A 70,739-nucleotide genomic window follows, 5' to 3' on the forward strand; every position below is an offset into this window, starting at 1 on the left:
GTTAAGTTCTTGGTTGCATGGCAAGCAGTGAACATTGCTTTTACTCTCACACTAAATCTCCGGCATTTGTTATAACACTACATAACTGCTGGGGAATGGGACGACGCAGTAACGTTTGTTACCGCGCTGCTGGGCAGCTGTCCGTCGAAACGTCGACAAACAGACTGAAGCTGATATTGAGATTCATCGGCAGATCCGCGTCACCTTCAACCATGGTTTACGTTGCACACTGATTGAGCGTTAGGTGTAGCTCGCATACAGTCGACGACAACAGAGATGCCTTTTTGGTCCGCTTGCTGCCAGTTCTCGACTTGGACGCTCCGATGCAGACCATGACCGTTCGCAACCCGCGCGCTCCCCGCGTGCCCGCAACCACACGGAGCTCATGGTGCACCGCCGCGCCGCCCCGCATGACTGCGGACGGGGCAGGGGACGTGACGTGACTCTGACGTGACGTGACGTGACTCACACAGGTGACGTGACTCTGCTGGACACCGCCAGCTGAGCCGCGCCGTCCGCTGCGCCGCTGGCCACGGCATGTGAGCAGACATGCAGCTGAAAATCGTGGAGAAAGGCCTTACAGCGGTGCGGCGGGGCTGACGGTCAACGGAAGCAAAAAGACGCTATGCGACAGCGTGTCTCTTCAGGTGTCTGGTGGTTGTTTCAGACCTGAATGGTTTCCTTGTGTCTGTACGCAGCGGTTAAAGTTGCCAACAAGGTGCAGCCTCGCGTTGGCTGCCGCCTTCCTCGCCTGTCTCCACGCTCCGAGGGCCTGTCTCCACGCTTTTACTGATCAATCTCATCACTCTGCGACACGTGTTGTTGATGATCATTGACCACGCAGAGACCGACGACGTACGGGGCGAGACTTAATCTTCATATAAACCTTATACAGCCTGTGGCATTACACCCATTTAAAGGACTGTCTCCAGTCTTTTTAAGCGAGTGGGGCGCACATCGTCGCGCACCCCCATGTGGGGCGCCAGTGACTGCCGCGGCACTCGGGGGCCATGGCGCAACCAGCAGTCGAGTTAGGTTCCCCACGTGGAAACCGAAAACGCTGACCACTCGGCCATCACGCCTCCTCAGGGCTCGTGATGGTGTGTTCCTCCTCTTCGTCAATTCCCTTCTCACCTGGGCAGGTTTTTCCGAGCCATGGAAACAGCCTATCATAAACCCCAGTCCCAGTTTCAATCCGCTAATCCACGCTATCTATCCGAACTCGACATAAAACGAACATCACAGTCCTACGCACAATGGTCGGGCGTGTCGTGCAACGAAAGCCTTGCCGCTACTTGTGCAATAACCATCCCCGTTCCCCCCACAGCACGGTTTCCGTTCCCGACACTGGACTGAGGCCGCGCTGGCGAGCAGAGGCGACTACATCCCTACCGCATAGTCCGACCATTGTGGTCCTACTTGTAACCTTAGAATGTCTCAAAATGCGCTGTGCTGTGCTATGATAGATTAACTGTGCCTGTCTCGTCAATACCTCCTTTATGTGGGTGCTGTAGTTTTCCGCAGGTCCTCGGAAGTGACGCCCAGCAGACTCGCCATTTGCTTCAGCCTTGTATCATCTCGGGGGGGGGGGGGGGGGGCAACAGAAGCCTGGTACCGTGTCATGACAAAAACAGCTTCTACTTGGCTTGTTTTTATTATTTTTGCTCCATCCGGATTGTGACTTTGATGCAATCAGAGCTGGTGTCGTGGAGGCTCGAAAAATTATCTTACTTCGGGAGGTTAAGTGGCCGATGTTGCTGATAACCACATAGCTCCTCGGCCAGGGATGTAGTTTACTATTCAGTTATTAGGAGGGGGAGGGGGGGGGCTGAAGCCCCCCTTCCAGCTTGGGCTTCATCTCCCCCAACTTTGGGAAGAGAGTAGACAAAATCCGGGAGGAACCCGTTTGTTGGCATATTTTGGCGGCAGGCTGGGCTATTTTCACTGCTGCCCCCCCCCCCCCCCTCCCCTCAAGTCATTTTGCAGAACTACGCTACTGACAGGAACCACGCGCTTCGTGCTGCGAACGATGGGACGTAATTTAACCCGACGTGAATCCGCTGATGACTCCCAGCACTAATAGCGCCGATTAGTTGACGGGCGAGGTGGTGGAAAGAATGGTCACCGAGTCTGGCACGTGACCCGGACGACCAAATTTGCATCGACCCATGGAAGGAGAGCGCTCATTGCAAGAGTGCACGGCAGTAGGTACTCATTCTGAAGGGCGGAGCCCTCCAAACTTGACACTGAGTAAACTTCAAACCTGCAGCTGACACTCACGCATGCGTTCTCCCAACATGACGCATCATGATATGCAAAATTCTAAGAAACACAGTCGGGGAGGGTGATAAATCAAAGGTCGTTTACGGGGAGAAATCCCGAAACTCGACAGGTACGAATGATGTGCAGAAGCAATTTCCGATTCACTCCCAGCTTATCCCTCATTGTCTTCCAAAAAGGTAAATAGCAGAGCAAAACATGAATTTTCACTCAACCCTCTCGGCCAAGGAAAACCTACTTCTAAGAGTATAGACAATAATGTAAGGAGGCGGGTAGGAGCGCAACATGTGTCAATTGTACACCCGCGCGTCCGTCAACTGAATGCGCTGGAGTGATTATCTGATATTGGCAAGGAACTGCCCTGATGAGATGCAGCGGGCCTAAAAAGCGTGAGCAGAGGTGGCGATGGAGTAAATGAGGCGATGGAGTGCGTGAGGCGACGGAGAGCACTGTGCCTTGCGATGTACCGTGCGCCTACTTCGCGAATTCCGCAAGCATGTGTTGTCTGTGCGTGCTGGAAGGCATAATGCAACTGATCGAGTTTCGAGCCATTCCACTGAGTCATCGCGACAAAGGCCGATGTGGCTCCACGGATGACGACAAGCGGTCGGCTGCCAGCCGATGACGAGCGAGTGGGGGGCACGAACGGGCGCACAAGCTCCAACCAATGCGTGCCTTCCGACGAAGCGAGCGGCGCCTCAGCGATGCTTTTGAGCGGCTATCTTACTGCCAAAAAACGACAGTACAGCGAATGATTTTTGGTAGCTCCCTGTCGCTTAATATCGTTTTACATGTTGTGCCTAATATGTATATATATATATATATATATATATATATATATATATATATATATATATATATATATATATATATAATATTGTGTACACATAATAACTGTCTTTGCCCCATCCTCGTTCTATTTCCGTCCCGAGTGCGCAGCCTGTTCAAAGTGGTAACTTTCAACAGCTGTGACAATCACGAAACACAAAACGTTGTGGTCGGCACATGTCTTCAACAGCCAGAGCTTCACTTAGGCCAGGAAGCCCGACAGCCGAGACAAAATGGTGTAAAAACCCATGCACTTGTTGCTTAGTACCTACAATGTATTGTCATTTCCACCGAGACAACTTGCGGGAGGGAAAATCCTTTTGGAAGGAAATGTCCCAAAGTTTGTTTACAAGAAAACACAACTTTTCGAAAGTGCGACACAGAAATGTTTCACTTCAGTCTATACACCAACATCAGATATAGTAATACACGCGCTAGGTCACGGACAGGGCCGTTCAGTAGCTGGACGACAGCGTGTCACCTACAGGGACAATGCAATTTATTCCAAGTAAACGGTGGGAGGGGGGAGGGGGAATCACACTTGGACATTTTTTCCAAACAACCTCCATGGGGGCGGTATCAAAATCAGGAAGTTGGATGGAGTCAGCCCTCGCCCCCCTCCTAATTCCCACACACTGGTTTCCAATCACGGTAGTTTGGATCATCGGCTGAAAAATGTAACGGCTCGTGCTAGCAGTAATATGCAAGCACCTACACCAGAATGATTTCACAAACACTTGACATGATTTGACAGACAGTTTACAAACGCAAACACCTGACATGACTGGCATTCAATGGACATGATGCAGTTGATGCTGTTTGTATGGATATTCACAAAAAGTGAACATTATTTATAGATGCTAAGTAAAGGGGCTCACACTGAAATCACGGCACAACACCCCAAGGAAAACATCCACTGCGCTCGGGCGCTGGAGCAGCTAATGTTTCCGGGCGGGTACTAAAAATGACCAAGTCGGCACCGACCGCATAATAAAATATCACATGAAATGCCACCATCTTCAAAGGGATAAAAATGTGACTTATCAAACTACCTTGCCTCCTCTTCAGAATCATAGGCGTTTATACTACTTGACGTTCGAATCACGTGGCGGCGCGGGCAGCGACTCACATCCCACCTGGATCCCGAAAGACTGCAGACTACACAATACCCGACCATTCTGACCAAGCCTGGCGCGAGATGGGCTCGGCGCACAACCCATGCCAAGGGCCACGGCACTGGTGGTCACAGGACAAGGTCCTGTCCCTTCGCCGTGAAACGCGCGCCCTGCATTCAATACACATGCCTCTTTCGTCCCCGCACCTCGTGGAAAGTTTCCCAGCGCGAGAATCGAGCCCGCGACCCCGTGATAAGCACGGCGCCTCAGGGTACGGTCCGGTCGTCAGTACGTTTGCAGCAGTGTGAGGCCGGCACGGTCCAGTTGTAAATGTAGGAGCTGCGCGTGCGGTGCTCCCGCTCGCACAGCACGCCGCGGCTCTCGAGCGTCCGCTGCTTCTCGGCCATCTGCGCGGCGCTCTGCTTGTGCGTCACCAGGTAGCGGTTGTCGCAGCCGCGCGACATGTACTCGGTGTCGAAGCGCGGCTCGTGGCGGCGCGTCACGTCCAGCGGCGCCAGCCACGCGCCCATCGACACGTCCTCGCTACCGAAGCGGCGCAGCAGCGGCGCGCTGGCCGCCAGGTGCGCCACCAGGTCGCTGGAGATGACGTAGCCGCCGCCGAGCGCGTACGGCAGGTAGGTGTCGCACAGATCCCAGGCGGGCTCGGCCCACTTGCCGGAGCGCTGCGGCCGCGCCCGGCCGTCGAAGAAGCCCAGGTAGAAGCGGCTGCGCGGCGCCGCCGCCAGCTCGTCCAACAGCGGGCCGAGCCGCGCGAACGTGTCGTCGTCGCACTTGAGCGCGTACCTGTGCCGCGCGTGGCCGGCCAGCCAGGCGAAGGCGGCCAACACCTTGTCAGTCAGCCGGCCGTAGGCGTCGGCCACGTCCGGCAGCAGCAGCAAGTCGCCGTGGCGCGCCTGCTCGGCCGCCAGCTGCACGCGCTGGCCGGGCGGCAGGCTCGCGCCGCCCAACACGAACCAGTGGCGCGCCGGCGGGCTGGCACCGCCGCGCGGCCGCAGCCAGGTGGCGCGCATGGCGGCCCGCCGCTCGGCGTTGTCCGGCGCCGTCAACACCAGCACCGCCAGCTGCCGGCGAAGGGCGCGCCGTTAGGTGAGGCGCGCGCGGGCGGGAGCGTCAGCCCGATCGCCAGGCCGTCAGCACGAGACCCGGCTCTTCCACCAAAAGTAGTGCGGCTTAACGAGCTTGAGTCGAACAGTAAATTAAACAGTTCAACACAGCACCTGCAAGTGAACCCGACATGATCTGTCCCAGTCACAATGACACTTTACTTTTTAGGTGCCTTGGCTGTACCCTGGCTGTACTCTGGCTGTAAGCTTGCACATGGCATAACTGATGAATTGCTACGAAATATAAAACCCTCCATGTGGCCAAGTACGCCGCGCGAACATTTCCATCCTCATGAATCAAATCACCACAGTCATGCATCTGGAAGTGGTTGGAATGCTGCAATGCACCAACTGCACCTGTTTTCACATACCATATACCCTGGTCCATCGGAGACCTGTCGCTGAGCGGCCGACGAGCGCAGCGCCGCTCGGTCCGGCTCGAGGATGACCACGCTGACGCACACGCCCAGGATGAAGCTGACCACCGCCGTCAGGCAGAAGAGCAGCGCCAGCATGGGCCGCCGCAGACAGGGCCGCAGCAGTGCGGGAGCCATCGGCGGCCGGCGCCGGGCCGTGGCCCCTCACGAACCGCGGCTTACCACCACCTGGTCACACAACATGGGGCAGTCGCATGTTTGCATAATGTCGTCACGCAGGTAATGTGAACTTCTACAGCAAACGTAATTTGTTGCAGCCTTCTTCAGCGTAATTTGTTGCAGCCAGGCATCAGCGAAGCGATATGCAAAACGCATCCTTCTATAGCATCGCATCAGAGATGAGAAGTGCGTGCTTCTGCAGGATATTTTCTGCATTTATTCCAATAATGAGCATGGGTGGCTTTCAGTTCAGAGCACCTGCACGGTGCAGCTTATTGTGTGTGCCTGGAATGCACCACCCAAGCAGACCATCCAGTATGATTCATACTTCGCCCCACCCTTTCGCTAAACAGGACTGCAGAGGGTGTCACGCGCCGCACGATACCGTCGCAGGGCAGCCCTGGGACTGCTTCGATCCCCATTGGCTAGTTGCCTGCTAACCTTTCCATCTCCACCAGACCAAGCAATATGTATGCTCTGGGACTCCTACTCAGTGCCACTAGGTTGTGAATCCAGCATGTTTCCCCTGACCATGGAGGTGGCAACACCCAGATGACATCAGTCCTGGGAATACTCTTGGGAATGAGCAATAGCTGGAAATTGGTTGGTGTCACTGTTAGCAGAAGACAATAATAGTGAAGTCATCTAAATTTAGAATTTCAGCTCAGACTAGTACCAGCATTAAGTGCTAAATGGATATACACAACCATGGGCAAATGGGTGCAAGTCTGACTGCACCCTGTGTACAAGTCAGAAAAAAACTTAAGCAACTTTTTTGATGCCTTGCTGTTATCAATCATCACATCACCACTTCTGTAAGTTTAAAAACTGTATTATACTACCATTCAGGTTCTCTTCCTATGTCATCTTTCCGAAGGTTAGAAAATGTGATTGTCTTGAGGTTATTTGAAAGCAACTGACTGTTCTTTAGTCAACTAACACACCACAGAGTCTTAAAAGTTTGGGTTAGAAAAGTATGAGGTGTCCCACAGAACAGACAGCTATTGTCATGTGGCTGTTCAAAAGGACTACCTTCATATTTGTATTTAGGTTTCAGAAGAATAGATTCAATGCTTTTCAGTCATAAGTTGAAATAATGACCAAAATAGCACATCATTAATTATCTGGTGCATCTGGCCAAAGATCAGCTCACTTGCATGAACTGATGTGCTGAGCATGGTATATGCTCTGCAAGGGAAGAGGAAGATCACAAGGTATGAGAGTAGCCCCAGCTACATGGTATCATGCCTTGCACCACCAGGGGCATGGTTCCAGCCAAAATTAAGAAATTTTAGGACAAATCAGAACCTGGAAGATGCAGGCATATTTTTCCATTGAAACTGGAATGAAATGACACACTGCATTGACAACATTGTATGTGTATTTCCTCCTCCAGCCCTCCAGTGGTTACACCAGTGGGCCAAGGGCATCAACAAGCACCTAAAACACTATGCAGAAGATAGTCAGCCATTTCTTCAAAAAATGATTGGCATGAAATTTTGCAGACATAACTTTAATTTACTATCACATTCAAGAGTACCTAATGCTAACCATGTGCAAAAGTACACAACCATATCCAAACTAACAAAAATCTCATAAAGAACATGACAGCTTTTTCTGCAGCAGGTTGCAAACATAGAGAATAATGGTGTAGTGCACAGGGCTTGAACACCTGGATGATGTATCTAGCCATGAGGGACGCACACAGGGCACATCACCAAATGAGTAGTCTGTATAAGCTAAAAGTTCAGACAAGATCTACAGCTATCATGTAACATTGGGAACTTCCAGGAACTGCTCCCAATTTAACTAAGAATATTCAGCATCTTACCCACATGATTTGGCACCAATTCATGTGAATGTCACACATAAACTAGCTCACACAAAATAGCACATAACACCTGCCTAATCAAACCTTCACTTTTGGCAAAACAGACCACTGATACAGGAACTTAAAATCTACTATATCAGGCAAAACTAAATAGCCAGGATGGCATACAATTCAATCAATAACTTGAAACACATATGCTACACCTACTCATTCAACATTCATTCATTTCCCACATTCACATTCAACATTGAGAGCCACACAATATGCCATTGTGGGCCACTTTCTGCTGAAATATAACAATGTTTTGAATCAGTTTTTAGTATACATTACATTCAGACCAGTTTATCAACACCACCAACAAGACATTGCAAATTTACTGATGGCCACACTCTGTTTAACTAGTTCTCCTGGGTAAAAATGGACTCTGCATTTTGCCAGGTTGTATCAACTACCAGCTGCCAGAATTGTAACACCTTACAACAGCAGCACCTTGACAGCTTCCTGCACATGTATGATGATAACTACACATGGCTGAATGAAGTAATATGCTCCTAAGACATTGCAATGCTATGGTACTTAAACATATGACAATGACATACAATGTACAGGAATGTTCACTTGATATGCCTAATTTTATTATTCAGTAGTTCCTTAAACATCAAGAGCCAGCTACATTTAAGGTGTGCAATGTTCACGAACAGCTTGAGTGCAACTGTACATGATATATTATGCAAAATGGGGTTTCCATGCATACAAAATGCAGATATGTATACTTGCTGTAACCAATTTGTGACTACTACACATTGACTGAACACAACAGCCCTCTGCAAGAACAACACTATTTAAGTGCCCGCCTCCTTCAAGAGGAATAAAAATCACCATGATGGGGAGCATTTATGTAAATGGTAACACACGAAATCAGAATGCGACGAACAGGCGGTTTCTGAAAACAATAGCGAAGACAGGAGATCAACATCACAGATGCATTCACGTATCACACGTATTACCTACCGAAACAAATAAACGGAGTTTACCCCATAAGCGAGTTCACTGCACCGAAGGGATGACGCAAGTGACAATACCTACCACAATCTCAGTCCAACAGTTCCCAACAGCTCCAAACCAAGTCCGAAACCAGTCCCAGAGTACTGATGTCATCAAACATATCAGGACGGCTTTACGGCGGAAACGAAACAGCTGCGCCATAATCACTCTATTTCATTTACTCTTTTTGAGCATTTGCAAACGATTTGAAAGAAAAACTGCATTCAACAGCTAACGACAGTTTCAAAGAAATAAAATTATTTCTTAAGGTAGTCAAAAAACTTTTCAAAGTAACAATCGCCCCAAATACTGCTCATATTCCTTTAATGCTAATATCCCAGGCTGAAGCCGCTCTGCATGTGAGCGCTGATAGTGAAAAATTTGATTTTCCATTGGTTGACAAGAGGAGCAGCCTACCCTATTAGCGAATCAGAGATCAGATAAAATAAGCTGGAGTGATGTCGAATACGGAGGAAAATGCCACAGTTTGTAAACAAATCCGCCAGCAGAAAGGGACGAGAAGATAGGCGAGGCCGGGGTTGAGTAGTGTCTTCGCCCTGAAGTTTGGGGGTGCGGTGATCGCTCGCGTGATCTGCCTCGTAACAGCATTGTTTGCTTCGCGGCGAAAATGAGGTTCAAGACTGCAATGTTGGCGGAGCCCAGACATTATGATACCGTCACTGCGGTTGGCTGGTGTACTACTGATGAAGTGTTTTCTGTGGCGTAAGTTACCTTCGTGCCATTCGGTTAGGAGTGTGGTACATGTAAGTCCAAGGTCGTAGTTTCACAAAATGTGTTGGGGCTGGTCGACTAAATAGTGATAAATGGCCTAACCTAACCCCAAAATATACCAAAAATGTTCCTTCCCAGATTTGGCTCACTTCCCAAAGTTGGAGGGGCTGGAGTCCAAGTTGGAAGGGACGGGCTGAAGCCCCTCAGCTGAATAAGAAACCACACCCGTGATACAGTCACATGTGTCTCTGTGGCATTAAAAGAATCTATTAGGGGCTAATTTTTGCTAAGTCAGTTAGAGGGGGGGGGCTTAGCTGAGTGAAAATAATTAACACAACTGCGATTTTCACGTAACTTTCCTTTAGAAGTAGGACGTGGGAAGGCCGACGGCAAAATTTGGGGACTGGAAAACTGAAAACATTGCTTGAGCCACCAATATTTAACGTGACGACTGGGCTCAGTTCCTCAGTTTCCGTCGCGCGGTAGTCCAAATCATCTCACTGTGAATCACATTTTACCATGTCCTTTCTCATTAAAAGCGTTAATTCGGTCTTGCGTTTGGTGCCCGCAGTGACGACCACACAATCCTGCGCTGGAACTTAATGACTCAGGAGCAGGAGAAGGTGGTGGACCTAGGCCCGGACGTGTTCCCGGTCGACCTACACTGGGTGCCGCGCGAGCTGTCCGCCGCGCCCGCCGCCCAGAAGAAGGGTGGTACCATGGGCGGTGAAATCTTCGTCGTGGCGGCCGCCGACGGTGCGTGCTGACGGCCGCACCGGGGGTCTGGGGTTCGAGTCTAGACGTGCGCCCCTGTCAATGGTCTCTCGCTAGCGTGATAAATGGGAGGAGTAACAATTACCATAGCAGCTACACGAGTTGGTAAACTGTCAACGAAATCTGCATACTGCACCACCATATTGAACAACCGTAGCTGTCCCACAGTGTAAGCCTCCGTCGCAAGTCGAGCGTGGGGCCAAATGTCGTGTCGGTATTGAAAGTGACGTATTGGGTGGAGCATAACATAGTGCATTCGAAATATATTGGCTGCGATAGACGATAACAAGGTGCATTCGGATTGGTTTTCTCATAACGGGAACGGAAACAGCTTGTTCGTGCATGTGTAGTGTCGTTTACCGGCATGTAATCCTTTTCGTGTTGCGCCGCACCTTACACTGTATTCTGTTCTTTGCAGGCAAATTTTACATGATGAACAAAGTGGGCCGTGTGGAAAAGACGGTCGAGGCCCACAAAGGGGCGGTGCTCTCTGCCCGCTGGAGCAGCGACGGATCAGCTCTTCTCACATGTGAGAAGCGGTTGTCAGGCCTGCATCTCACCAAGTTCTGGCATTGCCACCTGACTATGGAGACATATATTGTTTCATTTGCGTCATTAGGGATGTGTCGTACATAATGTTTGTCTTGCAGGGCGGTTTTGGTTGTTGTTTAATGCGTGTTAATTCGTCGTGTTATATTTGCCGCTTCCACTTTAAGTTTTTCAGAACGTATCGACCATAAGATACCTTGTGCCTATCTGATTTGATTACATTGCATCTAATAGAACCGAAACGAAACCAAAGTTTTGTAACTCAGAACCATCACCTCCGTGAAATTACCTATTGCAATAAGGCTGACATCATCTGCTCGCGGTCGTGGACACACCTTACTTCAAATGTAGTGGTATAACCCTGGACGATCTTGAGAAGAGTGGAGCCTTGTGGGACCTGTTCCTGTCTGACAGTGGGCCAAGGCGGAGTTTCAAGGGCCGGCCCCACCCGTCGTTCCCCTTCACCCGCCCTGCAGTATGTAGACCGGGGAGCTCAAGACGTGGTCCGGCTAAAACACCTGGGCCGTCTTAATGTCCCCCAGGTCTGTAACTCGTTGCCGGCAATATGTTGCAGGGGATGATAGCTAAATATGTGCTCCCGCTCTGTCCCTTCCTCCGCCGCTCCCCTGCCCGGCAGCTGGTGGCGACCGGGTGCTAGGGAAGTGGTAACGCCTGTCTTGAACTCCCTCCTCCTCTGTCCGGCAGCTAATGAGGACGCAGTGCTGAGGATGTGGTAATATCCTGTCTTGATCTCACTCATCCCCTATCCGGCAGCTGGTGAGGATGGGGCGCTGAAGACGTGGCAACACTCTGTCCTGACCTCCTTCCACCCTGTGCGGCAGCTGGTGAGGACGGGGCGCTGAAGATGTGGCAACACTCTGTCCTGACCTCCTTCCACCCTGTCCGGCAGCTGGTGAGGACGGGGCGCTGAAGACGTGGCAACACTGTCCTGACCTCCTTCCACCCTGTGCGGCAGCTGGTGAGGACGGGGCGCTGAAGACGTGGCAACACTCTGTCCTGACCTCCTGCCACCCTGTCCGGCAGCTGGTGAGGACGGGGCGCTGAAGATGTGGTCCCGCTCCGGTATGCTGCGCTCCACACTGGTGCAGGGAAGCAGCTCCATTTACGCGGCCGACTGGGGACCCACCTCGGCCGAGGTGGTGTACTCGCAGCGCAAGAACATCGTGGTCAAGCCGCTCGCGCCCAACTCCAAACCCAACTCGGTGAGGACTTCACCCTCCAATCCAGCGTCGAGGCTAGCTGGGTGGGACGTGGCCATACGCGGCAGAAGAGCGTGGTGCTGGCCGCTCTGGTGTCCGGGGAAGGCGCGAACTGCGGCTGGCGGCAGCCAGAATACTGATGCTCTGCGTTCGAGTTGCGTTAAATGTTGCTGGTCCTGACTGATCAGTGTCTACGCTTGTGAACGCCTTGGTGAGTGTTCTTTGGCTCACTGGGATGGTGCGTGTTCAAAGCTAATGTTAGCACAAAATTACGGAGATTCGCGGTTAAATTCGATGAAAAGCGTTTAGCCGGTGAGCAACTGGACGCAATTTTGTGATGACAGTGCATTTGTTCGCATGCATGATGCTTCAAGGTAAGCACCAAATGTATCGTACCACATGGTCTTCAACTCACTCGTGGCAGCGCAGCTGTGCGCGGTATCGTCACTAGACGCGACTCACTGTCGGCCTTTTCCAGTGGAAGGGGCATGAGGGGCCCATTCTGACGCTGGCCTGGAACACCAACACCCGATTCATCGCCTCGGGCGCCGAGGATTGCAGGTCAGCGGCGAGCGCCAGTGACGGCGAACGCCACGCCACTGACGGCGAACGCCACTGACGGCGAACGCCACTGACGGCGAGCGCTACAGACAGGCGGCTGTGTGATTTTTTCGCCTTGTGTCCGTGATGCTGGTCGCATATCGGTCGTGGCTGGGTGCGCTTCAATAAGGACGTGTGGTGTACGTGATACGTCCTGCTATGGGGGCAACAGCGGCTCTAAAGGTCAACTAGGTGACTAGGCGGTAATTCACGGCGAGAGCGCCCCCCCCCCCGCCCCCATGATCTGGAATCCACATTGTTAACCACTGGGATATTTTCCCCGCCTGGTAAAACACTGCCATGGACATGCCACGGCTTGTCATTACTGGACGCGTCAGCTTGCGTGTCCGTACCGCAGGTACCGCATCTGGGACAGGTACGGCCGGATGTTGTACAACTCCGCGGCGCATGACTACCCGGTGACGGCCATCTCGTGGAGCCCCAGCGGCGACAACTTTGCCGTCGGCTCGTTCAACACGCTGCGACTGTGCGACAAGAAGGGCTGGTCGCACTCGCTGGAGAAGCCCAACACGGGCAGCATTCTGCGCATCGCCTGGTCCAACGACGGCACCCAGGTGGCCGGCGCCTGCTCCAACGGCCACGTCATCTTCGCGCACGTCATCGAAAAGTGCGTGGGTGGTCAGCGCGCTGGGCGTGGCGCCAGTCTGGACTGGGAACGTTGGTAGCGTTTCTTGTTGAGGGCGCTTCGGACTGGCCGTGGCTGTTGTCGTATCGAGGCAGACGTTTAACCGTAGGATAGAATGCCACGTGTGCCGTGAAGGACGGCACGCGGCCATAGACGAACGTCCTTGAATAAGACTGTCAAATGTTATTTGTTTTCGTGGCTCAGAATAACGAGCGAACTGGAAATTCTGCAGTCATGCGATTCTCATTGCGTTATATTAACTGGATGCCTCCATTCGCCGCCATAAAGATTGCGTACTTAGTTCCGTTCTCATTTGACTGGAGCCGTTTCCACAAAGTTGCCAGGGAAGACCCGTGCTTAAGACTGTACAAGGCAGTATCAAAGCCGCTTACATATGTAGTTCGATCTTAGGCGTGAATACAGCTTTGCGCTCCGGCGGCGGCGGCCCTCTGCAGCCACCTGCGCATGCGTGCCGGCCGCGCTCCACCCGGGGTGAGCCGTGGGACTCGGCCGGCATGGTGCGCGTGACGCGTGCGTGACGGGCCTCCGGGCCGGCCGCAGGCGGATGGAGTGGGACCATTACGAGGCGACGGTGACGGGCCGCAAGACCATCTGCCTGCGTGACGTCATCTCGGACGTCTGGGAGAAGCTGGAGTTCCAGGACCGCATCATCATGACGTCGTTCGCCTACGGGTGAGCGGCAGCCGCGGAGGCGCTGGGCAGGGGTGGAGATCCAGCGGCAGGGGGCGGGTGCTCTAACCACTATACCGCCTGCGAAGATGTGTGGCTGTACGCTGCCAGATGAGGACCCTCATCTCATGCACTCATTTGTATTTGCCTCGCTGGGCTCCCTGCGCCAAAAGCAAAAAGGTGTGGCAGACACATTGTAAGCTATAATGTGTCACCATTCATTGTCCGCTGCTGGTGCAGTGGTTACAATATGAGCGTACAAATTACCGGTTCCAAGCCGGAACATGCGAGAGCCTTCAAGATAGCTCCTTGCATAGGTCCGTGGCGGGCGCCCTGAGGTACTTCGCAGAGCCAAGTACACTTGATACCGGTTGAAACGTGGCGTGCGGTTTGGCGCTATTTAAGTGGACAGTTGTCCAAATTTCATGCGGCCATTAGAAATGGCTTCCGAAGTGCGGCGGCTCTTGCGTGTTATTTTCCACCTCTGACTTTGGCTTTTCGCCCGCGACCTTGTAAAAGTGATGCTTGGGATGGTTTCGCTCATTTTGGGGTTTTGAGCCTCGCATTCTGGCGCAATGTACAGTTGTTTGCCTCATCACCCTTGCGTGTCGCCCTGCTGGACGCTTTATCACAGGCCATGACAGCATTAATTGTGTGGTTGTCGCAGCTCACGTTCGCCTTTTCCCAGGTACCTGCTGGTGGCCACGACCGGCCAGTGCTTCGTCTACTCGTCCCGCAACTGGAACACGCCGCTCATCTTCGAGCTGAAGGAGGGCAACGTCCACCTCATCCTGCAGGCCTCGCAGTAGGTCGCCATGCCGACGCCACGACTGATGATGCTCCTCTCGGGTCACGGCAGGTCACGGCCGGGGACGCTCCTCACGGGTAGTGGCTGAGGAAGCTTCCCAGGTCAAGCTAGGTCACGGCTGGAGACGCTCCTCACAGGTTACGGAAGGTCACGCCTGGAAACGGTCCTCACAGGTCACGGCTGGGGAAGCTCATCACATGTCACGCTAGATTACGGCTGATAATGCTCCTCACAGGTCACGCTAGGTCACGGCTGAGGAAGCTCATCACATGTCACGCTAGATTACGGCTGAGAATGCTCCTCACAGGTCACGCTAGCTCACGGCTGAGGATGCTCCTCACACGTCACGCTAGATTACGGCTGAGAATGCTCCTCACAGGTCACGCTAGGTCACGGCTGAGGATGCTCCTCACAGGTCATGCCCGGTCACGACCGGAGACACCGGACCGGAGGACCGGAGGCATCCACGCTGCTCAGAGCTGCGGTACGCCTTACGGGCATGGTCGTCTGATGCCACAAAACAGCACTCACCGCAGGGTGTTCTCACCAGTGATCGGCATATCGGCGTCCTCTTCAGTAGACGGTATTGGGTGTGCTCCCGGCAGTGCGTGCTCAGCCGGTGGTCTGTGTGCTCTGCTGCAGGGTGTTCGCGCTGGTGGACGGCAACTCTGTGTACGTGTACACGTACGAGGCGCGGCTCCAGTGCACACCCCGCTGGCAAGGCATGCGACTGGACAGCGTGTCCGAACAGACCGCCTCACTCAGCAACGATACGTTCGCCTGCCGGGACAGTGACAGCGAGAAAGGTGAGCCGTCGGCAGCTGGGAGGGTACCGGGGCTGCGCTGCTCCCCCATCCCGCCACGCCCTTCACCTCCGGCCACTGACGTGACCAAGGCTATGAAAACCTGTGTAGGCGAAGAGAAGGGTAGACGTCTAGCTGTGGATGGGCCCAGGACGTCTGCCAGTCGGAATGCATGAATGCACCCGTTTTTGTTTTGTTTTTTGTTGGTCGTCTTTGTTGGGGTCTTTGACCATGGTAACCAGGGAGGCCGGAGTTCATATTTGAAGTTACGAAGTCACAAATGCACTGTCGTACCTGCAATAGGTACACTTTTCGATGGGTAACCTAGTGACATCCGTTTGTGAGCAATTTGTGACTAAACTGATGGGACCACAAGAACCTGTATAGTTGAATAATTACCTACCACTACAAACTGCATTTGTATCCTGTGTTGTGATCATATGAAAAGTATGTTTATTACGCTCGCGCCCGCTGCCCGATAAATGTTGCATGATTAATTTATTTCACGCTTGTCACCCACGCTTTCTTCATGCGTTTGACCTGGCGTATATGGCCAACTTGAAGTGGTGCCCGTGAGGTCCCTCTGGTGACTTGGCTCCGTGTCGCCGGTCAGTGATCCAACTGATGGACGCCATGACCGGCAAGCCAGTGATCGACAAGCCGTTCACTCACAAGTGCGACGTGCTGGAGCTGGCGCTGGACCAGCAGCTGCCGGCCGCCCAGCGCAAGCTCGCCTTCGTCGACGCCAATAAGGATCTCTTCCTGCTCACGACGCGCCGGGTGGGCGGCGCGCGCAAGCTTCTCCGTCTCGGTACGCCGGCGACGCTGGGCTTCGACGGACCGCGCGGCGGCGCACCCGCGAGAGTGGCGTCACTGGCACCGGCGGGGCCCCTGCGCGCGAGGCGGGCGATGAGCCGACGGTGCTGTGAGAGATTGCGATGCGCCGCGCAGTTATTTGAAATAGTCTTCATGGCGGCGCCTGCGCATCGGAAAATGTATTTCGTGGGGGCTACGCGATGTGTCTCTGACATCGAAAGGCATTGAGTCCGTCCAGGCGTCCGGTATGACGGGAGGTGTCGAGGCGCCTGACAAGGGCAGGCGAGGTGACTGCCCCGCGTGCGGTGGTGACGCCGTTCCGCCCCGCCGTCGCAGGTATGATGGTGCACTCGCTTTGCTGGAGTCACCAGGCCAACATGCTGGCTGGTCTGCAGGAGTCGCGCCTCTCCGTCTGGTACTACCCGGCCGTCATCTTCGTCGACAAGGAGCTGCTCAACATGACCATCCTGCAGAAGGAATCGCCGTGAGTGTCGCCGGCGCCGCTCGGCACTCGCGGGTCGCGTGCGCCCGGGCCCGCCGCTGCTCTGTGTCGCTCCCGTCGACCAGGCATGGCTGGACTGGGGTGACAGCACGGGTTGTTCGTTTGGGGACTGGACGTTTGCTTTGAGACTATCACGGCTTCCCTCGCCCGCCCTTCGCACGCAGAGAAAGTACGCAATGAAAGCATAAGACGTGAATTCTGTCTGCCTTCTGATGGAATTGTATTCTGTACTTTGTATGATGCTCCACTATCAAGCTTGAGGCTCATCAAACGCGCGTGCTGCTTAATTCGATGGTTACAGCATAGCTGTACACGTCGAATGTAATTGTCACGCTTAATGAGGCAACGAAACCCTGGTGAGATTTGCACCCCGGGTTTCATATTGGAGGGAATAATCAGGACCGACGTGATCCACTCTAAGCATGATCCGCACGGCACACGCACACATGCCCTCGATTTCTACCATTTTCAAGGCCTGGGTCCGAAACGAGGTTCTATTCAACGCCTCCTACAGCTGCCCAGCTGTCTTCATCCCCATCCTCCAATGACCAGGCGTCATTTGTGCCATGCCCACCGCGCTGCGGTAGCCCGCAGCGTTGCATATGCCGCATGCGTCAACAGCGTCAATGATCACGTCTCCAGACCGGCCTGGTCGGAGGTGGCCGTGAAGCGTCGCGTTCCCAGGAGCGTCGGGCGACTTGCCGCCGTACGACTGGGGAAAACACGCCTTTTATGTAGTCGCTCGGTGACATCTCCGGCTTCTGACCTGTGATTGGCTGCTGCATGAAGGTCATGCAGGCCGTGGCCGTGACTGGGTGCGTAAATGCATCTGTGTCATCCGGTGGCCGAGGCTTCTAGCCTCTGCTTTTAGAAGCAGAAATTAACCAATAGCGTTTCACCCTTATCTGCGGATCCCTTGAAGCATTTGCAGCTGAGCTATCATGCCGAAAGCACCGTTGGTCTCCGTGACGTGAAACTGTGCTGTGTGTGCTGGACCGCGGGCTGGGGGATGAGAGGTGAGTGGAGACGGCGACGCCCTCCGTGATGATGCTGTAGGGCTGTGAGGAACTTGATAAGCACAACAACAGTCCCGCCAAGGTGTGCGTTTTAGGTATTTATACCGATAGCTTGACAGCGAGAAAATGAATTGGTTGTAAGCGAAAATAGCTCGGTAAAACAGTCAGGTGGACAGGGAGTAAAGTGATGAAGGGGTCATCATACCAGGACGTTCTCGTCAAATGGCAGGAATATTTGTAGGCTTTGTTCCCTTGTTCATTTCAGAACAGTACAAAGTCACCAGCAAAGCCAGTCACAATGTTAGTAGTGACAGCATAAGTCCAAGGATTATTTTGTCGTCACGGTGACTTACAAAAGTTCTGAGAGTGCAACGCCCGTGCAGACAGCACGCGCCCAGGCGTCACTGACACCGACAAGCAACCGGAGCGTGCGGACATCACGCGCCCAGGCGTCACTGACACCGACAGACAACCGGAGCGTGCGGACATCACGCGCCCAGGCGTCACTGACACCGACAAACAACCGGAGCGTGCGGACAGCACGCGCCCAGGCGTCACCGACACCGACAAACAATCGGACCGATAACCGGGACTTAGATAAAGGTACGCGTAGTACAAATTTAGCTCAGCATTGTCTTCAGATTGACCTCGGTACCGGACACTCAATTGTGTATGCGTCCCTCAACATGAGGGTGACATTAAGTTGGCAAGAATAACATGCGCAGTGTTTTAACAGACAGGGTCTCCTGCATGAGCAGGGACTGCCTCCGTGATAAAATGTTAACATTTAACTTGAGTAGGGAGTCTAATGGTGGTGACAAAGTTCTTCATCCATACATATGGCGTATGAATAGTTAGTTTGTCTATAAATTACATTACGCATGGAAGGGAGGTTTTTATGTAGCTGAATGGAATCGTAAGAAGGAAGGGGTAGAGGATGTTTTCGAGAGCGTGGCGCTGTGCCCTAATGTGGTTGCAAATCATGCCAAAATGCAAAGCATTTGTGTGTGCGCCCCCCCCCCCCCTCCCCTCCCTCGTCCTCGCCTCAGTGTCTTTTGTCCAACTACTACCATTGGATGCGTTATCAAGATATAGCTGGAATTTGCATTCAGAATCCTGTCTCTGCGACGCTGCTGGAATCACGGCGTGTTTTGCTCGTCTTGCTGGAGTTTGCGCTGCGACTCTGGATTTTGCGCCATCCACTTTCTTTGAGTGGGGAACCACCATTCTGCGTCGCCACACCAAATACGATGATGCTGTGGTTTCTGTTTTTACTGCTTTGTGCTCGTCTACCAAATAATACGAAGGCTGTGATCATTAGGCAGGGGCACGTGTGCGCCGGATATGACACCGGTAGCTCACTGTGTCAGTTGGACGGGCTGCTGTCTGTAGAACACCCTGTCACTCTGACGGAGGCGGGACGTACACTGAGGGCCTCTTGCTACGTTCCGTGGGGTGTACGTGCACATGCCGTCGTCCACAAATGCTGTCCCGGAGACTGCTTTTCGTGTTGGCATTTTAAAGTCAGCTTTATTGTGGGTGTGTCTCTGTCGCCAATGCAAAGTTTAGTCTTGTACATCTTGCATTCAACTTCTTAAAGTTTGGATGGCTACTCAGTGTATGAGTAGGAACTTGCTAAAATGCCTAGCTCCTACTCTTATGTCGAATTCGGTAAAGCCTTCGGCTACAATCTGACGGTGTTCGAAGTTCATAGAATATCGTTAAGTCCGCCGAAAAACCTCGCTAGGAAAAGACGCAATATATTCTTTTAAATATCCTTTACTTCATTCACATATCACGCGACAGCTCGACATTCACACGAATTTACGAATCATTTTATCTACGATTCAATCAATCACACGAAACATTAACACTTATCTATCATCTACGCAGTTCTTGACGCTTGTGATCAATAAAAGTTGGCAACGTAGCAGGTCTGGATTGCAGTATCTATCACGCGTTATATGCGGACGCTCTTTTGCTCGCGCGCTGTCGCCAGACAGGATGGCAGCTGGGTGGAACCGGAGCGGGCTTCCTGTATCAAGGGGTCAGCATACTAGAATACGCCAATGTCATAAATGACACATACACGTTGGGACGCATCGTAACACACCACGTATCACACAAATGCCAACACTGAGATTACATCACCAATTACCGCGGACGGGATGCTGCGAAAACACGCGCTATGCTGTTTCGTACCTGACAGCGCTAGGCGCGGCTTGTTGCAGCGGTGTTTGAGATTGTCTTTGAAAGGATAAGCAGTGTCTTGACGCACATGAATTCTGGAGGAAATTCGCATAAAAGACAGCATATAATTTGGGTCATGGAATTGCTGTCATGTTTTGCTGTGAACGTTGACCTGATCCTTGCGCTGCATGGCTATGCATAACAGATGCATGGGCCCCAAACCAGCCACAAGTCGACACGGCATCACCAGAATAACGTCAGAGCCTCCAGTACATGACTAGAAAGTTAGGTGAGGGTGTGATTGAGCTTGAGTTAAGTGAGGTAAGGTCGAGGGCAGGGGGGTCGAATTCGGCAGAATCAATGACCTCATTGGCTTTTAAATACTTCACACCACGTTACCAGCACAAGTGTGTGATTTCAGAAGGTGCGCAAGGATCATACTCATGCACTACATGAGTCCCCTGTAACTGGGAACGTCGCAAGCTGTGGCGGAAGCCTGCATCGCCCTATTGGTGTTGTGTGCTCAGGATGTGCTCACCAAGCCGCGTACGACATGAACATGGTTGAAATTGCTGGAAAATCCCTGGAATGAGATTTGAGACACACTTTCATCAGCGCACGGTGGGCAGGTGTACCCGGGCGCCGAGTCAGAACTGGGCGCAGGGGTCGAACGTGGGCTGCCTCCGAGAAGTGATTCTGGCATACACCTGTTGATACCTGGGGTAACCCCGACGACGCTGTCGCTGGCGGATTACGCCTATACCTTGGGATTGGGGGTTGGGGACCGGTCCACCACCGACGACAGAGACCGTCGTTATATCGGTGTTGCCAGGGGGAGTTATGACTGGAGAAGTTATACCCCCGGGGCGAGGGCGAATTCCGCTACCCAGAGTGCCTAGTCGGTTGAGAAGGCTATTGAGAGGCGATCCTCCTCTGCGAGAGCCTGGTCCACGTGTCCCCCGCCTTCCTCCCCTGCCTCCCCTGCCCCCTCTCCCTCCTCTCTCCCCTCTCCCTCCGCTCCCCCGACTGGCCTGCCGACGCCTGCGGCCAGAGCGGGCGTACGCTGACAATGACCCCTGCTGCGACCCGGTGCTATACGCACCGAACTGACACTCGGGCGGGATCTGCCTCATCGGCGTACTTGGTCGGCTCTGCTGTACTGGCTGGCGCTGGATCTGGATCTGCTGCACTGCCTGAGTTTGGATGGGCTGGGTCTGTTGCACTGGCTGGTTCTGGATCGGCCTGAACTGCCGCGCCGGCTGGTTCTGGACCGGCCTGGACTGCCGCGTCGGTTGGTTCTGGGCCGGCCTGGACTGCCGCGTCGGTTGGTTCTGGACCGGCCTGAACTGCCGCGTCGGCTGGTTCTGGACCGGCCTGAACTGCTGCGCTGGTTGTCTCTGGGCCGGTCGGATCTGTTGTGATGTCCGTCCGGGCCGCGTGGCGGCGCCACTGACGCGCAGGCAGCATACCTCAGAGGTCGGGCAGCCGGAGGTGGCGCTGCCGCGGGTGAAGCACCGTCCGGCCGGCCGGCAGTCGCCCACGAAGCTGTCACTTGTCACACAGCTCGAACCAAATGACTCTGCCGGCCACAGCGACGTGTTAACACACGCCATCAACACAGCGTCGGACTCGAAGCATGGACGTCTTGTCCGGGTTGAGTTGTCGACCTGCGATTTAGCTGGGCCTGTTTACGTGGCACCGCCCATCCTCTCACAAGCCATCGCTCCATCCTGGGTCCCTGATGTGCTTGGCCCCAGTGGCGTGCGTCAAATTGACCATGCGTGTAATACAAAATGTACGCATTCCTCGAATCAAGTTACGTCCTGCCCTCCCCCCTCCCCCTGGAGCTGCTAGTGACCGCGCTGAAAGTTTTGCATTTTCCAGAGTTTATTTAAAAAAGGCTGGCTGGGAATGTTACCAAATTGTAGGACCATGTCAAAAGATTCAAACACCACAATCGGCAGCCTTAAGGTCTGTTCCAGTGCCCAGTGCACGGGGGCAGGGTCACACTTAAACTCAACAAAGGGTGGGGGAGGGCGGGGCCGGGCGGGCCACCACTTCTATTAAAAGAATAGTAACTCTGATGTTATTCTTATCTGACTGAACCATCATGCAGACACATGTCGCTGTACAAAACAAGCCGAGGCAGCCAAATGGCACGGCAGTGGCCAGTTCTCACCTGTGAAGGTCCCCAAGCTTGCCTGTCCGCACACCAGGGGAAGAGTGGCAGCCAGCACCAGGCAGGGCCAGAGTGGCGTCATGGTGCGGTGGCTGCGGTCTGACGGTGTGGCGTCCTCCAGTGCCGCTGCCTGCCGCGCCGCCGGCCGCCCAACTGATGCCTGGCGCCTGCCGCCCCCATCTTTATGGCCGGCCGCCGGCCGACCGCCCGCACAGCACGAACAGGACACGCGCTCTGCTCAGCGTTCGCTCTCGCTACCTCATGCCTCGATAGGGTCCCGTGGATCCAGCGTGTTACAGCCCTCTGCCCATGCGAGCCATTCGTCCTGGCGTCCGGTCTGCAGCTTGTTCATCAGGGCGGCGGTCACTCACATCCGAGCCATTCGTCCTGGCGTCCGATCTGCAGCTGGTTCGTCAGGGCGGTGGTCACTCGCATCCGAGCCATTCGTCCTGGCGTCCGGTCTGCAGCTTGTTCGTCAGGGCGGCGGTCACTCGCATCCGTGCAATGAAACTCAAGAGCGACACACACCGCTTCATATACTTTGAAACCGGATGCGTTGTAATGAAACGGTGTGCGTAATGATGAAATGCTATGTCGAAATTAATCCTGGTGCTTTATGAACTATTTCTGCAATGCTGGTTTGTGGTTTAAGAACCTTTTATCATACACCCGAAGGCATCTGGAAATCCTTTACCGTGGAAGGTGAGGAGAGGGAGAAGCGAAATCTCTTCTGTCTCAGAAACTATAAAAGCTTCTATCTCAGAAAGTACAAAAGCCAGAAATACCCGATTATCGGAGTGGTTGGAATCTACAACCGCTTTTGTGTGCAAATGCGCTGACCGTGGCAGAGGGTTGGTTAAGAACCTGGTAAAGACGCATTTTTTATTGTTTGTGTACCCTGTTCAAGAAATACCTTGTTTTTGTCAATGTAGTCCATTACAAGTACAAATGCCGCTAGTAAAATATGCAATAAATCCAACCGCATAGGTATCCATGCACACCGAGATACGTCTGCTACCTCAGGTTACTAAGCATTACCAATTCATCGTTCCAGTCATCGATTTCCATCCACGTTTTTTGCCTCAACTTCCAATGTTTAGACAGACAATGAGTGGCGTAATGCAGAAGGAAGGGCACCTGGTCATGCTTCCTCCCGTGATCAAATTGTGTCGTGTATTGCATGTGTATAGATACCGACATGAACAAATCGAGCCGAACATGTGAAATTAGGTGGAATGATAATATGTTTTGCTGCTACATGTCATGGAAGGGTTTTGCTCCTCTCAGTACGTAGTTATGTATACTCTCTTCAAATTGACCGTCATATTTTTAACTAGTGTTATATAACTTTTCATGCGTAGCCAAGTTGTTATTGGAAAAAAACAGTACAAAATGAACAAAATGCTAGTTTTTTCCGTTGTGGAGACTTGCCAAAAACCGATAGAGGGGCGGATTTCATCTCCCTTTTTCAGGACGAGAGTTGGAATGTGGATGGATACCTTAATGGAGATAAGGTAGAACTGCGTTTCACGGTAGCTATTTTCACGCTAGCGTCATAAGGGGGGGGGGATCTGATTTGTAGGGACATGATTACGAAGAAAAAACGCCTTCGGGTTAATGTCCATCGGTGATTATGACGGGTTTGGTGACAAATACTGAGCTTCGCCGTGTTTTCCGTATTTTCCATGCACTTTGTTTTGGGGCCAAGTTAGGCCCTTTTCTGGCAGCGCGTCAAAGAGTTAAGCTTAGTATGTTTTAAATTAAATCACGCACGACATAAAATTGTTTTTGTGATGTTTTGGAAGACTCATTAGCTTTTGTGGAGCTCTCTGGTCGCACCATAATGTTATGGTTTTAGACTCCGTGCCAATACGTGCTGGACATGTTGGCTTTCCCATCCGAACGTCCTGCTTTGTAACTTGCCGAAGCCTATAAAAATAGCTTTGAAGACCTTCAGAAAGCCGGCACTCTTTACAAGTGCTCGCATTACACCACGACTTGATCTCTACCGACCGCATGACCAGCACCGGCCCGACTTCCGTGCCGTGAGCTGAGCCCCCGCGACTCGTGGGGCACCGTCAGTTGCCAGCCGGCGTCCTCACCGCTATCATCTCCGAATAATAAGAGGCCTGGTGGCTGGCCGATCGCAGAGTCCCGCTCACGCCACGGGCGACGAACCTCATCATTATGGTAATCGGCGGCGGGGATTCCCCGGCGTGTTCAGCTGGCGTCTGATCCGTCTCTCGGCGACCGCTGGGAGGCGGCGGGACTAGACTGCGCTGTACCGGGCGGGCCGGCGTGCTCGTCCGTGCCCCAGGCGCCCGGGCTCAGACAGGCGGGTGCTTCCCCTGAGCGGATCGCTGGGTGCGGCGCGGGTCAGGCGCAGTGCTGGACTGTAAACGGAAATCGACCGGCTGAGCCAGTTGGTGCTTGAAGGGTTTATCAATAGGTGGTGGAGCTTTGGGCCCCGGCTTGATAATTTCTGACCAGAAAGCATGACCTTTTAAATTATTTTTTGAGTGTGTCTTGGGGCATCCCAGGGATATATCCCATTGCAAATATGACCTCATCTGACCTAGAAGAACAATTCGATTCCTCTCCAATTTAGACCGCCTTATTATTACGTGCAGATAAGAATTCACAGCACAAGATACAGCGCTCTGGAGGCAACATATAACGGAACTAGAGCGGAGGGGGAGGGTATTTGGCCGAGTGTGCGTCACTTCCCCGCTCTTAACATGTTAAAGAGGCCCTGGTCTGGCGGCTTGGTGCTCATCCCAATGGAACATTGGGAAATAATTCAGTGTTCAGCGTTCTAAATTATGCTACATTGCACGCATCTAATGCAGTTTTTCACGATGGTTATCTTTCAAATAAAGTAGCACGCAAATGTTTGTGCATGAATCGCACCGCCTTTTTTTTTTGCCTTTTGAGCATGTGCTGGTCTGTGGCTGCTGGTAACAGTTGCATTTTCCTGAATCGGTGTGTTATGCCGCGCTACCGGGAAGTTCATAGGCACGTCTGTGACGTGGACCGGTGTTTGCGATGCAGCGTCTCCGCCCGGTGGGACACAGCCGCAGCTTGGTTGACAGGTGGCTGTGGGCCAGCTGATATTCATGAGCAGTGTTCATTAGGCATATGTCAACCCCGATTTGAGGGTCACCGTTTTCCACAACCCTTGTCGTGGAGATGAGTCCTGCTTGGGCAACTCGTTGGGGGTTCTCTTCATGACTGGCCGATCCTCACCTGTGGGGCTGCGGAACATTTGCAGCGAATATTTTGGCCTTTGGATTAAGTGTCGTAACCCCCAGGTTGAGAGCAACATTAACCTCGGATAGGGGCTGCGTAAGTAGCATTCGTATGAAAGGCTGCGTAACGTTAGAGCCAACGTCTGAGTTCCCTCAGCTGGAAGGCTGAATTACCCAAGTGAACTATTTGCTACCATTTGCAATACATATACTATAACATACATCGGACTGTTCGTCACGAAATAAGTGTGTTGCCGTGCCAAACCGTTGAATGCATAATCTGGACCCGAAAATGATATATTCTTCGTGCTGCAATGGCGCTTTTCAGCCCTGTTACAAAAAGTGAACCTTAGGCTTCACCAGGGTGTACTTTAGAAATCTCCCTCGAAAGTGGCACATGCCTTAAATATTGGGACTTGAAATTCGGACATCGGTCTTTACGAACCTTCCCACGGTTGCTTACACAAATGAAAGTCCCCTTGCAGCGGCACGGCACGGCTCTTGTTAGCCAGAGTACTACAACCAGCGGTGAGCACGGCACGAGCTCTTGTTAGCCAGAGTACTACAACCAGCGGTGAGCACGGCACGAGCTCTTGTTAGCCAGAGACGGGACGACTGGCGGCAGCGGAGACACCATTGCAAACAGGAATTGTCTATCATAAACTAGGTGTGATGTTCGGTCAATTTTGACTGATTAACGACTACGAACGAAGCGATAACTACACACATGTTGATAGTATACTAGATAACGCACAACGCCGCCGGCTGCACCATACCTTCAGAGCGTCATTGTCCTTGCGTCGTCTCGCAGTCCTGGCAGTATACGCACGCTCACGGAAACAAAATATAGTCTTTCTTCGGCACGCTCACTTCTGGGTGTGTCACCTGCTGAATCCCGTCCTTGCTAGGGGTTACGTGTCATTTGTGTGGTTAGCCGCTGCTGGAGAGAACACTTTTTCACCAAGTGAACAGAATACTGGCTTTGAACATACTAGCTTCGCAACGTCTCTTGTACCAAGTGTGCAGTCGTCATTCCAGCTCAGTATACAGTGGGCTCGGCTAGTTCCAGTTCAATCAATGATCCGTGCCGACACGCAGCGACTGCTCACCTCCGCGCCAGCCGGCGGTCGGTTGGCTGACGGTCCCTGGAGGGAAGCCCGGGACCTCCCCAGCCGGCGGCCGGTTGGCTGACGGTCCCTGGGATCTCCCCAGCCGGCGTTCTCCCCAGCCAGCGGCCGGTTGGCTGGCGGTCCCTGGGATCTCTCCAGCCGGCGTTCTCCCCAGCCAGCGGCCGGTTGGCTGACGGTCCCTGGGATCTCCCCAGCCGGCGTTCTCCCCAGCCAGCGGCCGGTTGGCTGACGGCCCCTGGGGGGAGGGCCGGGATCTCCCCAGCCGGCGGCCGGTTGGCTGACGGTCCCTGGGATCTCCCCAGCCGGCGTTCTCCCCAGCCAGCGGCCGGTTGGCTGACGGTCCCTGGGATCTCCCCAGCCGGCGTTCTCCCCAGCCAGCGGCCGGTTGGCTGACGGCCCCTGGGGGGAGGGCCGGGACCTCGCCGCCGGCGGCCCAGGTCCGGCGCCCGGCCGCGGGAGGGACGTGCTGGAGACTACGCCGCGGAGACACGCCAGACACTCTAGGCCAACTTCCCAAAATAAGACTTCGTCCTGACCTGAACTATGCTGTGAACTTCCAATCTGGAGCGAAGCTCAAGTGGTTGCTAACATTTAATGTCAAGCAAGGCCTCTGCTCAGGCTGTAACTATTTTGTATTGAATTGGAGCCAGGTATGTTCCGTTATGTTGCGCGGTAATTCTGATCACCATGACAATGGAGATGGGCTATTTACATATGCGTATGGACTGGGTATGAGCAACACCATTGGAAGTGAATGGTTGTGAATGATACAGCCGGTGGCGTATGCTTTTAGCAAGAACTGCATTGATGGCACATGTGCGATACTAAACCGTGCAATATGCCGTTGATGTATACCTGCCGTGTGACCACAACCATGCAACAAAGTGAGCATCCAACTAAACAATGCTTCACATAGCCGCAGCGGCTTTTGAAAAGTGTGACTTCCAAACGCAACCGAGGAGAAATCAAAGCCATAGTGCGGGGTTTTGTTGAGTTCGCATGATAGCGATTGCATATTGGTATACAGGTTTTTCCGAAATACAGTGTCAATCTCTCGGTACCATTTTTGTACAATCATTTTGGCCGATTGGTGTGATGTGGACACTATGTAACAAATGTTTGGGGAGAGCCAGACAAATGGATCTTGATTTTTTTCTAATGATGAACAGGGAGCCCAGTGACATTTCTCCGGTCGATGCGGCTACTTCAACTTGAAAATATGAGTTGTTTGAGGATTTCGAGAAAGCTGGTATGGCGGATCAAGTCGGAGGCGTGAGACCCAACTACGAATGACAAGTGCAAACAGTATGGGATATTGCATTTCAGGGCCAGGCCTGCCCAAGGCTTTATACAACGTGCATACAGTGGCAAGACAGAGGTATTGAGGCCAACCGCGCCAGCAGCTGTAGTAGATGGGTTGTCATAACTGAACCGACACCCCGCCTGAACGGTGGACGTGACACATCTACTGTTACTACATGCGTCCTTTTGCACATTCCAACCTGGTTTGTGAAGCGTGGATTGTGCACTTTTCAGTGGGGGAGCCCACCCTCATTTTGTCGCTCCGAATAGTCTAATAATTTTTGTGTTTCCACCTGTACAGTCCGCAAGATGGCCAGCGTGGCTCAGACAACAGTAGTTTTGACATTGGGCGCTCCGCGTGATTGGCCAAGATGGTGACCATCGTGTTGTCTTCAATAACTTCTGCTTCAGCACACATTTCTGGATGGTCCTCCGAGACCAGCGATGTATTAGCATCGAGCGAGGTCGCCGTGTTCACAGCTCCGACAGGAATCGTTTGGAAGCGTTTTCAATGCACACGTAGAACAGCAACGGCTGACAAGTATGTATTTCCACCAGCTACATACAGCCGGCCAGCCACTCGCACGGCGCGGGTGAACGATAACACAGACAACGTGACGTGCTGTACTGTGCCACCGGTGAGCCGCTCAGCACGAGTTGTTGCAAATGGTCGGAAAGGGTGTGCAGGTGCGCCGGTACGGGCACAGGCTGTCGGTCCTGGCCACCACAGGCTGTCGGCCCTGGCCACCACAGGCTGTCGGCCCGGGCCACCACAGGCTATCGGCCCTGGTCACCACAGGCTGTCGGCCCTGGTCACCACAGGCTGTCGGCCCTGGCCACCACAGGCTGTCGGCCCTGGTCACAACAGGCTGACGGCCCTGGTCACAACAGGCTGTCGGTCCTGGCCACCACAGGCTGTCGGCCCTGGCCACCACAGGCTGTCGGCCCGGGCCACCACAGGCTATCGGCCCTGGTCACCACAGGCTGTCGGCCCTGGTCACCACAGGCTGTCGGCCCTGGCCACCACAGGCTGTCGGCCCTGGTCACAACAGGCTGACGGCCCTGGTCACAACAGGCTGTTGGCCCTGGTCACAACAGGCTGTCGGTCCTGGCCACCACAGGCTGTCGGCCCTGGTCACCACAGGCTATCGGCCCTGGTCACCACAGGCTGTCGGCCTTGGCCACCACCATCGGGTGGTGGTGGCCAGCCACCGATCGCGGTAAGCAGGCATGATAGAGGACTTCAGGGGTTGAGTTTACCCATGGGTACATGTATGCAATGGGTAACGGGTGAAACTGCGTGCAGATTCTGAGAAATTACTGTGTATGGGTATGGGCACAAAATTTACTAAATATCACGTGAATACTTGTAAACTACCTGCCATGTCATGCTGCAGCCTGCAATTTTTAGTCGTGAAAAGTTCCATTGCCAGACATCTTACTACTTACTAGGAACTAAGATATTGAAAGAGCAAACGGATGGGTATTGCCAATACGGAATGGTTAGTGGGTGGGTGTAGGGACAGCCCCACTGGTGCAGGTTAGATAAGGCAGCGTATTTGTTACCCGCGACGGCCTAAGCGGCGCAGCCGCTGCAGCTGCCGCAGCCGCCGCAGCTTCCGCAGCCGCTGCAGCTGCCGCAGCCGGGCCAACACCTTGCGATAGCTGAAGTAGCGCACGTGCGTGCGGAGCACGCCCGTGCCCTGGGCCTGAAGGCGATTCACCTGCCCGCCCCCGACATATCCTCGGGCGCCGGGGTGGGTCCACCGCTGTTGCGAACGGGGGCGAAACCGCCTGCCGGCCTGGCGGCGGCCGCGGCCGGTGCGGGCGTCCACCGGACCCGTCGACGCACGGCTGGCCTCGGAGGGTGGGAAGATCAGCCGCATGGCGGCGCCACTGTCGTGCGGGCAGCAGCGCTCCCCGGTCCGGCAGCCGGCGGTGGTGACGCCGTCTGAGAGGGGACAGCTGCCGGCCGGTCGACACGTGCCCAGATGACCGGCAGACGTCAGGCAGGCCGAGCCAGCGGCGCCTATCGACAACGAGGTCGCTGAGTTAACCGATTGGGGGGCCGGCGTGTTGAAAGGTTAATGCTGGTTGAGGGGACAGACTATCGTGATCAGCACATGTGGCGTTCAATGAACACTGCCCCAAAGCCGTCATAATTGGTGTGGTGCTGATAAAGCGCCCGTGGATGGCTCCCTTGACATCACTAGCATACACGGGGCCAATGAATGTCCTTTATAAAGTGCTTGTGCAGGTGGATGCCCTGATAAGACTATTTGTGTTGCTCTCAGGCGCATTTTCATTAGTTTATTATTTTCATTCAGGCTTCCCCCATTCCCGTGTGTAAATCACAGAGTATATTCCCAAAGGTCAACCCAGGTCGCCCGACTTTGACTTTGACTTTGTAGGCCAGATTTAGGCGTATTCGCATACCGCTTAACGCAGCACTGAAATTTGATTAAGAAGGTGCCGTTTTTCTACCTGAAGCGTATGCGTAGCACGTACGAAGTAAAGGAAACAAACCCATATTTCAAAAATGTAGTGCAGGTCATCCCAACAGGCCACTGTGTTAAGCAGTGCCCCCATATTGATGTGAAAATAAATTTGTGGAACTATTTGTGAAAATGTGCGTATTCTGCGGAGTGTTTTGAGCTATCTTAGCACCTGGCCGCAATGGCCACTGCCTGGGTGTCGCTGCTCGGTTGGCCTGCCGGGACGCACCGGCAGCCGCCCGGTGCCGCGAGGTCCGGTAGATGGGGCGGCCATCGACCGACCACAGCAGGTGGCCTTGCTGGCTAACGATCGGTTACCGAGGTCATGTAAAGTGTGTGCTTGTGTCAAACTGTGAGGGCGTCGTGGCCTCCGAAGGAATAGGCTTCTGCTCGGCTGCTGTCTCTCGCGGGCGCGACAGTCATCAGTCACCATGGTGAACTGGACGCCTGCGGCACAGCCAGCCACCGTGACGACACACGTGCAGTATTCGGATTTTCAGGCTGGCTTGTTAGCTGCAGATAACAAGCGGTCGCAAATCTGTCGGAACTTTTGAACTTGACCTGACCTGCGATGGCATCGGCGGCCTTAGATTTGCAAAACGGTATCTGCTAGGTCGTAAGACCCAGCCTATTGATTGCAGCTGAATTTCAAAATGTGTTTTTATTCCCTTAAACCTTTATGGGACGAAACGTGCTGTTTCGTACCTTGAAGTTGGCTAGTCTAAGTCCCAGTATCAGGTGAGACCATTGTTGGACTGGATTGATAATTGAGGTGAGATTGATGTCTCATTTGCAGCGTCGTCTCTGTAAACATCACTGTCTTTGACTGACGTGTGCTGAGACCATTGGCGACTTTCTGCCTGGCTTGTGTTCTGAGACCATTTGCGGTCTTTATGTGACGCGTGTTTCCCTGCGATCACAATTGTCTTCAATCCTCACCTCGGTCTGTCCAGACGACCAAACGTCCATACGTCAGGTCAAGAGCGGCAGCCAGCGCCAGGCACAGCCAGGGTCGCACCATTCTGTACCGCACGTGGGAGGGGGGCGCACTGTCCGGAGCCGCCTGGGTACCTGCCAGCGGTCCCACCATTAAACTGACACTACGAGAGATGCCGGCAGAGTATATGCACCACAGGTTGATGACGCAACCACGGGTGGAATGTGTTGCATGCACAAGCATGGTTGCCGGGCCTCTCTTGAAGCCCCTCCCCCTCCCTCATGAGGGTCGTCGCACTGGGATTTTATGGTAATCCTCCGACTCAACAGGATGCAGCCACGCGCTCTTTGCGCAGCACAACTGTTGCCAGCTCTGCTAGGACCGCCACTGTCCGGAATGCAGGACCGTGTGACGATCGCCGCGCGGGTCCTACACCCGACAACAGAGCCCGAATTACAAAACAGCGAAAGTACCATATCTGCGAGCTGCATCTTTAAATCAATTGTTCCAGCACTTGTCGCGGTTGGCATGTGAGGCGTGACTGCCGTCTCTGCGCAGATTTGCGTTTGGGCTGAGAATAAAAAAGGGAGTCGCCACTTTCTTATGACAGATAATGTGAGTTTACCGAGCTGATTGGATGACTTGCTATGACATCGTTATGAGATACCCCTGCGCATGAGACATTTATGTGCGTCGGTGATATTGTCCAGGCGAGAAGGGTCTATTCATATTACCGTGGACAGTTTTTAAGGTTTGACCTCACATGATCCGGAACCTACAGGGAGTGTTCCACATTTATACGAGGCTATGAACTGAACTAGCTATATTGGAGAACTTTCGGTGATGTTCACAATCCTCTGGTTTCTGATTCACACTCCCGCGAAAATGGGACAGGTTTATAAGAGAGAGTAATTCTAAGTCACCTTGACATACACAACGTTGTAGTAATGTCATTAAAGTCCTACCATTACATAAACCACGCGGCGATTAATACCAAGAGCAATATAATTATCGAAGCGTTCATATCTGGCTTTAGTGAGCGCGACTTCCAGATATAACGGTCGTGAATTGGCTCGTAATCAATGTTGTGCAAGGGCCGATGACGATACTAAGCCACGACGCATTGAGCAGCATATTTACGAAACAGCAAATTGTGCTGTCTGGAGCAGTCATTTAACTTTATCATTTTAACATTAACGTAAATTTAACATTAACAACATAAGAAGTATACCAATAGTTACAAGTGAGATTGCATACCGTATGCTTGCTTCGATGTCTTTAAATGTAACACATTCCCCGTAAATAGTCCGATCAAATTCGGTGATGTCGGTTCACGATGCAAAACACGTTGGAAAACAAAATCCAGTGTCGCAGGAAACGCGGCAAGTGACGATCGTTGTCCTCTCCGACGTAAGGTCATGTATGGGTGGCCCATCGATCAGCAGCACATTATGGGAACTTAAAGCTTCGTTGTCAGACGTGGCAGACGTGCTACGCCTGCGTAACAGGAAAGTAACGTTACTATGCGTTGGGTGGTCCAGGAGATGCTTCGAAAAACCGGAGAGGTTTGTATCGACTCCCTTTTCTGGCTATGGTTAGTCACCACTGCCACGCAAACTCTTTCATCGGCTCCATGACACCGTGCAACGTGACGGAGGCTGCAGGCATCGCACGGCGCGGCTTGATGTCCTGCTTGACCAGGCCTGCCTTCCGCAGCGACTTCGGCAAGAACCCGTCCATCAGCAAGTTCGGCGGCTCTCAAGTGTCGCTGCGCCGCTCGGACGGCTCCCAGATCGCCACCAGCATCTCGCCGTACCCGGCCGTGCTGCACGGCTACGTCATGCAGGAGAAATGGGACGACGCCGTGCGGCTCTGCCGCTTCATCAAGGTGCGAGCAGAGGCGGCGGGGGTCAGCGGGACGAACCAACGGAGGACTGTGGGACAGTACACGTCAGCGGTAGGCTGTGTGGGATGGTACACGTCAGCGGTAGGCTGTGTGGAACGGTGCACGTCGGCGGCAGGCTGTGTGGGACAGTACACGTCAGCGGTAGGCTGTGTGGGACGGTGCACGTCAGCGGCAGGCTATGTGGGACAGCACACGTCAGCGGTAGGCTGTGTGGGACAGTGCGGGTCAGCGGTACGCTGTGTGAGACAGCGCACCTCAACGTCAGGCTGTGTGGGACGGTACACGTGAGCAGCAGGCTGTATGGGACAGTACGCGTCGGCGGTAGGCTGTGTGGGACCGTCAGCGGTAGGCTGTGTGGAACGATACACGTCAGCGGCAGGCTGTGTGGGCCGGTACTGGTCAGCGTGAGGGTCAGCGGAACGGTGCACATCAGCGGGAGGCTCAGTGGGACGGTACACGGCAGCAAAAGGCCGTGTGGGACATTACATGCCCGTGGGAAGCACAGTGGAACGGTACATGATAGCGGCATGTTGAATTGAATGCAGAATGAACTACACATGACGGTCGGTGGCGGCCAGCTCCTCTGTTCGCTGGTGATCGCACGCCCGCCAGGACTGCCGCCCGATCACCGCCGGCGGCGCGCGCCAGCTCCGTTCCGGTCGTGGCAAGCCATGCCAGTGTTCTGTGGTGATAATGTGGCTATGGAAATGACGCTAACGATCTGTTCACATCGGTGTTTTACACGTGCGTTGGGCAAAGTGCACATGGCCCCAAGCTGCAAACTGTGTGTCTGACTGCGTCAGTTTGCTGAATGCGTCATATTTCTATCACTGCTGCATCTGAAACACCGTCAGTAAATCAATATCCTGCTGTTTTCGCTGGGCATTGTTTTAGGAAAAAATGCGCTCACAAAAAAGCGTTTTTCATAGGGATTTCTTTTTTGAACGCCTAAAAAACCTTAGTATTGTCGTGCTTCTAAACTGCTAACGGAGGTTGGTCTGTTCTGGCCTTCATAATCCTGAATATTAAGACAACTTAATCAGTCATTTAAACCTCAAGCATGAGGTACTCAAAGGCGCGTGACTATCATGCTTTTGGGGCTGGGTAGCTCGATTTCCCCTCAACTCCCTCTAACAACTCGGGATGCTTGACACTACACTGACTAGACAGATTGTGTAGGTGTGTGCGTGCGTGCGTGCGTGCGCGTGCTTGGGTGTGCGTAGGTGGGCGTGTGAGACATCCTCGCTGTGGGGCTGCCTGGCCGTGTAAGATGGGGAGTCGGGGACACATGTGTCGCCTCAGGTGTCAGCTCTGTGTGTGTGGCACAGTCTGACTCGCTGTGGGGCTGCCTGGCCGGGATGGCGACTGTGGCCCGCGAGCTGGAGACCGCCGAGATCGCCTACTCCTGCATCGACCAGGCCGACAAGGTCGAATACCTCCGCTATATCAAGGTATGTGTGGGCTCGTTCGGCCATTCTACCACTGACCCTCGCCACCAATTATCTGTGAACGAGTGATTGTAAAATAAATGTAATTAATTGCCGGCAATTACGGCTACAAATTTAAGTAAATTTACGCTGTGTTTTTAGGTCAATGTATGGGATTTATTGCATTTATCGATTTTATTTCATTGATTAAATGGGGCCCATTTCACTTCTTAACTTAGATTTAGTTAACATATGAAAGTATGTTTAGTTATATTGCGTTAGATTCTTGAATGGTTTGCTATTCATTGGCTTGTATACAGCGGTGGCTGTTTGTAAGAGCGGGAAGCACTCGTTTGTCTGCCGGCCAAAGGAAAAAAGGCCTATAAACCATTCGTGAACATAACCCTTTAGCTTTTGTGCCTTTGCGCGGCAGTTATGTCTCCTAAAATTACGCTATATATATATATATATATATATACATATATATATATATATGTACACACGCGAATAATCCACCTCGCTTATGCTTCATAGTTAGAGTCTACTTACACCAGCCCAAATAATGCCAAAGCTAGTGTGCATCGTCCTGTCCCGTCAAGCCGTGCCGTATACATCTCAGTGGATGGTGTGTTTTGTGTTCGCTGCTTACTATCCGCGCATCTATAGCAGCCAGCCGTGTCTGCCGACAGTATCGCGTCGTCGAAGCGTGCAGCAGATAAGCTAAGCAGCTGTCGTTGAGGCGGGAGGGGGGGGGGGGGTGGAAGGTGAGGGGGTATAAACTGGCTACGTATTCCGCCGTGATCTACGGTCGCCATAGGACCGCATAATCCGAACCGGTCTCCCGGGGAATACCAGGGATGCCCCGCCGCATTCCGGCGCAAAACCGCCCGGATGTACCTTGAAGTGAGATTCAGACTGCTGACTGCTGACCTTTATGTGGTCTTGTGGTCCGTGTCAGGGCTTGTTGTGCGGTCTTGTGGTCTGTGTCAGGGCATGTTATGTGGTCTTGTGGTCCGTGTCAGGGCTTGCTGTGCGGTCTTGTGGTCCGTGCCAGGGCATGTTGTGTGGTCTCGTGGTCCGTGTCAGGGCTTGTTGTACGGTCTTGTGGTCCGTGTCAGGGCATGTGTGGTCTTGTGGTCCGTGTCAGGGTATGTTGTGCGGTCTTGTGGTCTGTGTCAGGACCTGTTTTGTGGTTTTGTGGTCCGTGCCAGGGCACATTGTGTGGCCCTGTTGTCTTTGCCAGGGTCTGCTGTGTAGCCTTGTGGTCTGTGTCAGGACGTGTCGTGTGGTCTGGTGGTCTGTGCCAGATCTATTGTGTGGCTTTGTGGTCTGTGCCAGGCCCTATTGTGCAGCCTTGCGGCCTGTACCAGGCCAATTGTGACCCTGTGGTTCGTGTCAGGGGATTGTTGTCTGGTCCTGTGGTTTGTGTCAGGGCCTGCTGTGTGGTCTTGTGGTCTCTTTCATGGCTTGTTGTGTGATTCTGTTAACTCTGTGAGGGCCAATGGTGTGATCTAGTGGTCTGTGTACTCTGTCTCTCAGGGACTGTCATCGGCTGAGGCGCAGGCGGCCGAGCTGACGCTGCTGGCCGGCTCCCCTCTGGATGCTGAGGCCATTCTGGTGCACACCAGCCAGATATTCAGGGCAATCATGCTCAACATCCAGCTGTACCAGTGGGAAAAGTCAGTCGCATCAAGTCGCGTTCACTGTCAGAGTTTTGGGCCAGTGCTGACGCCGTTAAGCCGACACACCTCATATCATCATGAATGTAAAACACCTCTTGAGCTCCAGGTCTCTCAGCATATGAGTTGCGACATCCCATTCTGAAAGGAATCGGCCTGACCATAAGGCACTGCTACAACGACGTTGTCCATAAGCATGGTGAACACGGTACATTAATGGATTCACGTCTTGGGCACGTCCATGGCTCCTCGCACGAATTGGGTGATCGGCCGGATAGCGTACATATATTGAGAAGAAAAGGATCGGCATGTGTAGCAGGCTTCTAACTGCTTGCTTGATGGTTCTACTAGTGATGACCTCGCTCGTGATGGTCCTTATGGCGTGTCGGGTTAAGATGCATTTTGTTAGTCTAGTGCTTTTATTTAGCAGTATATCGCCCTTAACAACACTCGCTGCAAAGCACATTGTCCACACGCACAAACAGCACCAATTTTGTCCCTCAGAAAGTCGTCACATCAGCATGCATGGCTTATATACTGTCTATAAACGGAAACGGTCACGCCCACGTGTTACGAAAGGGATGGGATAATTCGTCTTTATGAACCAATGAAGAAGCATGCCAAACCAGTCAGAATCGAGCTCTGCTCTTGCTCTTTGAGCGTTGACGATTGCTGTTAAAATGATGCATCAAATCACGTTACGGATGGTTATCCTCTCAACTTCCGGGAGAACAACAGACTGCATGTTTTTTAAAGGCCTATATCTATCTGTTTCTCAAACGTCCGGGCTTGAACAGAGGGGCTCTATTAGCTGCACATAACTCGCCAGGCCAGGCTGACGCGACGCGTGTGGCCATGGGGGCGGATTTGTGCGCCCAAGGAACGCCATGAGCCTATGCAGAATACTCATGCATGTGGTGTCCTTTGTGAATGCTGAAGGTTTATAATCGGTGAAGGCTTTTACTGTGAGGAAATTATATGATTGGCCTGGAGATAGCTCATCGTCAGCTGATGCCTGGCTGAGTGTGGCGGCTCTTTCATATGAAACTTTCTTTTGACGTTCCCTAATATATAAAAGAAGGTATTTTAAAGATGTTTTTCTCTTCGCATTGTTGATAACCTCAAGAAGTTTATGCTAAAAATATCGGAAATCAGAATATCGGAATATCAGACTATGCACACTGTGGTCCGACTGGCGGCTCGACCAGTCTCCAGCTCCGGCTCCGTGTGTCGGCCCGATGTCGCTTGGCGACGTTCTGTCCGTATGCACGGTGGTGGTGTTGTGCGTCAGTTGGCCATATGGCCCAGCATCGGCGCCCGCCACTGGCCACGCGAGCGGACTGCACCAACCAAACATGCCGCGTCGGCAGGGCTCTGGCCATGGCAGTCAAGTACAAGACGCACATCGACACGGTGATCGCCTTCCGGAAGAAGTATTTGGAGCGCTTCGAGAAGGAGGAGACCAACCAGCTGTTCCTTCAGTACAAGTCGGTGAGTGGAGCAAAGCGCCCATGGTAATAGATGTTGTGGAGAGCGAAGACCGGTACACAAATTGCTGTATATTCCTGAAAATCGACTTGATTTGCAATTGTATGCTAGAAATTAAGTTTACTCTAAACAGTTGGTGCCCATTAACAGAATATGACGTTACGCATGCGGTACAATGTGAGTGTATTCAGAGTGGAAATCAGTGCAATGCACTGAACTTTTGCAAGAGGACGTAAAGGGATTGTATGCTGCTGTATGCTGCGTTACTGAAACCGTTGAACATGTTGGACCAAGTTAGAGCGTTCACGGATCGAATGACCAGTGCGCTCGCCAAAGCGGAGCCGTAACAAGGCATGCCGCGATTGCAAGTATTATAACGGTGTGTGTATTGACGTGTAGCACCACGACCACGTGGTCTCGAGCATCGCCATGGACGGCCGCAGGAGTAGCCCGGGCATCACATAAAAGCGTACTGCGCAACGTGTTGACCTTCAGATGCAGCGCCATGCGCCAATGCATAATACAGCCATCGGTTGACGTGCTGAGGTTCTGCGGCTGTCGTTAATCGGACGGGCTGTGCATCACCAAACTAACGTCTTGCCAAACAAGTCGCGGACTATCTACACACACTTATCACACATTGTGTGACTAAAGCAATGCGAGCTTTTAGCCACAGAGGCATTCTGGCTGAATTTGTAGGGGGAATTCATGCAGAAATGGTGAGATTCATCAAATTTAGAAGCTTTTTCCTCTGAGTCGCAGGTGGTTTCTACGTACACCCAGTGGCATTAGACCTAATGATACTGGGTTGAAAGAACTTTCGACAAATCAATGAGAACATAATTTCGATGGCACGTTTCGCTGCTTTAGACAGCTAACACTCTAAACTCCAATCAAACCATTGATGACTTCCCACTGACCCCTCGCCAGAGTATTTATCGTACGGCACCTGTGGTTAGCAGTGCCGTGTTCAGTCCTGCAGAGTTGGGCGGTGTGCCCGCACCGCCGTGCCCCACCGCTGAGAATGATCCGTGGCGTAGCGCTATAACGCCCTCCTGTCAGCTCACTGACAACCGGCCCCGCCATGCTCAGATGGTGAAGGATGCCAAGAAGCGGAAGCGTGAGGCGGCGGCCGACGAGAACGAGGACATCCCCGACATGACGGAGCAGTAGCGGCCCGTATCACGTGCTGTTCGTGTGCTTGTGTGCGTCCATCCCGTCTGCAGCCGTCGGTCTCTGTCCGACCTCTCACCGCCGAGGCCCTTGTGACGTGCTGCCCACTTGTGGCCGGTGGGCCGCCGTCTCGCTGTGACTCTCTACCGTGTCCCGGGGAGCACACCTGCACGCGAGGCCCTGGCTGCCCTCCTCGCTCGGAGCAGACACACACTGATCCGTCTGACTGGCCCTCTGCCGTGTCCCGGGGAGCACACCTGCACGCGAGGCCCTGGCTGCCCTCCTCGCTCGGAGCAGACGCACACTGATCCGTCTGACTGGCCCTCTGCCGTGTCCCGGGGAGCACACCTGCATGCGAGGCCCTGGCTGCCCTCCTTGCTCGGAGCAGACGCACACTGATCCGTCTGACTGGCCCTCTGCCGCGTCCCGGGGAGCACACCTGCATGCGAGGCCCTGGCTGCCCTCCTCGTTCGGAGAACACGTACACTGATCCGTGTGCACACTGGCACGCACACTGATCCGTTGCTTCGCGTGAGGTACGCGACACCAACATCCACGCATCGATCCAGCCCGTCGTCGCAAGCTGTGAACTCCCTCGCACGGCCTCAGTGTGCCCTTCTGAGCCCTACGCACCGTAATGGTTGTCTGTAGCATGAGTGTTGGGGCTGCAAGCTTGCGTCGGTTTGAAGTTTTTATAGATACCCTTGGTGATATTTTGGTGCTTGATCAGTAGTGAGGAAAGTGTTCTCAGTAATGGGTAGTTGGTGCACTAAATAAATGACATTATGGATTGTTCAAAATGCAGCGTGTGGTATCTCGTTAAAGGGAGCTTTCTAGTGTCCAACGGTATCATTCCAAGAGCTTGATCCTTCCAACCGGTCACCCTGTCACAGACGAACGTGCTCTCCTCCAACCGGTCACCCCGTCACAGACGGGTGTGCTCCCCTGTAACCAATTCCCATACTACAGAAAGCCTTGCTCTCCTAAAACTGGTCAACCACAGAGCAACCTTCTCCCCTCTGACCGGCCACTGTTCTGCAGAGTGGCCTCTTTCTTTCTAACCGGTCACTTTGCTCCAGATGAGCCTGCTTCCCATCACCAGTCACCCGAAACAATGAGCATAATCCCCTCTAACCGATCACCTCACAATAGGTTCACCTGCTCCCCTTTGACTGGTCACCCCACCCGAGATTCACCTGCTCCCCTCTTACCGATGACCTCACAACAGATTCACCTGCTCCCCTTTAACTGGTCGCCCCACCCCAGATTCACCTGCTCCCCTCTAACCGATCACCGCACCCAGATGAACCTGCTCCCCTCTAACCGATCACCTCACAATAGATTCACCTGCTCCCCTCTAACCGATCACCCCACCCCAGATTCACCTGCTCCCCTCTAACCGATCACCGCACCCTAGATGAACCTGCTCCCGTCTAACCGATCACCTCACAATAGATTCACCTGCTCCCCTTTAACTGGTCGCCCCACCCCAGACTCACGTGCTCCCCTCTAACCGATCACCGCACCCTAGATGAACCTGCTCCCCTCTAACCGATCACCTCACAACAGATTCACCTGCTCCCCTTTAACTGGTCACCCCACCCCAGATTCACCTGCTCCCCTCTAACCGATCACCGCACCCTAGATGAACCTGCTCCCGTCTAACCGATCACCTCACAATAGATTCACCTGCTCCCCTTTAACTGGTCGCCCCACCCCAGATTCACGTGCTCCCCTCTAACCGATCACCGCACCCTAGATGAACCTGCTCCCCTCTAACCGATCACCCTATTTCAGAAGAACCTACTCCTCTCTAACCAGCTATCCCTCTTACCGATCACCCCACCCCAGATTCACCTGCTCCCCTCTAACCGATCACCCTATTACAGAAGAACCTACTCCCCTCTAACCAGCTATCCCTCTTACCGATCACCCCATCCCAGATGAACCTGCTCCCCTCTAACCGATCCCCGCAACCCAGATGGACGTGCCTCCCCCCCCCCCCTTCCTCTAACTGATCGTCTCAACCCAGATGAACCTACTCCCTTCTAATCAGCTATCCCTCCACATATAAACCTTCTCCCCCTTATCGATAACCCCACCCCAGGTGGACCTCCTGCCCTCTAACCGGTCACCCCCACCCTAGATGGGCCTGCTCCCGTCTAACCGATCACTCTATTACACAGGGACCTACTCCCCTCTAACCAGTTATCCCTCCACAGATGAACCTTCTTCCTTCTTACCGATCACCCCACCCCAGATTCACCTGCTCTCTAACTGATCGCCTCGTTCCAGATGGATCTGCTCCCCTCCAACCAATCACCTTGTTACAGAAGGACCTACTCCCCTCTAACCAGCTATCCCTCCGTAGATGAACTCTCTCCCCTCTTACCGATCACCCCACCCCAGATGAACCTGCCCCCCTCTAACCGATCTCCGCAACCCAGATGGACGTGCCCCTCCCCCCTTCCTCTAACTGATCGCCTCAACCCAGATGAACCTGTTCCCCTCTAACTGGCAACATCACCGCAGATGGAAGCCGACTGGAACAAGATCATACTGAAGGTGCAGGTGGAGATGCAGAAGGAGAGTGTGAACTCGTCCTCGGTCGGCCAGTCCGTCTCCAACACGTACGGCATCAGCTGGCCCGTGACCAGTCAGGCGCAAGTGGAAGAGGCCGTCTCCGACCAGGAGGTGTTCTGAGTGCCTTCACCTCGGCCGTCACCGCTTGCCTGATCAGCATTCTAGCTCTCCGGGAGGGAGCAGGGCTCCCCCCGCCGTTTGTCACACGCGCGTCAGGTTCACGAGGATGGAACGGAGTGTGTAGCCGTCTGAAAACCTCCGCAAGCGTTCGGGGTTCACGGCTGGCCACTGAGCTGCGCCCTGGAGATGCCGCGGCCACGGGGGTTGGAGGGCCTGGCCAGCTCGTGTGTTGTTCAGGTAATCTCGTTAGTGTGGCGGTGTGCCGGGTACTCTAATTGTCAGAGCACCGCGGTCTAAGCCTAAGCCCCGTGTGCTGAACACACTTCTCGCATCCGCAGCCTTGCTTTCTGCATTCATGGCCATAATATATGCTTGTGTTTGAATGGTGCTTAGGCGAGGACTGAAGGATGTTGTTTAGTTGGACACAATGTGCAGCTAGCATATCCATGTATTTGTAGGACAGCTGCAAAAGTACCACGTGGTGATTATTTTCCGTGCTCCATAAGGCTGCCTTTGTTTTCCGTCCGTTTGATGCATCAGAGTCTGAACTCAAATGCATTTTAATCTCCCAAGGTGGTTGTTGCAAAACCGCGCCACGTTCGACGTATGGCCCAATGCTGGAATGCACATCAGCTGAGGACTGCGTGGTATGGCTTCTCACGCTCGCTTCTGTTCTCGTTTCAGTTTTGCATTTGAATAAGCGTGAAAGATTGCGCCAGGCGGAATGTTCCTAACAAATCTTCACCTGGGTCAATTTAGGCCAGTGATTTATAATGACCTTTAACGCGCACTCAGGTGGGGAGGGGTAATTGATTTCCCACCTGGGCGAATGGTATTCAACTGGCTACCCGGGCGCGTGTTAAGCAGTCTATGGAATGTGTGTCATGCAGTTCCCGTTATCAGTAAATTCGAATTGAGTATCAGAAACTACCCCATACAGCAAGCTCTAGAGTAATGAAGACGAGTGGTTTTGACCTCGTTCTGACCTTCATACCTGACCATAGGTCAGTTTGATTTGTTCATACAGTTGTTGTGTTGGCTAAGAAACTATCCCACAGATGTATTGCATCGTCTAACACTTCGGTGCTGCATCGGATTGAACGTTTCCGTCTTCACCCAAGCCGTGGCCCGAATTTGACCTGTCGTAGGTCAGCGACCTTACAAGGTGTGTATGAATTATTGATGGTAGCCAGGGCTGTCAGCCCAGGCCACTACAGGCTGTCGGCCCTGGCCACCACCAACTGGTGTCAGCCGCCGAACATGGGAGTCAGGCGCAGAAGAGGACTTCTCGGTGTGAGTAAAGCATTGGGTACACACATCAAATGGGTAGCGGGTGAGACTTAAAACAGACGTTGGGCCAATGGAAATGGTTGAGTACCAATGACAACGAATGATCAGCGAGGACTCTGCCGCCATGCGCACACGCCACCCATGAGCACAGGACATGGTGGAAAGTGGGTTGGGTGAAGGGAATATTACCCACGGCGACCTAAACGACGCTGCTGTCGCAGCCAACGCATCCTGCGAAACCGTGTTAACGCCCGGCGATACAAGATGTAACGGTTGGAGCCGAAGCGGACCACACCCACGCCTTGGCCAGATGGGCCGTGCACCGGCAGTCCCCCGGCGACGCCCCCCCCCCCCCCCCCCCCCGCCCAGCTTCGGCTGTGGACAGCGGCGGCAACTGCGCGCGTGACGTCGGACACGACCGGTGCGGCCATCCACCACGGCCGGGGCCGTCTGCGTGCCGCTGCCCTCAGAGGTAGGATCAGCCGCATGGCGACGCCACTGTCGCATTGCAACTTTGCGATAAAGTGAGAATCCAACTAAACAATGCTTCCCATAGCCAAGGCGGCTTTTGAAAAGTGTGGCTGCCAAACGCCACCGAAGAGAAGTAAAAGTCACAATGCGAGGTTTTGTTGAGTTCGCATGATAGTGACTGCATATGGGTATACAGTTTTTCCGAAATAGAGCGTCAAGCTCTCGGCACCATTTCTAGTACAATCATTTTGGCGATGGACGCTCTGAGGACACTATGTACCAAATGTTTGGGGAGAGCAAGACCAATGGATCTTGACATTTTCATAGTGGTGAACAGGGAACCCAGTGGCATTTCTGCGGTCGAAACGGCTACTTCAACATAGAAATCTGGGTTGTTCGGGAGGATTTCGAGAAAGCTGGTATGGCTGGCCAAGTCGGAGGCGTGAGATCCAACTACGAATGACAAGTGCAAACAGCATGGGATATTGCATTTTGGGACCAAGCCTGCCCAAGGTTTTAGACAACGTACATGCATTGGCAAGACAGAGGGGTATTGAGGCCAACCTCGCCAGCAGCTGTAGTAGATGAGTTGTCATAACTGAACCGACACCCCACCTGAACGGTGGACGTGACATGTCTACTGTTACTACATGCGTCCTTTTGCACATTCCTGCCGGGTTTGTAAATCGTGGATTGTGCATTTCTCAGTGGGGGAGCACAACATCATTTTGTGGTTCCGGCTAGTTTAATAATATTTGTGTTTCCACCCGTGCAGTCCTTAAGATGGTCAGTGTGGCTCAGACAAGAGTAATTTTGACATTGGGCGCTCCGCGTGATTGGCCAAGATGGTGACCATCGTGCTGTCTTCAATAACGTCTACTTCAGCACGCATTTCTGTATGGTCTTCCGAGACCAGCGATGTATTAGCATCGAGCGAGGTCGCCTTGTTTACAGCTCCGATAGGAATCGTTCGGAAGCATTTTCAATGCACACGTAGAACAGCAACGGCTGACAAGTATGTATTTCCACCAGCTACATACAGCCGGTTAGCCACTCGCACCACACCTGAAGTGACGCATGTGTCCTCGTCTCCCCATATTACACGGCCAGGCAGCTCCACAGCGAGATTGTCCCACGCGCCCACCTACGCACACCCAAGCACGCGCACGCACGCACGCACGCACACACACACTTACGCAATCTGTCCAGTCAGTGTAGTGTCAAGCATCCCGAGATGTTAGAGGGAGGTGAGGGGGGATCGAGCTACCCAGCCCCAAAAGCATGATAGTCACGCGCCTTTGAGTACCTCATGCTTGAGGTTTAAATGACTGATTAAGCTATCTTAAATATTCAGGATTCTGAAGGCTAGAACAGACCAACCTCCGTTAACAGCTTAGAAGTACGACAATACTAAGTTTTTTTAGGCGTTCAAACAAGAAATCACCACAAAAAAACGCATTTTTTTGTGAGCGCACTTTTTCCTAAAACAATGCCCGGCGAAACCAGGCAGGATATTGATTTACTGAGGATGTTTCATACCCAGCGGTGATAAAAACACGACGCATTTAGCAAACTGGCGCAGTCAGACACACAGTTTGCAGCTTGGGGTCATGTGCACCTTGCCCAACGCGCGTGTAAAACATCGATGTGAACAGATCGCTAGCGTCATTTCCATAGCCACATTATCACCACCGAACACTGACATGGCTTGCCACGACAGGAACAGAGCTGGCGCGTGCCGCCGGCGGTGATCGGGCGGCAGTCCTGGCGGGCGTGGGATCACCAGCGAACAGAGGAACTGGCCGCCACCGACCGGCATGTATAGTCCATTCTGCATTCAATTCAACATGCCGCTGTCGTGTACCATACCACTGTGCTTCCCACTGGCATGTACCGTCCCACACAGCGTTTCGCTGCCAGGTACCGTCCCACTGAGCCTCTAACTGATGTGCACCGTTCCACTGAGCCTCACGCCGACCAGCACCGGCCCACACAGCCTGCCGCTGACGTGTACTATCCCACTGAGCCTTCCGCTGATGTGCACCGTTCCACTGAGCCTCATGATGACCATTGCTGTCCCACATAGCCTGCCGCTGGCGTGTACCGTCCCACACAGCCTGCCGCTGGCGTGTACCGTCCCACACAGCCTGCCGCTGGCGTGTACCGTCCCACACAGCCTACCGCTGAGGTGTGCTGTCTCACACAGCCTACCGCTGACGTGAACCATCCCACACAGCTTACCGCTGACGAGTGCTGTCCCACACAGCATAGAGCTGACGAGTATCGTCCCACACAGCCTACCGCTGACGAGTACCGTCCCATGCAGCCTGCTGCTTACGTGTACCGTCCCACACAGCCTGACGTTGAGGTGCGCTGTCTCACACAGCCTACCGCTGACCCGTACTGTCCCACACAGCCTACCGCTGACGTGCACTGTCCCACACAACCTGTCGCTGACGTGTACTGTCCCACACAGCCTACCGCTGACGTGTACTGTCCCACACAGCCTGCCGCTGACGTGTACTGTCCCACACAGCCTGACGTTGAGGTGTGCTGTTCCACACAGCCTGACGTTGAGGTGTGCTGTCCCACACAGCCTACCGCTGACGTGCACTGACCCACAGTCTGCCGCTGACGTGTACTGTCCAATACAGCCTGACGTTGAGATGTGCTGTCCCACACAGCTTGCCGCTGACGTGTACCATCCCACACAGACTGCCGCTGACGTGTACTGTCTCACAGTCTTCCGCTGGTTCGTCCCGCTGACCCCGCCGCCTCTGCTCGCACCTTGATGAAGCGGCAGAGCCGCACGGCGTCGTCCCATCTCTCCTGCATGACGTAGCCGTGCAGCACGGCCGGGTACGGCGAGATGCTGGTGGCGATCTGGGAGCCGTCCGAGCGGCGCAGCGACACTTGAGAGCCGCCGAACTTGCTGATGGACGGGTTCTTGCCGAAGTCGCTGCGGAAGGCAGGCCTGGTCAAGCAGGACATCAAGCCGCGCCGTGCGATGCGTGCAGCCTCCGTCACGTTGCACGGTGTCATGGAGCCGATGAAAGAGTTTGCGTGCCAGTGGTGACTAACCATAGCCAGAAAAGGGAGTCGATACAAACCTCTCCGGTTTTTCAGAGCATCTCCTGGACCATCCAACGCATAGTAACGTTACTTTCCTGTTGCACAGGCGTAGCACGTCTGTCATTTCTGACAACGAAGCTTCAAGCTCCCATAATGTGTCGCTGATCGATGGGCCACCCATACATGACCTTTCGTCGGAGAGGACAACAATCGTCACTTGCCGCGTTCCCTGCGACACTGAATTTGGTTTTCCAACACGTTTTGCATCGTGAACCCACATCACCGAATTTGATCGGGCTATTTACAAGGACTGTGTTACATTTGCAGACATCGAGGAAAACATCAGGCATGACGAAACAAGCTCACTCATAACTACCGGTACGTTTTCTACGCAGAAGATCCTGCCCTTAACAGCACCATTCTCTGTTTAGTAAACAAGCTCTTCAATGCGGCATGGTCTGATTACATTATTGCACCTTGCACAACATCGATAAATAATAATTTGACGGCCGTTATATCTGGAAATCGTTCCCAAGAACGCCAAGTAGGAACGCCTAGAAAACTACATTTTTATTGGCCTTAATCGCCACATGGGTTATGGAATGGCAGGATTTGAATGATGTTATTATGAGGTCATGCATGACAAAGTGACTTTGAAATACTCTCCCCGATACCCACTCTCCATTTTCGCGAGATACCGTGTATCTCAAAAAGTAGGGGGGCTTAGGTCTTAAGAAGGGCAGGAATGTGAGCAGCGTCGAAAGGTATTCAAGATGGTTATCTCAGTTCAAAACTGCATACAGATGTGGAACACTTCCTTCAAGGTCTGGGTCAAGTAAGATCAACCTTAAAACTGTCCATAGTCAAACGAAAAGTTATTTTACTATTGGAAAATATCACCGCTCCATATAAAGGTCTCATGCGCAAGGTTATCTCATATCAAGGTCATAGGAGGTCACCCAATGAGCTCGGTTAACTCACACTGTCTGCCTTGAGAAGGTAGTGATTTCCTTTTCCATTCTCAGCCCACACGCAAATCTACGCAGAGACGGAAAATATTTTTACTGTCAACCGCGACAAGTGCTGAAACAGCTGATTTCAAGATGCATCTCGCAGACATAGTACTACCGCTGTTTTGTAATTGGGGCTCTGTTGTGTGGGGTGTGGGACCCGCACAGTTATCGTCACACGGTCCTGCATTTCCGGTGGTGGCGGTCATAGCAGAGCAGGCAACAGTTGTGCTGTGCAAAAAGAGCGCGGCTGCAACCTGTTGAGTGGGATGATTACCATAAAGCCAGAGTTCGACGAATCTCATGAGGGAGGGGGAGGGGTTAAGGAGTGGCCCACCACCCATGTACGTGCATGCAACGCATTCCACCCGTGGTTGCGTCACCAAACTGCGGCGCCTATAAGCTGCCGGCATCTCTCGCAGTGTCAGTTCAATGGTGGGACCGCTGGCAGGAACCCAGGCGGCTCCGGACGGTGCGCTCCGCTCCCACGTGCAACACAGAATGGTGCGACCCTGGCTGTACCTGGCGCTGGCTGCCGCTCTTGACCTGACGTCTGGACGTTTGGTCGTCTGGACAGACCGAGGTGAGGATTGAAGACAGTTGTGATCGCAGGGAAACACACGTCAGACAGACACCGCAAATGGTCTCAGAACACAAGGCAGGCAGGAAGTCACTAATGGTCTCTGCACATACAGTGTGCTGTCATGACATGACATCACATGACACATCATGACATCGCAGTCAAAGACAATGGTGTTTACAGAGACGACGCTGCAACTGAGATATCCATCTCACCTCAGTTATCAACCCAGTCCAACAATGGTCTCACCTAGGACTGGGACTTAGACTAATCAATTTTAAGCTACGAAACAGCACGTTTCGCCCCACGAAGATTTAAGGGAATAAGTGAAACATTTTCGAAATTCAGTTGCAGTAAAAAGGCTGGGTCTTACGGCCTAGCAAATACTTTTTTGCAAATCTAAGGTCGCCATTGTCATCACAGGTCAGATCGAGTTCAAAAGTTCCGACAGATTTGCGACCGCTTGTTATCTGCAGCTAACAAGCCAGCTTGAAAATCCGAATACTGCACGTGTGTCGTCACGGTGGCTGGCTGTGCCGCAGGCGTCCAGTTCACCATGGTGACTGATGACTGTCGCGCCCGCGAGAGACAGCAGCCGAGCAGAAGCCTATTCCTTCGGAGGCCACGACGCCCTCACAGTTTGACACAAGCACACACTTTACATGACCTCGGTAACCGATCGTTAGCCAGCAAGGCCACCTGCTGTGGTCGGTCGATGGCCGCCCCATCTACCGGACCTCGCGGCACCGGGCGGCTGCCGGTGCGTCCCGGCAGGCCAACCGAGCAGCGACACCCAGGCAGTGGCCATTGCAGCCAGGTGCTAAGATAGCTCAAAACACTCCGCAGATTACGTACAGTTTCACAGATAGCTACAAATTTCATTTTAACATCAGGATGGGAGTACTGCGTAACACAATGGTCTGTAAGGATGACCTGCACTACATTTTTGAAACGTGGGCTTCTTTCCTTTACTTCATACGCGGTACGCATACACTTCAGGTGGTAAAATGATACCTTCTTAACCAAATTTCAGTGCTGTGTCAAGCGGCATGTGAATAAGAATTCTAGCCCAAGGCGCTTTAACATCCCTTGCCTGAAGCCCTGGAATTTGACATTTTTTACCTTATTTGGCCCGAAGGTCATAACCTAAGGACCTCAAGCTGTGACCTAAGTGAGATCATGTACAGGTCAGTACACCCGGTGAATTTGATGTTTGTAGCTTTCTTAGTTCTTGAGATGTCAGGGAGGTCAAATTAACCCCCCCCCCCCCCCACTTGTGAGAAGGGTGTCCAACTGGCCTCCCGGGAGCGTGTTAGCATTGAATGCAACCGTTGTCGCCTTCTCAGTGGTTGCGCTCTCAAGTATTTACTCTCCATTGGGCTGGCCGCTCATTTATACGCATCACCGGTTTTAAGTAATCCGCATCCGCATTGGATCGCAGGGGGAACGTTCTGTGGCAATAAGGGTAATAATCGTGTCTCACGTTGTTAAAAGTCGTCCTTATTGGATGGTAAAAGTAGTCCTATTCTTAACATGGTATGGGAACACGGGCTGGTGTTGGAATATTTGACCAGCCACAGCGTTTTAACCACGGGTACGGCTAGGAGACATATTAGCATACGTCTTGAGACTTGCTTTATTGGAGAGAGCGGCTTAGAAGCGTTTCAAAAAACGATAATTGAATAACATGTACTGCGGTGCCCTTCAACACGTAAATTCCCCGGGGCAATCCCATGGTGACGGCACCATGGGACCGCCAGGTGTAGTCCTGACTGCGTTCCGACCCCCTCCTGTTCCGACCCCTGTTCTGGCCTACGATGCCAGGGTGACTTCGGTTGACCTCTGCATATCTAGTGCGATGTAGTTTAACCCTCCACCGCCATGGCGTTATCGCAAATCCAACGATAACAGGACAAATGGATATTCCAACTCGGCACTTACGACAGCACCAATGACGTCTACCATGTCTCACATCAACTGTCCCGAACTGGTCAGCCACATCTTGACAATATTGCTCCAGTATACTTTTAGGGGTAGAGTGTGTGGCAAGTCGCTAGTCAAATTCACCCCGAAACTGTGCCAGAAAAACTGAAGATATTAAAAAATGTCCCCTAAAGCTTTTGTAACATGCTCTGTGATTTACCCACGGGGATGGGGAGGGGACAGAACCTGGATGAAAATAATAAACTAATGAAAATGCGTCTGGAAGCAACACAAGTATTGCCATCGGGGCATCCAACTTTACAAGCACTTCATAAACGATATGCATTAGCCCTGTGCATGCCAGTCATGGCAAGGGAGCCATCCACGAGAACTTTATCAGCACCACGTCAGTTTGACAGTTTTTGGGGCAGTGTTCACTGAACGTCACATGTGTTGATCACGATATTATGTCCCCTCAACCAGCATTAACCTTTTAACACGCCCGTCCTCCAGTCAGATAACTCGGCGGCCTCGTTGTCGACAGGCGCCGCTGGCTCGGTCTGCCTGACGTCTGTCGGTCATCTGGGCACGTGTCAGCCGGCCAGCAGCTGTCCCCTCCCAGACGGCGTCACCACCGCCGGCTGCCGGACCGGGGAGCGATGCTGCCCGCGCGACGGTGGCGCCGCCATGCGGCTGATCTTCCCACCCTCCGAGGCCAGCGGTGCGTCGACGGCTCCGGTGGACGGCCGTACCGGCCGTGGCCGCCGCCAGGCCGGCAGGCGTTTTCGCCCCCGTTCGCAACGGCGACGCACCCGCCCCGCCGTCCAAGGGTTTGTCAATGGCGGCCGGGTGAATCGCCTCCGGGCCCAGGGCACGGGCGTGGTCCGCACGCGCGTGCTCCGCTACCTCATCTATCGCAGGGTGCTGGCCCGGCTGCGGCAGCTGCAGCGGCTCCGCCGCATTGGCCGTCGCGGGTAACAAATACGCTGCCTCACCTAACCTGCACCCGTGTGGCTGTGCCCACACCCGCCCACTAACCTCTCCATGTTAGCAACACCCATCCGTTTGCTCTTTGAATATTTTAATCAAAAATTTGGGAGCATTTCTGAAATATCTTGTACTGATTGCACTTGTACTGATTTCCGCCGCATAGGGCAGAGATAGTTGGAAATGGAACTTCTCATGACTTAAAATTGCAGGCTGTGGCATGGCATGGCAAGTAGTCTACAAGTATCCACGTGATATTTCGTAAACTTTGTGCCCATACATATACACAGTAATTTCCCAGAATCTGCACGCAGTCTCGCCCGTTACCCATTGCATACATGTACCCATGGGTTAACTCAACCCCTGAAGTCCTCTATCATGCCTGCTTCCCGCGATCGGTGACTGGCCACCACCACCCGATGGTGGTGGCCAAGGCCGACAGCCTGTGGTGACCAGGGCCGACAGCCTGTTGTGACCAGGGCCGACAGCCTGTTGTGACCAGGGCCGACAGCCTGTGGTGACCAGGGCCGACAACCTGTGGTGGCCAGGGCCGACAGCCTGTGGTGGCCGGGGCCGACAGCCTGTGGTGACCAGGGCCCACAGCCTGTGGTGACCAGGGCCGACAGCCTGTGGTGACCAGGGCCGACAGCCTGTGGTGGCCAGGGCCAACAGCCTGTGGTGACCAGGGCCGACAGCCTGTGGTAACCAGGGCCGACAGCCTGTGGTAACCAGGGCCGACAGCCTGTGGTGACCAGGGCCGACAGCCTGTGGTGACCAGGGCCGACAGCCTGTGTCCGTACCGGCGCACCTGCACACCCTGTCCGATTATTTACAACAACTCGTGCTGAGCGGCACACCGGTGGCACAGTACAGCACGTCACGTCGTCTGGTGTTATCGCTCACCCGCGCGGTGCGAGTGGCTAACCGGCTGTATGTAGCTGGTGGAAATACATGCTTGTCAGCCGTTGCTGTTCTACGTGTGCATTGGAAATGCTTCCAAACGATTCCTATCGGAGCTGTGGACACGGCGACCTCGCTCGATGCTAATACATCACTGGTCTCGGAAGACCATGCAGAAATGCGTGCTGAAGTAGACGTTCTTGAATACAACACGATGGTCACCATCTTGGACAATCACGCGGAGCGCCCAATGTCAAAATTGCTGTTGTCTGAGCCACACTAGCCATCTTAAGGGCTGCACGGGTGGAAACACAAATATTACTAAGCTAGTCGGAACCACAAAATGATGTTGTGCTCCCCCACTGAGAAATGCACAATCCACGATTTGCAAACCAGGCAGGAATATGCAAAAGGACGCATGAAGTAACAGTAGACGTGTCACGTCCACCGTTCAGGCGGGGTGTCGGTTCAGTTATGACAACCCATCTACTACAGCTACTGGCGAGGTTGGCCTCAATACCTCTCTGTCTTGCCAATGTATGTACGTTGTATAAAACCTTGGGCAGTCCTGGTCCCAAAATGCAATATCCCATGCCGTTTGCACTTGTCATTCGCAGTTGGATCTCACGCATCCGACTTGGCCAGCCATACCAGCTTTCTCGAAATCCCCCTGAACAACCCAGATTTCCATGTTGAAGCAGCCGTTTCGACCGCAGAAATGCCACTGGGTCCCCTGTTCACCACTAGGAAAATGTCAAGATCCATTAGTCCCGCTCTCCCCAAACATTTGTTACGTAGTGTCCTCAGAACGCCCATCGCCAAAACTATTGTACTAGAAATGGTACCGGGAGCTTGACGCTCTATTTCGGAAAAACTGGATACCAATATGCAGTCACTATCATGCGAACTCAACGAAACCTCGCATCATTACTTTTTTTCTCCTCGGTGGTGTTTGGCAGCCACGCTTTTCAAAAGCCGCCTTGGCTATGGGAAGCATTGTTTAGTTGGATTCTTACTTTGTTGCAAAGTTGCAATGCGACAGTGGCGTCACCATGCGGCCGATCCTCCCGACCTCTGAGGACAGCGGCGCGCAGACGGCCCCGGCCGTGGTGGATGGCCGCACCGGTCGTGTCCGACGTCACGCACGCAGTTGCCGCCGCTGTCCACATCCGGAGCTGGGTGGGGGGAGGGGGGGGGGCTTGGCCGGGGGACTGCCGGTGCACGGCCCATCCGGCCAAGGCGTGGGTGGGGTCAGTGGCCGCTGCCGCGCTGCCGGTTTTGTTTTGACCTTGGTCTGGTGTCCGCGACTATGTCAAGGTCAGTGATTTAGTCACAATTCTAAATTTAGCTGGCTTCTCGTACACGAAACTGCTTCAGAGATATGTGGTTTTGCATAACACACCTTTGTCGCATCAGATTGTACGATTTTACGGGAGTCGCCTTTGTTAAAGGCCATGACCTGACTTTGACCCGTCAAAAGTTCGCGATCGTACATGGTTCATCCAGTTTTTATACGGAATAATCGTCACTGAACTTTTGACACTGGCCGCGTTTCGCGCGTGGCTGGGAGCACCGAGAGCCTGAGAGCCGCTCGCTCTTTGCTTTAGGTATGAAGACCACACCTCAGTCGAAACCAACCTGTTCTATTATTCTAGAGCTTGCTGTATGGGTTAGCTTCTGGTACTCATTTCGAAATTATTGATAACGGGAACCACATTGTACATCGTCCATACGCTTCTTAGCATGCGCCCGGGTGGCCGGCAGAATACACTTCGCTCCGGTGCGGCCAATTTGACCTCCCGATATCTCGGAAACTAAGAAAGCTCACGACACAAAATTCACGGGGTGCCTTGGTCTGTACGTGGACTCAATTGTGTCAAATCTTTTATGCAATTGTTTACAGCTATGCAAGGTTTGGTGCTGTTTGGCCCTGCTGGTTGGAAATTGCACTGAAAACCTCTTCGCGGAGGGGGAGATAAACTGACCACCTCCACCCTCGAGCCCCTGCTAAAATCATTGTTCCACATTTATATGATGTTTTGAACTGAAATAACCGTTTTTAAGATCATTTGATGCAGTTCACAGCCTAAAACCCTCCAGTTTCTGAGGAATACTCCCGCGAACATGTGCAGAGTATTTCGTGCGGCGCATATCAGGATTACTCAGGCATCCATGACGCCATAATAACGCCATTCAAATCCTGCCATTCCACTGGCCACGTGTCGTTCAACGTCAAAAAATGCGATTGTCGAGTCGTCTATGTCTGGCGTTCGTCAGCACGATTTCCAGATATATGGGCCGTCACTCGGCTCTCAACCAATGTGTAAGCTATGCAACAGTCCAACACGGATTACGTTTCATGCAACGCGACGCAAGAATTCATTACCTCTTACTATCTATCGCGGAAATAGGGCTTATAATCGAATAATTTAGGAGTAAAACTATAACCAAGTATAGGAATGCGAGTAAGTGCCTTAAACTCACGGATAAATAAGCAAGAACACGACGAGAAAGATCCGAAACACCAGTTCTAAACAATATCCCATTCCGAACACCACTAGCACCGCCACAGGCCACCTCTCCATATACTGAAAATCTACAAGAAAGTGTTGTCACACAAGCGTTCTAAGACCCAATCAAACATTGTCGTATAAAAGAGGATATTTACGAAATCGATGAATTTGTGGTCTAAACCTATCTTTTCCACTGAAAAGTAGACAAGTAGTCATAAGTAAGCTTATTTCATCATAGCTGATGCCTGCTTTAATACTTTTGAATGCGAAGCATTCTCTTGAATGACGCCGTTTTTGACGTCAACTACCCTGGACAGCTTAGCGATAAGATATTTCTGCTGGTCCATTATGGCCAGCTTATGCAATTTGCTGGACAACTACGGCAGAAAAACGGGCCATTAAAACAACGTCCTCATTACCTTGCGGGATGCTTTGTTGAAGTTTAGGCAGCGGGGCATGAGTTCGGATGAATATGGATAAAGCAGAGGTTAAGTACCCATATGCCTCGATCCCACACATATGTTACTAGCAGGTCATCAGTCAGCTCTGGTTCTTCATAAGCAATGCTCAATGGTCCTCTACGAGCCAATTATGACAAGCGTCTCAGTCAAGAACATAAGGTCAAAACATTACCAGCCTTGATGACTTAACCCTTACATTCACTGAGTGTTCGTGTATGTAAATCACGATGGTCTGCCATTTTAAGCATGATTAACCTGCTACCCAACACGCCCGTCCTCCAGTCAGATAACTCAGCGGCCTCGTTGTCGACAGGCACCGCTGGCTCGGTCTGCCTAACGTCTGCCGGTCATCTGGGCACGTGTCGACCGGCCGGTGTCTGTTCCCTCTCAGACGGCATCACCAGCGCCGGCTGCCTGACCGGGGAGCGCTGCTGCCTGCACGACAGTGGCGTCGCCATGCGGCCGATCCTACCGCCCCCTGAGGGCAGCGGCACGCAGACGGCCCCGGCCGTGGTGGATGACCGCACCGGTCGTGTCCGACGTCATGCACGCAGTTGCCGCCGCTGTCCACGGCCGGGGATGCGCTTCTCCGGGGGACTGCCGGTGCGTGGCCGATCTGGCCAGGGCGTGGGCGTGGTCCGCTCTGGCACCAACCGCTGTATCTTGTATTGCCGGGCGTTAGCACGACTGCGCGAGCTGCGTTGGCTGCCACAGCATCATCGGTTGGGTCGCCGCGGGTAATATTCTTGTCACTCAGTTCACTTGCCACCATGCCCAGTGTTCATGGGTGGTGTGTGCACATGGCGGCAGTGTGCTCACTGGTCATTCGTTACCATTTGTACTCAACCGTTTCCATTGGCCCAACGTCGGTTTTAAGTCTCGCCCGCTACCCATTTGATGTGTGTACCCAATGCTTTGCTCACGCCGTGAAGTCCTCTTCTGCGCCTGACTCCCATGTTCGGCGGCTGACACCCGGTGGTGGTGGCCAGGGCCGAAAGCCTGTAGTGGCCTGGACCGACAGCCCTGACTACCATCAATAATTCAGACGCACCTTGTAAGGTCGCTGACCTACGACAGGTTAAATTCGGGCCATGGCTTGGGTGCAGACCGAAACATTAAATCCGATGCAGCACCGAAGTGTTCGACGATGCAGTGCATCTGTGGGATAGTTTCTTAGGCAACACAACAACTGAATGAACAAATCAAACTGACCTATGGGCAGCTATGAAGGTCAGGCCGATGTCAAAACCAGTCGTCTTCATTACTCTAGAGCTTGCTGTATGGGGTAGTTTCTGATAGTCATTTCGAATTCACTGATCACGAAAACTGCATCACACACCTTCCATAGACTTCTTAACACGCGCCCGGGTAGCCAGTTGAATACCATTCGCCCAGGTGGGAAATCAATTACCCCTCCCCACCTGAGTGCGCGTTAAAGGTCATTATAAATCACTGGCCTAAATTGACCCAGGTGAAGATTTGTTAGGAACATTCCGCCTGGCGCAATCTTTCACGCTTATTCAAATGCAAAACTGTTTGCATTTTTGCATGATTTTGAGCAACATTACCTCCAAATGATCAAAGGCCTCTGACCCGAAATGAGCACCAGCGATCCTTTGCTCGAAAACGGTGTCTAGGTTCCGAGGGACTTTTGACATGAATCTGGAGTTTGATTCGTTTCGCCTTGTTTCACCCGGAGGTCATGATTTTGAATCCAAAATTTTGACATGTGAGTTCACGTACAGGCTAACACAATCTGTGAATTCAGTGTTTCTAGCTCTCATATTTTCTGAAATTTCGAGAAAATCAGCACTATATTTACTTTCCACCAAATAGCATCCTGTTGCTTCCAGGTGCCTAAGGTTTTTGTCGGCCATTTTTGAAATGTGTAACCAGTCTGGGGACGTTTGTCTGCAATTACGGTTACACATTTAAGAAGATTTTTGCTGCGTATTTAAGTCAATGTATGAAACTTATTATATTAATTAAGTGCAGCCTATTTCAGGCTCCTTAATTAAGTGGGGCCTATTTCACTTCTTAACACAAATTTAGTTCAGATATGAAAGCAAGTTTAGTTATATAGCGTTAGATTTCTGAAAAGTTTGTTATTGATTTCCTTCTATTCAGCGGTAGCTGAATGTGAGATGGGGTGGCAGTTTCTCATTTTTCTACCGTCGCCAGGAAAAAGCCCTATGAGCCATCACGTAACATAACACTTCATCTTTTTTGCCTTTGCGCGGCAGTCATGTCTCGTGTAATTATGCTAGATGTATATATATATATATATATATATATACATATATATATATATATATATATATATATACATATATGTATATATATATATATATATATATATATATGTATATATATATATATATACGTTCTAGTTTCCGGGCCTTTGACTTGGCGTCATCGCTTAGATTAAAGATGGTTCGCACAAAATTACTCATATATTCATCATTTCTTCCATTCTAACGTTTCGATATCTTATCTCATCGTCGGAGAAGACTAAATTGCACAAGAAATAAGTTTCGAATTGTAAAGGATGAAAACTGTGCAGTGCTGTTGGAAAACATCTTTTGGTACGGAGAAAATAACTGAAGCATAACTAATTGAAGTAAGACGGAATCCTATTTTCATTTTCATACATGTAAGAAACACTCATGATGGGAACATCACAAAGACACAATGGGAACGCTATTGTCACCATCACATCAGAAGTACTCACCGCCCACCACCTAGTAGTTCAAGAGTTCTGCAAGAACTTGTCTGGCTGTTTAAGGCCGGAGAGAGTTCGTTAATGAATATGCTTTCCCAAATTTGAAGGCGTCTTCTGTCACTGCACGTCCGTAAAATGTCAGTGCTGTCTGTCAGTTGTTGCCGTGTCAATAAATGTCGTGTTCCTGTCGCATGTGGTCCAAAGGTGCCCCGTCACGTAAGTGCATTGTCAGGCGTCGTGAGAGTGTCGTGTGGTCACACCAATGTAGTGTATCGGACGAAGTTTGCAGCCTTCGATGTTGCATTGGAATTGATTGGTGCATTTTAGTTTGTCGGGTTTGACTGGGCTGTTTCTCATAAGAAAGTTCGATATTTTCTTATTACAATAGTAAACGACAATGTCTATTTTGTGGTGGTTTTGCCTTTAACATGTCGAGAGGTAACTCCCGTAAAGCTTTTTCGTCCTGTTTGTGGGCAGATGCCATTTGATTTTGATAATGCAGTTTGACGGTTGGTTGGATGTCTTGCCTTGGTTTGCCGTCAAAGTGTCTTGTCATATGTCGTTGTGTCTCGTTTTCAACGTCAGAATTCGAAAAACTGTTGTTCACCAAGATCTGTCTGATTCGTATCAATTCTGAATGTAGTCCTGTCCAATCAGAGCAGTGCTTAAATGCTTATCTAATGAATGACCTTATGACTCTAGTTTTGTAGCGTCGAGGACACTCAATGTCAGCATTTAAGCACCGTCCGTTGTTAGTCTGTTTTCGGTATACAGTCGTTTTGAATTGTTGTCCTTGTCCATCGACAGCCGCGTCAAGAAAGGGTATTACGTTCTGCACACTTTGCTCTGTTGTGAAATTTTAAGCCAGACCGTTCTTCAAAGGTGTTTTTGAGATGTCCTAGTTGGTCAATATTCCTAACTTCTACAAAGATATCGTCTACGTAGCGGCAGTACATGTCCAGTCTTATGTCGTCATTTTGTACTATGTCGGCTTCTAGGTGTCCCATAAAGAAATTAGCGAATAGAGGCCCTAGAGGTGAGCCCATCGCAACACCCTCAATTTGGCAATACATCCGGCCATCAGGCCCGCGGAAAGAAACTTCCAACGTACAGGCTTTTAGTAATTGTTCAAGAAGGCGCCTTGATATTTTGAGAGGAGGAATTTCAGGATGATTGTAGACGCGGTCAAGGATGATGGATATGGTTCTTTCAATGGGCACGTTTGTAAATAGATTTTCAACATCTAGGGAGGCTAGTAGGACCTTAGGTTGACGAGATCGCACTATATCAATGAACTCATCCGTTGACAACAAGCTGTAAGACATGGGAAGATATGGGGACAAAGACCATTAAGACGTTTTGCAATTCTATAGGTTGGTGAAGGGATCTGTGAAATTATTGGACGAAGGAGGCTGCCGTTTTTGTGAGTTTTCACAGACCCATAAGCATAATCAGGCGCAAATTCACCGGTTATCTTGGAAAAGCGTATGCCATCAACAGCGGCATTGGCAGCAGTGGTTAGTTTGTTAAGCTTGGTCTTGAGATTGTCTATCGGATTTTTGGTGGTGCGCCGGAACTTCTTGTCGTCGTTCAAGATGCAGTTTAGTTTCTCATGATATTCCTTTTTGTCAAGTATTACGTAGAGTGATGATTTGTCCGCTCGGCGAATGATGATGACGTCTTTTTCTCGAAGTTCTTTTGCCGCCGTGCTGAGTTCTTGCGTGAATATCTTGCTCCTATCATTTCCACGCTTTTTCGTGCTCTCTCCTAGTAAGCTGTTCTTTAAATCCTTGTCCACGGTAACCTTGTTCTCTTTTTCCATATTCAAGATATATTGGTAAAGAACTTCTAGTTCTACTTTCTTCTTAAGTTTGTCATATTTCGACAACACATGGCAATTAAGTCCAAGATTAAGCACCTCTTTTTGTTCCTCAGTAAGGTCATGTTGAGATAAATTGATGTAACCGTCGGCAGTTTCCGGTAATACTATATGTCCACCATGGAGCCTTGAGAGCTTTTTCATGATTCTGTTTCTAGTAAGACGTGTAGCGTCACACTCAGTCACGTCGACTTCGTCAAGTACTTTTTGTTTTAGTTCATGTTCAGGGCAACATACCTGTAGCTCTCGTTCTAAAACTTTTCTCTTTCTCTTCAGGATTTCACAGGCCGTCTTCTTTTGCTGCAGTTGGTGATTCACAAGTCGTTCTCTATACCTTTTGGTAAAACCCTCTTTCTTGACTGCCTGGCCATGTAGCTTTATGCTGGAATATTTTGGAAGAATTCTTTCTTTGATGCATGTTTGATTAAAAATAACTGCTGACTCAGCATTGATGAGCTTTTTGATGCATCGTTCTAGTTTCCGGGCCTTTGACTTGGCGTCATGGCTTAGATTAAAGGTGGATTGGTTGCGTGACGGGGCACCTTTGGACCACATGCGACAGGAACACGACATGACATTGACACAACAACTGACAGACAGCACTCACATTTTACGGACGTGCAGTGACAGAAGACGCCTTCAAATTTGGGAAAGCATATTCATTAACGAACTCTCTCCGGCCTTATACAGGCAGACAAATTCTTGCAGAACTCTTGAACTACTAGGTGGTGGGCGGTGACTACTTCTGATGGGATGGTGACAATAGTGTTCCCATTGTGTCTTTGTGATGTTCCCATTATGAGTGTTTCTTACATGTATGAAAATGGAAGTAGGATTCCGTCTTACTTCAATTAGTTATGCTTCATTTATTTTCTCCGTACCAAAAGATGTTTTCCAACAGTAGTGCACAATTTTTCATCCTTTAAAACCCAGAACTTATTTCTTGTGCAATTTAGTCTTCTCCGACGATGAGATAAGATCTCGAAACGTTAGAATGGAAGGAGTGATGAATATATGAGTAATTTTGTGCGAACCATCTTTAATCTAAGCGATGACGCCAAGTCAAAGGCCAGGAAACTAGAACGATGCATCAAAATGCTCGGCAGTGCTGAGTCAGCAGTTATTTTTAATCAAACATGCATCGAAGAGAGAATTCTGCCAAAATATTCCAACATATATATATATAAGTACATACATATATACACGATTAATCAACTGCGCTTACGCTTCACAGTTGGAGTCTATTCACACCTGCCAAGTAATGCCAAACCTAATGTTCATCGCCCTGTCCCGTCAAGCTGTTCCGTGCACATCTCAGCGGATGGTGCGTTTCGTGTTCGTTGCTTACTGTCCGCGTATCTTGCGCATCGCGCAAGTGTGCAGCAGATGGGCTAAGCAGCTGCCGTTAGGGGGGGGGGGGGGGAGAGATGAGGGGTATAAATCGGCTACGTATTCCGCCGTGATCTACGGTCGCCATAGGGCCGCATAATCTGAACCGGTCTCCCGGGGAATACCAGCGATGTCCCGCCGCATTCCGGCGCAAAATCGGCCGGATGTACCTTGAAGTGAGTTTAAGACTACTGACTGCTGACCTTTGTGTAAGCTTGTGGTCCGTGTCAGGGCATGTTATGTGGTCTTGTGGTCCGTGCCAGGGCATGTTGTGTGGTCTTGTGGTCCGTGTCAGGTCATGCTGTGCGGTCTTGTGGTCCGTGTCAGGGCATGTTGTGTGGTCTTGTGGTCCGTGTCAGGGAGCTTCTTGTGTAGTCTTGTGGTCCGTGCCAGGGCATGTTCTGTGGTCTTCTGGTCCGTGCCAGGGCATGCTGTGTGGTTTGGTGGTCTGTGTCAGGGCCTGTTGCGTAGCCTTGTGGTCTGTGTCAGGACCTGTCGTGTGGCTTTGTGGTCTGTGCCAGGTCCAGTTGTGCAGCCTTGTGGTCTGTACCATGCCTATCGTGGCCCTGTGGTCCGTGTCCGGGCCTGTTGTGTAGTCTTGTGGTTCGTGCCAGAGTGTGTTGTGTGACCCTGTCGCTCATGCCAGGACATTTTATGTGACCCTGTGGTTTGTATCAAGGCCTACTGTATGACCAGCTGTCCGTAATATGGCATGTTGTTTAAGCCTCTGGTAGGTGTCAGGCTATGGCATGAGACTCTGCGGTCTGTGTCAGGACCTGTTGTTTAAGCCTGCATTTTGTGGCATGACCTGTTGTGCGTCCTCGGCGTTATGGGGGCCGGTTGTGTGACTTCGTAGTTTGTGTTAGGCTTGTAGGCTTTCGTGGCTTGCTGTGTGATTCTGATTGCTTTGTGGGGGCCGATAGTGTGGTCTAGTGGTCTGTGTCAGGGGCTGTTGTGTGACGCTGTGACCTGTCTCAAGGCCCGTTATTTTTAACCTTGTGACTTGCATACGGGTTGTTGTGTGACCTTGTGGCATGTGTAAGTGACTGTCGTGAAAACATGTGGTCTGTGTTACGACCTGTTGTGTGACCTTGTGACCTTTGTCGGGACCTGTCGTATGACCCTTTGGCGCTTGATCTATGCAGACTTCAGGCGTCAGCGATGTTTAGTGTTATCTTTCCGTGTGAAGATTAGATTGATTTACATCTGGGACGGGCTCCATGCTTCCAAAAACCGTCTGGAGGTAACATGGTCATTTTATATAGCTTTTACTTGTTCTTGCTTTGATTTTTGGATTGCTCTCGAAATTCTTGGAGAGAATGCCTCTAAGCGAATACCTAAAGGCGCCAGAATTGTTTTTGCAGACGTTCCTTCAGTTAGGATGTTGGCTGCTTGTCATTTTTAGTTGCATGAGAAAGGTAACTTAAATATTCCTGCATGGCAAGAAGGATCAACAAATATAGATTGTTGCGATCGGTTCGGGATGTGAACTTTTTTAATGATAGAACCAAAATTGCCCATTGATGGGGTCGAAATATCAAGAAAACAAATGTGAACACCGGATGAAAATAGTCATCATTACACTGCTAAATCCAGGTTGGTGTATTCCATGTTGAAGAAAACAGTGCATAAATTGAATAACACCAAACACAATGGCACATGCGGCACAGACAACATGTCTGTGGTGCATATCATTGCCTGTTTTTGTACTGGTGATTAAATATGTTACCTTGGTGCTCTATTGTGATGGGCATCTTTGCAAGCCATGAGGTGGGTAATTCCATTGACCTGGAAAAGACTGGACAAAATTCTCGACTTTACAAAACGTGCCGCCCGGCAACGTTGTAGAAAGGCAAGCGCTTTTCTGCGGCGCTAAGCAGCCATTGGAACTGCTATACGCGGGCGATTCGCGGTGCAGTATGGAGCGAAAATGACGAGAAGCTGCTCTGCGATCGGGTGTATTAAGAGGCAGGGTGATCGGTCAAGATATGGAGATAGGTTGTCATTCTACAAGTAAGTATTTTCGAGCTTGATCGTGCATAAACTTGATTTTGTTGTATGCGGGTCTGCACCATGACTGTCAACCTGCGCCTTTGCTGGTAATTGAGGTGGAGATATAAAGGTATCTCTTTAATTTTTTACTCAGATATGTTGTGTGCTTTCCTGCTATTATCTAGGCATTTTATCACAACTGAATCCAGCTGCATCCACCTGTAGGACAATAAATATCCATGTTGGCAAGTGGGAAGGTGGAATGCAGAACATGTAAGAACCAGAAGGAAAATACCTTTCAAGGATGGGCGATGTCAATGTTTATCACTTCTGAAAGGCAGTTGTGTGCTATTCAACACTGATGGGGTGCTGGTACGGCATTGATATTCCATTTGCTTCCTCTGAAGAGGAAAACAGCATATGCGTATGCTATTTGCCTGGTTAATAGAGCTCATGAAACAAGACTAAGCTGGCCAAGACAAGACGTAAACTAGACAGTGAAAACCACTCCTTGTCATCTGATTTTAGGATAATGACTGAGTCAAACGAGTGTCTTGAAATGGCTGGATGTTTTAGCTCTTTGCACTTCAAGAAATATTTGCAACAGGGTTAAAACTGTACCAAATGCAACATTTTGTAATCCAGTTCAAGCTCAGCTAATAACTGAATTTGTGTATCCTTTGTAGAGCCCAGAACTTAGGCTTTGATTTAAATCCTGACAGTAAAAACAACTATGTACAAAACACCTTAAAAAAATTGTTATTGCTGGCTTGGGCTTTGCACACTGCTTGCCGCACCACAGATTTAGTGAATTGACTGATTGACAGGTATGCGACAAAATGCTTTTTATTGTCATCATATTGTATACAGATCTAAACGAGGGTGCTGGAGGCGTTCACAAATATCCTTTGCATCTGCTGATAACAAAATGATATAACTTTCGTATTAGATCCTGTTGACTGAGACTGTGCTGGGAAGTGAGGGGCCCACACCGGCGATGCTCGAATTTCAACTTTCCAGACATTGCCTAAAGGTGCAAATTCACATGGAACTTGTTATCAAGTTGCCTTGCTATTGTCTGAAGGGAATATACAATGCAATTCCAGCTTGCAGCGCACTTAAAACCACAAATTTTCTTTGGAGCACAAAGACACAACCAGACATAACCCCATCTAAGGGACATGTTCTGTGTCATGAAACATGAATGGCACCTAACTACCTCTCCAACTCATAAGACACCTGCAAGTTATGATGGTGCCATGGTGATAATTGTGGAAAAAACAGGAGTGTGGCAAATTGTGGTATGGCGACAATTGTGATGCATGATATGTATTTGTTACATAACGCAGGGCAGCGTTCAGATCATTAAGGTGGCATGGTCATTATGTGCATCACAGCTCTGCTGGATGTAATGCTTGCAAAATGTGGACCAGATGGAATCAGACTGAGGTGAAAAATGCTGTGGAAGGTGCATGAGGTGCATTTTGAAGATGCATTTTTTGTTTCTGTTCCAGGTGCCGTCAACATGACCCGAACCTGCTGAGGAAGTGGATCACTGCTACAAGACGTCAGGGGGAAAAGCAAAGGACATGGAATCCCTCTCAGAGTGCACTTCTTTGCAGTGACCACTTCATGGAGGCTGATTTTGAACCATATCGTGAACGCAGAATGCTGCGTGAGGGAAGTATCTCATCATGGTTCATGTTCCCCGAGCAGACAAAACCAGTGGCACGCAAAAATCCCCAAAAGCGTGTTGGCCCATGCACAACTCCGCCCAAGCCAAAGCATGTCAGGCGCCTGCTTCTCGGGCAGCCACACCAGCCCGCTCCAGAGGAGGCACGGGTGTAGCCTGCCCCAGAGGAGGTGTTGCTGCAGTCTGCTCCAGAGGAGGCATTGCTACAGCCTGCCTCAAAGCTGCAACAGCTTCAGTCTGCACCAGAGCAGCAACTGCTACAGCACACGCCAGTGAAGCTTCAACATCACCCAGGTGGCCCAGAGCATAGCTATAGCGCAATTTGTAACAACTCGACACATTTCAAGTCTGAGTGCCCTCAAAGAAAGCCGGATCGTCGATGCCGAGCTTCTCGAGGTGATCCGATCTCGATTTGAAAACCCAATGGTGTCAGCGCTTTTCACCAACGAAGTTGTCAATGGTGGCAGGAAGAAGCGAAGTGGCCAGAGGTATTCAGAAAAAAACTCTGCCTCACCTTCCACTACTATTCTCCGAGAGCATGTAGGTTCCCCTCAAAGAACTTCTCCCTGCGGGGTGCAACATCGTTACGAGAGTGGACGAGAAGCGTCAGCTGTGAGGTGGGCGTCCTCCACGAGGTGCGACAGACACTGTGCTGTGGAGTGACAACCAACAAAATTGACCCTAACTGCTGTTTGATGGTCGATGAGATGGCGATACGGAAGGCGAAGGTGTACTCGCAACCCAAAGATAAGTTCGTTGGTCATGTTGATCTGGGTGCAGGGGACGTGGAAGACACGAGATTGGCAAAAAATGCCCTAGTGTTCATGGCCGTTGGTCTCAAAGTGTGTGGCGCCACCCTGCCGCCTACTTTCTCACAGACCACATTTCAAGAGACTCGGACAGAACTGGCCAAGACTGTCCTGTGTGCTTTGGGCGACGCAGAACTGAAGGTGCGATCGTTCTTGGCCGATGGACTCCAAGCCAACCTGTCCATGTTCGGCCACTTGGGCGTTCAGAACCTGCAGCCAAAACAACTTCAGCTTCCCATTGTTTCTAACTACTTCCTGCATCCTGCAACCAACCAGAAGGTGTATGTTCTGCAGGATGTGGTGCACATGCTGAAACTGCTACGAAACCTCCTTGGTGAATACAAGAGCCTTCAACTGGATGGTGAAGAGGTATCCTGGGGGTATATTCAAGTAAGAGTATGCCAAATTTAGTAGTAATAGTAACAATAAACAATCTAATAGTAATTCAGTCCCAGAAAAACCGAGTATAATGCTAAAAGACTACATTTTACTTAAGTGTCACTCTGTTTTTCTGCATACATCTATCCCATCATCTGTGTAGTTCACGTCTAGATGCATGGGTAGAGACTTGAGAGACTTAACTTAATCTGAGAGCACGGCGATACTCTTACACTAATGGCTGAACCTGTTCAGCTCGTTTTCAGTATTCTGCAGCCAAGGTAAAATAACGATTGTAGACACGTTCACAGGCGCTGTACGACCCGCAGCACAGCGAGGGTATCCGGGCGGCCAACAAGCTCCCTCGCCGGCACGTCCAGTACGAAAAGAACAAAATAAAAGTTAAGCTTGCTGCCCAGCTGTCCAGCAACTCGGTGGGCAAAGCTCGGCTGTACCTAGAAGAGTCGGGCCACCATGAGTTCACCGGAGTGGGGGCAACGGGGCGCCTCATCCTGCTTGTTGATCAGGCATTCGACTACCTCAACAGCAGCAACCCCTACGTGAAGGTCTTCAAGACTCCTGTAGCTGCCAACAACTTAATGTGAGTTGAATTAATTAGCATTAAGAACAACCTGATAAGTCCAAAGTGTGTGTTTTCTTTCCGCTAAGGAAATATATCAGGATGGTCAAATACCAGCTATCACATACACAGCATCAACAAGCATGCTAGTGAAACGTTCTTTGAAAATGGCGTGGGCATATGGCGTGATGTGCTGTCGTGTTTGATCGCCCGTTACCCCCATAGGCAGATCAAGCGATAGGAGCAAAATGTCCCAAAGTGAAATGTGGGGCAAAAGTGTGCATTTTGTCCTTGCAGCTGGCCACTTATGTCACATACTCCCCCACCCCCATCCCATACCCCTTTTCCAATCACCAGACAAAATTGACCATTCAGGTATGTATGGTCAATCCCCACCCCGGTCGCCGATCAAGAACGCGTGAACTGCCCGCTCCCCCACAAACAAAATGTAACGACTGGGCGACCTCTGGTTATCAGCAATTCATTCGAACATTATGTTGTGAGGGCGGTTTGTAGCCGAACAATTGCCTTAGCAAAGGCTATAGATGTCGCTGTTATTCCTTACTCCTAGGCTACGACGTGAGTTTTTGGCCGACTTCAGTTCCGTGCTGTTCCGGCTGCAGACAGCATCAAGCGAACCGGTACTGTAGACGCGACGCTTCACCTCGGTCCTGGGTCTCTGTCTCGCGACGCAGACCATCATGGACGTCACTGAGGCCCTGCTGGAGGAGGGGTTCGTCCATGTACTGTCATACAGGATGTCCCAAGACCATCTAGAGCTGCTGTTCGGCCGGATCCGACGTACGGGCGGCTTCAACAACAACCCGAACGTGGCCCAACTGCAACATGCCATGCGCAGACTCATACTACACAGCTTCATATCGCCATCTACCACCGGGAGCTGCACGTCACGGGATGACGGTGACGACGGCCTGCTCCTGATCCGTCGTCCAAAACGGCAGCGCCCGACGCTCAGTGAGAGTGGCCCCATGCCGGCGGTCGTGCAGCATCTCCTCACGACGGAGGACACCGGCTCGGGGTTCGTTGGCAACTGTGTTGGCTACATCTGCGGCTATGTGTGCCGCAAGCTGATGGAAACGAGCGCTGTCGGGTGTGGTGAGTGCATTGGTGCACTTCTGTGCAACGAGGACGGTCCTCCGTCGCATGAAGTGATGGGTTTCGTAAAAGTGCGGGACGACGGCGGACTGCTCATCCCGTCGGCGTCGGCGTACGCGATCGTCACGGCAGCTGGGCGGCATTTGACCGCTTTGCATAAGTGTGGTAGGATGGACCGAGCTAAACTGTTACTGAGTATCAAGTGCGGTGTCCTGGCACAGTTAATGACTGAACGCAGCCACGAACTGTTCCCTGGTGTGCAAGACGACATGTTCGAGCCGCGAGCGGATGAGTGCCATGCTGTGGTAATGGTAAAACAGATCGTGGCCAGGTATCTGCGTGTCCGCCTCCATGCCTATGGACAAAATGCTACAGTGAGTGGAATGTTCCGTACCCATGTGAGGCACAAACTGTACAAGCAGGTGCTCTTTGCGCACCAGTAGTCAAATACATCAGTAGATATCTGTGCTGGTGACCGCAAGTAGATTTACTAGTTACATTGTTTTGGGGCTATAAGGTGCGTGGACACGCAAGTCCTGTGCATTAGCATCGTTAGTAGCACGGTGTACATACTCTGAACAAAATGATATACTACGCGTAGTTTTGGGGCTGTAATGTGTGTCGGCGTGTAAGTCCTGTGTATCGACGTTGTCAATAGTACGGCGTACATATTCTGAATAGCATGGTATACTATGCGCGTATTTCGGTGCCTACACAGCTCGCAGGAGTACCGAGCCGACGGTGCTGGACATAGCTCATATTCCTGTAACGCACCAAATCGAGGCATGAGCTCTGGTCTTATCTGAGTGTGGATGAGGACGGACCTATTCTCTCACGCAGGTGAGCAGCATGCATGCAGTGCATACAAAGGGACAACCATAGCCTGAACTCCAGCAGCCCACCGGAGCAGTTACTTCGCCCATAAACAACGACGTAAGAATGTCCTCAGTCTCCCAACAGGCTGATGTAAATGATGACGTCGGCGTCAGTCAAAGTGCCCCCTGCGAAAATATTCGCGCTTTCCAACGATTTTGGGTCGTCGATCCGGCCTGGGAGGACCCAACTGTCGAATACATTTAAAGATGGATACAGTTGGCTAACATTCATGACAGTTATCTTGCTTGGCTTTGCTTCTGACTATTTCAAGCCGAAGCCGCAAGCCGGGAGAGCGTGATACGACTCGCCCGGCCCCTGTGCTCACTGGAATGCTGCAAAGGACCACATCCGGATGAGGGTTAAGAACAGCTGTTTCCAAAGTTATCGCTATGGAATATTTTCTGTCTTAGAAGGACCATCTGTTTTCTTCTGAGACCAGATTCTACCTTGCCTTCCCCACCTCTCCCCCCCCCCCCCCCCCCCACTTGTGCTGCGACGCAAAATCGCAAAATCAGTATGCCTAGATCAGTCTGTCAAGTCGCTACCCATGCCCTCGGAGCAAACTTTGCTGTGCCGTATTGCGTAAAATTGATGTCTTAAACAGCCCCAGAATTTTCAAGGCCCTCGCTCCCATCATTTCCAACTCACACGCCTGCAAAGTTCGGCCATCCGCCATGAGATTATCATTGCGAAGCTAACTCTTGCCCCTCTCCGTGTGGTGGCGCTAGTGTCGCAGGACGGGAACAACCGGCCGGTCGCCGCGCCGATGGGAGTAGACTGTCTAGATTTTTATAGGCCAATGGGTAATTCAACTGTTGTTATAATTAATAATTTGCTATGAATTTTGATCCAAGATTGCTTTTATCATGAAACAGCCCTTGGGCTGTTCCTATGTTATGATCTTTGGACTGTGCAAACACAGCTGTTTGTTTCACCTAACCACCAGTCCATATCAGCCCAATGCTGTTAACTGCAAGGATGTCAAAGCAGTATTTCAACCCTAGTACGTCAAGAAAGCAAGTAACTGCATTCTGACTTGCCAGTCCATGCCAAGTCTGAATGGTGATACTGCCCACAGGTACTGATGCTGCGTTTTATGGGGAAAGACCACGTAATTGCACAATTTTTGCCACTATGTAGCATTCATGAGTCATTTATTTAGCCTAGCTCACTGTTTGCAAGCTGCCCATAAATGCATTAGTGTGGGGGTAGGTAATGTGTTTCTTGGGCTGCGCAAAGCAGATGACATGATGCTGGCTGGCCCATCTGATTAGAGTCTGGTTAGCTTGTGAGTGTCATTGGTCAATACAAGAAAATACTGATTTCCTGCTAGCCATTGCATGACAGCAAAGATTCAGGTGTCACAGGCTCCAGGCGTATTTTAAACGTCATCCTAAATAATGTCAGCCAGGACAGCAAGCCATAATCTACATTGCAGGATGGGAAGCAGTAGCTTTGCTTGCACTTTTTGGAGCTATTGCCATGTATGGACGGTCTAGCCATGTTGCTTTACATCATCTCTGCCATTGCCATGAAGCAGCTTAGTTTTATTTACCAGTTCACTTCCTTGTCATTTTTGATTAAATACGTGCGACCAAATAAACTGTTTCTAGCATAAATATATGCTGGAATGTCTGTAAATCAGTTCTTCCTGTTTTGCGCCAATTTCTGTGATCGTGCTCCTTGCAATGCACAATGTTCACATGTCTCGGTCCACTAGTAAACATTTTTCACATACCACTACCTATCGGGCAGATTTCGCAGTGCTGACTATGCAGCTTTTGTGTTTCAAATGTTATGGCTTGTGCTGTGGCTATAAAGCCTGAGTCCCATATAGATCGTTTTTCCAACGGAGTCTATCTTCCTCCTCGCTCTCAAAGCCGTCTCGCGCCCACCATGACTGGTGACATTCGCCATCCATACGAAGGGTACTGGCATTTTTTCAGTTCATCTCAAAAGCGCAGTTTTCGCCCATAACCCGCTCCTTGATTCGGGCTAAGTGGGATCGAACTATCGACCATTAATCCGACGTAAAGCCTCTTTCGCCCATGTAAACGCACCTCGGCGAGAGGTTTAACGTCGCATGATCCGTTCCGATCTTAATTCGAATTACCCTCGGCTGCCCATGTAAACCGGGTACATGTCAGCGGGCCTAAATAAACCCTGATTAAATAGCATGGGACAATTATCATGCATTATTACCGATACCACCACCGCGTCACCCGCCACCCAACCACATCGTTGTCCGACCGCCGTCGCTAGGGCAG

The 70,739-nt window shown here is 51.7% G+C and overlaps 4 protein-coding genes across 6 annotated transcripts in view; 2 read left to right on the plus strand and 2 right to left on the minus strand.

The window, feature by feature from the left end:
- Window positions 1-3,373: 3,373 nt before the first annotated feature.
- Window positions 3,374-8,912, minus strand: LOC119096713 (beta-1,3-galactosyltransferase 6). Its single transcript, XM_037219610.1, has 3 exons — window positions 8,861-8,912; window positions 5,719-5,952; window positions 3,374-5,305 (listed from the first exon to the last, which is right to left on the minus strand). Exons 2-3 carry the CDS (start codon window positions 5,899-5,901, stop codon window positions 4,490-4,492), a joined length of 999 nt encoding a protein of 332 aa, XP_037075505.1. The 5' UTR covers window positions 5,902-5,952; window positions 8,861-8,912; the 3' UTR covers window positions 3,374-4,489.
- Window positions 8,913-10,269: 1,357 nt separating this feature from the next.
- LOC119097191 (intraflagellar transport protein 80 homolog) lies at window positions 10,270-42,214 on the plus strand. The gene is made up of 15 exons (XM_037220247.1): window positions 10,270-10,306; window positions 10,743-10,853; window positions 11,918-12,096; window positions 12,572-12,654; window positions 13,052-13,321; window positions 13,901-14,032; window positions 14,718-14,834; window positions 15,480-15,643; window positions 16,254-16,451; window positions 16,793-16,940; window positions 33,172-33,343; window positions 34,690-34,812; window positions 36,328-36,467; window positions 37,838-37,958; window positions 41,661-42,214. The coding sequence occupies exons 1-15, from the start codon at window positions 10,270-10,272 to the stop codon at window positions 41,829-41,831; spliced, it is 2,166 nt and encodes a 721-aa protein (XP_037076142.1). The 3' UTR covers window positions 41,832-42,214.
- A 22,359-nt stretch (window positions 42,215-64,573) lies between these two features.
- LOC119096838 (uncharacterized) lies at window positions 64,574-68,274 on the plus strand. 3 transcript variants are annotated; one of them, XM_037219797.1, is made up of 3 exons: window positions 64,574-65,912; window positions 66,212-66,501; window positions 67,052-68,274. In XM_037219797.1, the coding sequence occupies exons 1-3, from the start codon at window positions 65,409-65,411 to the stop codon at window positions 67,128-67,130; spliced, it is 873 nt and encodes a 290-aa protein (XP_037075692.1). In that variant the 5' UTR covers window positions 64,574-65,408; the 3' UTR covers window positions 67,131-68,274. The 3 variants fall into 3 exon arrangements, with proteins under 3 accessions (XP_037075692.1, XP_037075694.1, XP_037075693.1); XM_037219799.1 differs by having other exon boundaries at window positions 67,082-68,274; XM_037219798.1 differs by having other exon boundaries at window positions 66,230-66,501.
- Window positions 68,275-70,730: 2,456 nt separating this feature from the next.
- The window catches only part of LOC119097192 (pantetheinase), a 4,281-nt gene continuing 4,272 nt past the window's right edge, over window positions 70,731-70,739 (minus strand). Inside the window, exon 6 of the mRNA XM_037220248.1 lies at window positions 70,731-70,739. This exon is cut by the window's right edge and continues 472 nt beyond it. Within this exon, the coding sequence (XP_037076143.1) occupies window positions 70,731-70,739 (9 nt within the window).

The sequence above is a fragment of the Pollicipes pollicipes genome, unplaced genomic scaffold, assembly GCF_011947565.3.
Source record: "Pollicipes pollicipes isolate AB1234 unplaced genomic scaffold, Ppol_2.1 Scaffold_4295;HRSCAF=5057_pilon_pilon_pilon, whole genome shotgun sequence".
Taxonomy (NCBI): Eukaryota; Metazoa; Arthropoda; class Thecostraca; order Pollicipedomorpha; family Pollicipedidae; genus Pollicipes; species Pollicipes pollicipes.

Excerpts from the sequence above, each read along its gene's own strand:
- LOC119097191 (XM_037220247.1), top strand. The coding sequence starts at position 10,270 with ATGGGCGGTGAAATCTTCGTCGTGGCGGCCGCCGACG. Across the intron at positions 16,452-16,792 it reads GCGCAAGCTTCTCCGTCTCG|GTATGATGGTGCACTCGCTT; the intron begins GTACGCCGGCGA and ends CCGCCGTCGCAG. Across the intron at positions 37,959-41,660 it reads TGTTCCTTCAGTACAAGTCG|ATGGAAGCCGACTGGAACAA; the intron begins GTGAGTGGAGCA and ends ACATCACCGCAG.
- LOC119096838 (XM_037219797.1), top strand. The coding sequence starts at position 65,409 with ATGGTCGATGAGATGGCGATACGGAAGGCGAAGGTGTACTCGCAACCC. Across the intron at positions 65,913-66,211 it reads TATCCTGGGGGTATATTCAA|GCGCTGTACGACCCGCAGCA; the intron begins GTAAGAGTATGC and ends ACACGTTCACAG. Across the intron at positions 66,502-67,051 it reads GTAGCTGCCAACAACTTAAT|GCTACGACGTGAGTTTTTGG; the intron begins GTGAGTTGAATT and ends CCTTACTCCTAG.
- LOC119096713 (XM_037219610.1), bottom strand. The coding sequence starts at position 5,901 with ATGGCTCCCGCACTGCTGCGGCCCTGTCTGCGGCGGCCCATGCTGGCG. Across the intron at positions 5,306-5,718 it reads CCGATGGACCAGGGTATATG|CTGGCGGTGCTGGTGTTGAC; the intron begins GTATGTGAAAAC and ends CTTCGCCGGCAG.